General features: G+C 35.9%; 2 protein-coding genes across 3 annotated transcripts; one reads left to right on the top strand and one right to left on the bottom strand.

Annotated features, from left to right (window-relative positions):
- Positions 1-28,490: 28,490 nt before the first annotated feature.
- On the top strand, positions 28,491-33,713 carry LOC127127623 (scarecrow-like protein 9). Of its 2 annotated transcripts, XR_007805388.1 has the most exons (3): positions 28,522-28,613; positions 28,966-31,339; positions 33,097-33,713. XR_007805388.1 is itself a non-coding variant. In XM_051056872.1 (2 exons), exon 2 carries the CDS (start codon positions 29,046-29,048, stop codon positions 31,266-31,268), a length of 2,223 nt encoding a protein of 740 aa, XP_050912829.1. In that variant the 5' UTR covers positions 28,491-28,613; positions 28,966-29,045; the 3' UTR covers positions 31,269-31,564. The 2 variants fall into 2 exon arrangements, 1 of the variants encoding a protein (XP_050912829.1); XM_051056872.1 differs by lacking the exon at positions 33,097-33,713 and having other exon boundaries at positions 28,491-28,613; positions 28,966-31,564.
- Positions 33,714-54,574: 20,861 nt separating this feature from the next.
- On the bottom strand, positions 54,575-56,727 carry LOC127127622 (uncharacterized protein At5g02240). The gene is made up of 7 exons (XM_051056870.1): positions 56,284-56,727; positions 55,840-56,111; positions 55,639-55,675; positions 55,440-55,537; positions 55,287-55,348; positions 55,075-55,198; positions 54,575-54,904 (listed from the first exon to the last, which is right to left on the bottom strand). Exons 1-7 carry the CDS (start codon positions 56,558-56,560, stop codon positions 54,785-54,787), a joined length of 990 nt encoding a protein of 329 aa, XP_050912827.1. The 5' UTR covers positions 56,561-56,727; the 3' UTR covers positions 54,575-54,784.
- Positions 56,728-72,089: the final 15,362 nt, after the last annotated feature.

Below are 72,089 nucleotides of genomic sequence, written 5' to 3'. Positions count from 1 at the left end.
AGAGTAACAATATTCAGAATTTTTTTACAATTCTCACCGAAATTTACAGCACAAAATATGTTAATACCATCTACACCCAAAACGAATCGAAAAAATACACAAACACACACATTATCCAAATATATCAAATACTGTCATGAAATCGGAAAAAAAAAATCAAAATTCTAAAACAAGCTTTAATCGATCTGTTACCGTAAAAGTGAATAGTCGTCAAGAGTTTATTTCAGAAGTATATCATCATAAGGTTCTTCAAATCCATTTATCCATGGTACATCATCAAAATAGGCTCGAACGACACTCGTCTCATCAAAGCGATTTGAAACCAAAACCTTTAATTTCGAGCAGAAGTGAAGAACGAAGTTCAGCTGTTGTTCGATGTTGTTGTTGCCGGTTTATGAGGGATACCGTGAATCGGTACGGAGGAGACGAAGTAGTGGGTTGATGTGTGGCCAGTTGTTTATGGTTTCCAATGAAGGGCGAAGGTTCGTCACCGGATTACACAAGGAAGACGGAGGATGATGGTGAGGTATGAAGAGGTTGTCATGGTCGGAGGAGATGTTGACGCGGGGTTAAGGATTTGTTGACGGCGGAAGGGTATATTTATTGGAGATGATGGTGGGTATGGAAGGAAGGTTGTTGTCGGCGGAGGACGGTGATGAGTTGTGAGGTTTGGTGGTCGTTTGTGAGGTGTGGACGGAGACAATGGTGGTGTTTGGTGTGTGGTTTATGGATGAAGAGGAGCTCTTTGCCTCCTTTTTATTTTTCTGTTTCTGTTTTTTTTCTCCTGTGAGTGAGAGGGTGAGAGAGAGGTTATGAGTGTGTGAGAGAGTAGAGTTAGGGAGAGACGTGTCAGGTTATTAAATGAGGGGATAGAGAGAGAGAGAGAGAGAGAGAGAGAGAGAGAGAGAGAGAGAGAGAGAGAGATAAAGTGAGTGAGGTGAGGTGGATAGTGAGGGAAACGTGAGTGGAGTGAGCTGTCCGCGTGAGGATTGTGAGTGAGGATTAAAATGAGAGTGACGCGTGTGTGAGAGAGTGATCTCAGAAATCTTTTTTTGTTTTTTTTTCTTTATAATCGTTAAGGGTAAGAGATGTGGGTAGTGGGCTAGAGAGAAAAGAGAATCTTTTTATATTTTTCTTGGCCAACTGTCCTTGGTTGAGATACGGATTTAAAGGAGAATCCAATGCAAATGCCTCTTTCACCTCTTGTTATTTTAAATAGTAATTAAATTAGAAATAAAAATGTAACTACTTAGAACAAAATCAAGTTAAACGCCTACTTAATCCTAACTAGTTCAAATGGTTATTTTGGATAAAAGATAAAAATAAATGGGTCAATGGTGGATAAAAAATAAAATAAAACAAAAAAGGTCGGGCGGAAATTTGCTCAAAAATTTAAATCGGATGCGCTAAAATGATCAGCACAAAATATACTTATTAAAAAAATACAGCGTTTCTTTAAATTCTGAAATAAATTTGCACCGGTTAAAAGGGTCAGGCGGGTCAAAACGCAATCGAAACAACCGCTAAAAAATATGACGGGCACACCGGGTTAAACTACGTGAACCGTAGATTAATAATACTGGCGTTTGCAATTTTAATTTTGAAACTTTTTACCCGTTGATTTTTGTGTTCTTGAGAAACGATTCAACCGATTTGTCTGTATTTTCAGTAAATTTATTCTGACTAATATTTTAGGTATTATTCATGATGAAATGCATGTCATGTTGTGCATATGATGCAAATTAAAAAATATAATCAAATTCGCACAAATTAAAAAATGCCCGGACAAAATTGGGATATGACAATAACATCTTGAGCATCTTCAAGTACTTGAACTATCCTTAAGAGATAAGGACTTCACTAGATATCATTTGATATCAGGTATTGTCATCATCAAAATCAAACAACTAATTAGTTAATTGCAATTTTTCTATGAATAAACTTCATCACCTTGGATCATCTTGACAGTACATGCAAGCACATAGATCCATAATTCTCCTAATATTAATCAAGAGAGAATGAACATACATATTCAAGAAAATTAGACATCAAATGAAATGAAAATCATCTTCAAGGATGGTTATCAAACATGAAATCCTTGGGAGATATTTCAAAAACTTTATGTCTAACAAATATCTTAGATTCAATAATTGGTGTGAGAAACCTGACCCGATACTTGGTTCTAAAGGTAGAAAGGTTTGTGATAAATTTTAGTAAAAATCCACGAATGAGGAAATCAACCTGAAACTTGAAGATTTGACCCAGTTACTAGAAGATGAAAAAGAACTCAAGAATAATCGAAGAATTTTCATCATCTTCATCAAAATTCCTACATGAAGAAACTATTTAAAGATCAAAACTAGAAGTATCATATGAATGAAATGTCACTATATATGAAAGATATTAGGAGGAATTATAATCAAAAAGAGTTTTTGAGGGATAATCATCCGAAAGAACTTCTAGATCATCATCATCTAGAAGAACTTTTGAATAGTCATCCTCTGAAAGAATCTTTATTGAATCAAGTGGAGAAACCTAAATTCACGTAGAGATGCCTGTAAATATTTAACCAAAGCTTCATAATACTCTCATTAAGTATCTTTGAGGATATTATCAAAGAAGTCAGATGAAGAGGAACATGTTGGCTTCAGAGCTACCTATGTGGAATATGACAATGAGGTAACTATGTTTCCTACATGTAAATGTTTAAATTAAGTGTTAAGCTTAGTAAGAAAATTTAGAAATTAGAAAGATACATTGTATACTTTAAATATCATATTGAATTTATTGAAAGAAGTATTAAAATGTTTGGAATTGAATTAGGTAAATTTAGAAGAAAATATTTAAATTCTAGAAAATGTGAAAAATGAAATTCTTTGAAAAATGAAATCAATAGTTTGCATGATACCTTAGGTAAATTCACTAAAAATGGCTTTCTATGATAAAAGTGGATTAGGTTATCAACCTAATAAATCATTCATAATTATTTTCCATGATAAGAAGAAAATCAATAGCTCCATGTCTAAATGTAATTATTGTCGTAAGTTTTATCATTTAGAACCTTTATGTTATGCCGAAATTAAGTATTTAAGATAGTCTAAAGGGAATGACTTAAGAAATGCTAAAACTACTTATACACAAGGACCCAAAAATATTTAGACACTAAAGGTTAAAACTTAATTTATTTTTTAGGGATGTTTTGCAGTTTAAAAGGAGCAAATTACAAATTAAAGAAAATTTGTGCAAAGCATGAGTGCAAAGATTCCACCAAAGAAAGATGGTCTTGATAATCTTGATGGTTAAGAAATCATGTGGAAGTGTTTAGGTGAAATGCCCTTAAGAGATATATCTACCAAAAATATATGATGTTATAGACCACATCTTGTGTCAAGTGATTCATAGAAATTGAATTTATTCAAAAAAAAATTGTTCTCTTCAAAAGAAGAGAATCTCAAAAGTTTTGTTGCGCTTTTTTAGGTAAAACACTTGATAGAGAATAAACTTAGAAAACTCTGTTTAATCCTCTAACAAGTGATTATTAAAATTCTTAGGTTATTCGATTTATTTTTATTGATCTTTTTCTTTGAGAAATAAAAATGTTTTAACAAAGGAAAGGGGGTGTAGAAAGGAAAGTAAGCAATTTTTTTTATCTCTAAGGCTCAAACAGACCAAAGAAGTTGAAAAGGACCATTTAATCGATTTAGCATAAATGGTTAATTGATTAATCCTTTGAAATTGAAATATCGCGCCAAGCAAATCGATTAACCCTAATAGACTAATCATTTAAAATACCTTAGAGTTGCCATCACCTCAATCAATCAATCAGAATCTATTGATATAAATGTTTTAATCTATTAAAAGCCTAACTAATCCACTAAAACCAGCCTATAAATAACTAACCTGATTTCTCTTTTCATCCCATCTCAAATATCATCTTCTTCTCCTCGCTTATTGTTTCTTCGTGCTTGTTGTCGCGTCTCGAAAAATACGATTCCTCGCGATGATCGCGGAAAATATTTAGTGTTCGAACAGAGTCGCCACCGAACTTTATTTATCCCAATGAAGGAATAGGAAAATATCGATAAAACCTTTAGGAAATGGAATAATGGTTGTCGCAACAATATTCGGGTCCGGGAGTGGATTACGTAAGGGGAAGGTATTAGCACCCCTTACGTCCGTTGTACTCAACGGGAACCTTTTAGTTCTAATGTGCGTTTCGAGTGTTAATTTATGTTTGTTTGTTATCTTTGGGTTATAAAATAATTAAAAATAGAAATGGATGAGAATCTCAGAAAGGGAAAGGGGAGGTTTTTTATTAGTGTGCTCGTGAAGATACAACAATCTTCTGCCTACGTATCCTTAAATAAGGAAATCAGAGCATTCGTAGTTCGGGAAACTACGGTTGGTTGGTGTTTTCTAATGAACAACTATTTAGATCATATTCTAAAGGCTAAACATTGGCTTGTCTACTCTCGGCGGAGGCTTAAGCATTAGTTTGCTGTGCGCATCAGAAAGGAGTAAATAGTGTTCTTTTTTAAAAGAGTTTTGATCACACAAGGGTGACGAGTTGAATTAATATGTTGGGTGTTTTGTTTGATTGGTTATGATCGCACGAGGGCGAGAAAAGATAGGTTTGATGCGTTGAGATATTTTTGGTTGGACGATGAAGACTCTAAACCGCCCTCTGTTTCATCTGAGTATTTATGAAAATAAGGTTGTATATGTTTGATGTATTTTAGAATGAACGACAAGTACTTGAACGACTGAGTACAACTACTCACATCCGAGCACTTGAGAAGACGAGTTGAAAGCTCAAAACCATCTCCTTTTTCGTATAATTTATTATGAAAGTGGTTTGATTGAATTGTATGTTTGTGGAAAAATAACAATTGTTCGACTGACCGAGTAAGAGAACTCGTATTCGTCCAATTGAGGAGTGAAGTTGAAAACTCAAAGTCAACTCCTTTTTCATTTCTTATTGTAAAAGAATTTGATTTGTTTGTGCTTAGATGGATTAGAAATGACGGTTGTTTGATTAATCGAGTACAAGAGTTCGTGTTTAAATAATCGAGGAGAGGAGTTGAAAACTCAAAACCATTACCTCTTTTATTCTTAAGTGAAATAGTACTTGATTGTGATTAGGTGATTTTTATTCTTAATAAAGAATACTCGATGTTGGATCGAGGTTTTGAATTTGTATTTTTTGTGAATGAATTGAATTTATTTAGTGAATAGTTCATCTAATCGATTAATGAAAACCGAATAGGTCTCATTGTAAGAAAGCCCAAGAGTAAGCCATGTGAGGTTGATGGCGATACTTTTACAAGTAATCGACTTACAAAGGTGTTTTGAATTGATTTGGAAAAGGCGCACTCGATGTTGACCGAGGTTTGTATTTATATGTGCATATGAATCGAATTATGAAAATGGTCTCGAAATGAGATTGCTTATGAATTTTAGCTTATGCAACGTGAATGCAAAGTAACCAACAAGAAATTAAAGAGTCCCATTGTAAGGTAGCCCAAGAGAAAGCCTTTTGTGTGCTAAAGTGACCCAAGCTAAACAAAGGATAATGGTTTTACAAACATGTCCCCCTAAGGTGATTCCATGATGCCATTCTTACAACATGCATGTAAGTTGCGGATGAAAATCCAAGTGTTTACAAAGTATCACAAAGAGTAAAGGAAGGTTTCCAAGCAAGGGTCCTAAGATGAAATCCTCTAAGTCCAAGTTGCTTAAGAGTGGAGTGAATATTTTTGGTCTTACCATTTTATCATGTTTTTGTTATTTTTAATGTATGATGACAATAAAATAAATAACAAGTAAATAAACATGCATGATGAGTTTGTACAATGATGATGATAATGAGTACTTGAATGTAAATTACAAGGTAATGACATAAAAGTAAAATCACAAGATAAAGAATGATAATATCACAGTAATAATGGTTAGTGACAATAAAATAAATTGCAAGGAATTAAAGTGCAATAATATAAATGTTAGTAGTTAGTAATTAGTAGTTAGTGGTTAGTAGAATAACAATAAGCAAATGGATTAGCAAGTTAATATAGAGAATATGGTTTCATATATGCATCAAATGACTCAAATATGGGTGAAATAGAGGCAATCTATCAATGCCTCAAAGTATCATAAATGATCTATTGATCAACCATTAATAGGTTTGAAACATTGAAGATTTAATCAACTCTAAACAACCATGTCATGATCTAATAGAACTCATCAACCAAATAAATGTAACAACAAGTCATCAATAAATATTAAATGATAACAAGAAACAAAGTTTGATTGAAAATGATGGATAAAAAGTAGTAAGAGCAAAAATCCCCAAAAGGGTGTAAACTCAACAAAAACCACTTCTCTCAAAGTTGACTCAAATCTCTCTCAAAACACAACCCAAGAGTAAAAGGCCATTTTCAAACATAAAACAAAACCAAAAATGTCAAGGAGTTTGAGTCCAAAATACTACTAAGATTGTGGTGTCAAAACTAGGTTATTAATGTGTTTGGGTTTGAGAATGAAGCAAAAAAAACTTGGAAGAGGGTGGCTATGATTGTTATGGTAGAAAAATGGAAGGGAAGGAAGTTGTATGTTTATGTGGTGGTGGTGAATGATTATGTAAGTGAAGGTCACAAGTTTGCTACTGTTTTTGTTGTGTGGAGATTGTGGATTTTTACATGGTAGTTAGGTTGTTCGAAGAAGAAAAGAGGGTTTGGGTGAGTTAGGGTTTAGGTTGAAAAGAGAGAGCTTGAAATGTGATTTGGGCAGAGGTTTTGTGGCTTTCAATCTTGAAAAATGAGTGGGGATATGGCTCTATTTATAGAGGAAGCAAAGGGGTTGAAGTGGGTGAACCAAAAGGTACACTGTGTAAAAAACAGAGCTACTACAACTGCCTGCGCAGGTGTAATCGATTACCATGATTGGGGTAATCGATTACACCATCCAAAATGGCCTGGAAGTCAATTTTTAGTTTGTGTAATCGATTACCATGATTAGGGTAATCGATTACACAGTCCAAAATGGCCTGGAAATCAATTTTTGTCTGTGTATCGATTACCATGATTAGGGTAATCGATTACACAGTCAAAAATGGCCTGGAAATCAATTTTTGTCTATGTAATCGATTACCATGATTAGGGTATTCGATTACCCAGTCCAAAAATTGATTTTTCCCTTATTTTATTGGTTTTTGCCTCCAGAACTTTAATCGGATAACCCCAGTTTTTCCGGGTGTAAACACCATGCCTTGGGTCCATGTAATACGTATTTGGTTATGAAAGTTCAACGAAATTATGATGATGAATTTATGAAAGCATGCATGTGCAGTGTGGCCATGGATCATATAAAAATTGTATCGGGGTAGGGACAAAATTGGGGTATGACAGTTACCCCTATTTAATTACCTTGAATCAGAAAGTACGAATGACAGCAGTCTTCATACATTCACGGTGGAAGATAATTAAATACTTGAAAGACCCGAATTTTGTCCTTTGAAATGTAAGGAAGAAATGCGGAAACAAAATGCAGTGAGAAATATAGTAAGAAAAGGTTATCGGAAGGTAAAATAAAATAATCAAGACTCTCTGAGAATTATCAGAGCAACATCTTGGATGCCCTGATCGAGATATTCTGATAATAGAATGATACCTCAAATGGTATCTAAGATTTTTTGAAAATTAGCAGAACATTGTTTTGAACACAATATTCTTTGGGGATCAACGGAGCAATTTCTTACATGATATAATCGAGATATTCCAATAAGGGAATGATACCTTAATCGTATCTAAGATTCTCCGAGGATATTAGAGAAGTATCTTGAAAACAAAAATGAGATTCTTCAAATGGATGAAGCAGTATCTCAAGCAGACAAATTAGATTCTTCGGATAAATGAAGTAGTATCTCAAACAGTAAAAATGAGATTCTCTGTATCGAGTGTAAGCAACATCTTATATGACAGAATTAAGATATTCCGGCAAGGGAAAAATACCTTAACTGAATCTAAGACTCTCCGAGGATATTAGAGCAGTATCTCTAAAAGAATTTGAAATGAGACTCTTCATATTGATGAAGCAGCATCTCAAACAGCAAAAGTGAGATTCTCTGTATCGAGTCGAAGCAGCATCTTATATGATAGAATTAAGATATTCCAACAAGGGAAAGATACCTTAATTGAATTTAAGACTCTCCGAGGATATTAAAGTAGTATCTCTAAAAGAATCTGAAATGAGACTCTTCATATTGATGAAGCAACATCTCAAACAGTAAAAATGAGATTCTCTATATAGAGTCGAAGCAGCATCTTATATGATAGAATTAAGATATTCCAACAAGGGAAAGATACCTTAATTGAATCCAAGACTCTCTGAGGATATCAGAGCAGTATCTCTAAAAGAATCGGAAGTGAGACTCTTCATATTGATGAAGCAGCATCTCAAACAGTAAAAATGAGATTCTTCAGATAAACGAAGCAGTATCTCAAACATATAAATGAGATTCTTCAGATGAATGAAGCAGTATCTCAAACAGTAAAAATGAGATTCTCTATATAGAGTCGAAGCAGCATCTTATATGATAGAATTAAGATATTCCAACAAGGGAAAGATACCTTAATTGAATCCAAGACTCTCTGAGGATATCAGAGTAGTATCTCTAAAAGAATCTGAAGTGAGACTCTTCATATTGATGAAGCAGCATCTCAAACAGTAAAAATGAGATTCTTCAGATAAACGAAGCAGTATCTCAAACATATAAATGAGATTCTTCAGATGAATGAAGCAGTATCTCAAACAGTAAAAATGAGATTCTCTGTATCGAGTCGAAGCAGCATCTTATATGATAGAATTAAGATATTCCAGCAAGGGAAAGATACCTAAATTGAATCTAAGACTCTCCGAGGATATTATAGCAGTATCTCTAAAAAAAATCTGAAATGAGACTCTTCATATTGATGAAGCAGCATCTCAAATAGTAAAAATGAGATTCTCTGTATCGAGTCGAAACAGCATCTTATCTGATAGAATTAAGATATTCCAGCAAGGGAAATATACCTTAATTGAATCTAAGACTCTCCGAGGATATTAGAGCAGTATCTTAAAACTGAGAAATGAGATTCTTCAGATAAATGAAGCAGTATCTCGAATATTCATCTGTTGGGGGAATTTTAAGAAAAGACTCCTTTTGAGGGAGATTTACCAGAAATGCTCTGCAGGGGAAATGCTCATAAGAGACTTTTTAGGGTAACCTCTGCTTGGGGAGTGATGTTTGTAAAGAAAAAAAGCTCATAAAGTTGAAAAATGATTTACTAAGATATAATCCCACGAGCATATGCAGGGTAATAACTTTATTTGGAATGAGGAATGTCCAAGATATACATGAATGACCTTGGAGCCTGATATTTTGTTATGTTTGATTTTTGTACGATGTTCCACTTTGGGTGGAAATACCATGCACGGGGTGATGCATGAGATGCACGCAATATGCAATTGCTGGGGATATTTGGCTGTGCATGTAGGAATGCGAATGATTTTTATTTTGTTGAAATTCCCATTTTGGGAGTGTTATGCATGGGTATGCTGATGATTGATATGACTGTGTTTTTCTTGAATTTTTTGTTTGGTAGGAAAACCATGTATGGATGATTCGTGTGATGCATGTGGGAATGCAACTGGGTAATTGGATGTTTTTGTAGGGTTTAATTCTTGATTGCCAATGAGGTTGGACTTTAAATGGGACTGCCAGATGAGAACTGGTGAAGGAGATTGAACTGCCAGATGAGGACAACACTTGAAGGATATGTTACTAGACGCGAACTGGAGAAAATAATTGAAATGTCAGACGGGACTGAATTTGTTTTTGTTTGTCAAACAGGAATTGATTTTTAAAGTAGGCTACCAGACGAGAACTGGTGAAAATAATTGACTACCAGACGAGAACTGATATCGAAATAGGTGACCTACCAGATGAGAACTGGTATTAAGAGATAATTTACCAGACGAGAACTGGTATTTGGCAAATGATTTGTCGTACAAGAACTGATTTTTGATATAGTTTGTCAGACGGAAACTGGATTTTGGAATAAGTTGCCAAACGAGAACCGGACTTTGAAATAAATTTCCAGACGGGAACTGGGCTTTGAAATAAATTGCCAGACGAGAACTGGTTTTTTGAAAAAGGTTTGCCAGAAGGGAATTGGGCTTTTGAAATAAGTTGCCAGACGGGAACTGGGCTTTTGAAATAAGTTGTCAGACGAGAACTGGACTTTGAAATAAATTGCCAAACGAGAACTGGACTTTGAAATAGCCAAGCGATGTTGGGCTTTGGTGTCAGATTTTGTGTTTCAAGGCTTTTTGATGCCAGGTTCATGTTATGGGGTTAGGCCCGATGAATTTTATGATATGCATGGTTTTATCTTAGAGCAAAGTGACATGACTAATGCATGATGATGATTTATGTAATGATTTGCAGGTTTCCAAAATGCCCCTGCGTGGGTATTGGAGGAGAAGGTTCTTTGTAGAAAGGCTTATGTCTACTAGATGGTTGTTTTATGGGATGATATCATGATTCCCCGACACTTGTCTCGAACTCTATGGTTGCTGACGTGCGACCAAACTTTTTGATTGACCAGCTTGAAAACATGGAGAGGACTTGCTCCTATGTAGCTCATCTTGCCCCAGTTTGTTGGGTCTTTGCGGATGTTTACCTCGATAGGATTTCGAAATAAATTGTACCATAATTTGGAGATGACTTGCCCCAAAATTTAAAGTCATGAAAATATTTTTCCTTGAGTAACCGACTCTCAGAGTGGTTTACTTTTCTATACTTTTGAGGTAGCTTGCCCCAGTATGAGCGTTGAAGCGACTTAACTCACCCTGATTGAATATTGAAGGGGTTTGCCCCTGGCCAACATAACCTCTAGGTGATCTTCCCCAGTTAATAGAATTCTGAGATGATTTACTCTGGATCAAATGATTCTTGAAATGACTTGCCTCTGATTAACAGATGTTTGGAGATTGTTTAAGACTGGCCAATTCTTGGAGTAATCTTCCTATGATCAACTGATGTTTAGGTGGCATGCCCCATATTAATAGGTTCGGAGGTAGTCTTGATTCTGGTGAATGATCAAGTTCCACTGGTTGCTCTTTGTTGAAATTTCAATGATGTCGAGTACTGAATTGCAATTAAAATTGTTCGCTTATAAATGGTAATTTTAATGCGATATTCATGCAAGTTTTGAAAAAGAATCATTTATTGGAATGATGTGATAGTATGTGACGAGTGGACCATGAGTCCAAATGTAATGCTGATTTAGCAATTTAAAGTGTTAAAGACACAGCGAGAATAATGACATTGATGTTGAATATTAGCAAATCTTTAGGAGTCAGTTTACGCAACTTTACTGTAATATGCTTTCGGAAATAACCCTACCTCAATTAGGTCTTTTGAGGGTTGTAACGTGGCTTGGTTCATGGTTATTGAAACAAAAGGATATAAGGCTCAAAGATTATTTTAACCCACCCCTTCTTCATGATGATCTCCAATCCTACGTTCAATTAATTCGACACGCACTTACTCTTACGAGATTTCAGCAATGTAAGATCTTTTTGAAATGACAATCACTTTATTTTGCTCTTCATGGATATTGGTGACCCTTTGATTCTTGATATGGTGGTCACTAAATCTTGTTTTTATTTTGTTGAGGGTTTTCGTGACCTCCTTTGATTTTTTTTTATCCCTAACTTTTGCATGGACCGCTTTTTGAAGCTTTAGTCCATCGGGATTGCCCCGGTTTTTGCCTAAGTCTCCTTTTGGGGTATCGACTTAGCGGGCTTTTTTATTGATTCCCTTTTTTAGAATCTGACTGCCAAGTCATTGGTCATTGAAGAACAACCATCATAACTTTTTGATTTTTCAAGGTTCCTTCGACACTTTAGGATGTGTGCGAAGAATGACATGTAGTTGATCCACATACTGGATATTTCATCTTGTAATTTGAATGCATAGTCAGATTAACTGAACACTACCCCGCCCCGGGTTTAAACATAAGGGTTTGTATATCCGAAACAAACACCTACTTCTAGGCTCGAAGTGTTTGACTAGGGATTAACTCCTTATCTCTCCAGTGTTTGGGAATTTGAAACAATGCGTGTACATCATCAGCAGGATTTCATCTGAAAGCATACAGTCAGCAGTTATGGGTATCTTGTTTTCGTCATCCTCCCTCAAATCTTTGCTAAAACAAAAGTTATGATAAAGAAAAGTGAGTGGGAGAAACACTGATGTATTTATTTGTTTTTGATATAAGAGAAGAAAAATGAGCGAATGCGAGATAATTAATTCAAAACATGCATCATTACTTCATCGATATTACCATTAAAAACAACAATGTTTAAACACAAGCAGCTTTTAACAACAAAGAAACTACAAATGCAAAAATAGAAACAAATCAGTCCAACGATTGCTAGTGTTGAGGATGTCTTCCTGTCTGAACTACTGGCATTAGGAGATACTCTATGAAATCTTTGAATTTATTCTGACGAGAGGTTAACGTGCACCAACAGGCTTCCTTCTGAAAAGGATATGTACCTTTTGTCGATCAATTCTTGCACTTTAGCCTTGAAAGCATTGCAGTCTTCAGTTGAATTCCCTATTGTTCCGGCATGATATCCACATTGCACATCAGGATCATATCCAGGTGGGTATGGTTCTGACAATGGCCAGAGAGACTTGGGCTCCACTAGCGACCTTTGAATCAGACATGGCAAAAGTTAACTGTATGACATAGGGATTGGATCGAGAGGAGCATTCCTTCTTTCCAGATTGTTTCGAGGCCTATGTTGGTTCAGATGCTGATTCTGATATCCTTGACCACGAGATCTTTGATTTTTATGAGGAACAGTCCATGGTTTCTTGAATGGTGCTCTAGGCCTTGCCGATTGCCTATAAGGATAACATGGTGTTGGAAATGGTGATTTCTGAGAAGGTGAAGAACCATAAGGTTTGGCTGGTGCATCGTGAGAATATCCAACATCTGCCATGACTGCATTATTTCATTATCTTCTTCCTTTTGGGAATCGCTGAGGGATTTTGTCTCGCTAGCTTGGTTGCTCGAGGCACCTTGGATTCTTCCACTTTTTAGGGCACTCTCGACGCGTTCTCCAATTGTCACTAAGTGAGCGAAGTTTGATGTTGCGTTGCTAATCATCCTTTCGAAGTATGGACTTTGCAGGGCGTCCCTGAATAATTCCATCAATTATTTGTCTAAGAGTGGTGGCTCAACGCAAGCCGCTTACTCTCTCCATCTTTGGGCATACCCTCTGAAGGATTCGTTACTTTCCTTAGATAAGGCTCTCAGCTGCATGCGGTTGGGAGCTATGTCCATATTAAATTTGTATTGCTTCAAGAATGTGTTAGCTAGGTCCAACCATTATTGAACATGATTCCTTTCTAACTTCATGTACTAACTTAATGATGCCCCAGTCAAACTGTCCTGGAAACAGTGAATCATCAACTTATCATCGTGGGCATGAGAGGTCATTTTTCGACAAAACATCACCAAATGATGCTTTGGACAGCCGTCCCCTTTGTACTTCTCAAATTCTGGTGCTTTGAATTTTATGGGTATAACCAGGCTAGGTACCAAACACATGTCTAAAGCATTCAATTCAAGAGTATCTTGTCCTTCTATGGCCTTGAGTCTTTTCTCTAGCACGCGACATCTTTTAGCAATCTCATTATCTTGTGGTCGTTCAGTATTAACCCCCTGGCTTGTTCCATGTGAATCTGGAACAGAGAATGCAAAATTGTGATACTCAACATCGTCATGATGTGAGGAATCTTGAACAATACGACGTTCTTGTACAATAGAGTTATCAACCGGGGTTCGTGCAAGCTGAGGTTGGGTAGGACCATTTACTGGAGCTGGAATAACATTCTCTACGACTGCATTCTGCTGAATGTTGTCCTCCATCTTTTCTAAAGCTATCATAGCCTCCACAAGTTGGTTTATCTGGTTTTTCATCGAATCCACAGCTCCTCTCAGTGCAATATGGCTTTGCTCCACCGGATCCATAATCTTTCAAGAGTTACTTCAAGTCTGACATGAGTGTCGGGAAATCAACTGCAGGTTATGGACGAAGGGTGGGTGAGTTTTTTTGTGTCTATTTTGTGCTGGAAAATGATATACGATGCATGATGAATGCAGATGCAATGATATGTGTATGAATGTAGTGACATGTTTAGGATCATAGGTTCAAGGTGTTCTTAGACGGATCAGCATAACGGGTAAACGACAGGTACCTCTGATTAATGGAACCCCATGGGTAGGCTCTACAGTTGGTAGGTTCCTAGAGTCACGGATATTTCTTGAGAACGTCACTGTCGTGACGAAGACTCGTCGGACAATAATATCCTTAAGAAGATCTCGTCTAGTAGAGGTATTTGTATTGTCCCAACAAGGAAAACTCCATGGGGATTCTACTACGCAACTCTCGAGTCCAAGGTTCTAACAAGGTTCTCAGAGTCATAGATCGAGGTTGGTAATATTACTGTAAGATAGTAATACATCCAAGGGATCTCATCTGATTGGGGCTTTCGCATTAACCCAACAAATCTGAAACCTCGTAGGTTAATACTACATAACCGCCGGATATAGTGGGTTAAAAGGTCCCAAGAGTCATTGATCCAACTTGAGAATACTATCGTCGTGACGAAAACTCTTCGGGCTATAATATCTTAAGAGAATCTCCTCTAGGCGGGGTCTTCGTATCGTCCCAACAAGGAAGACTCCTTGTGGGCGTCCACTACGCAACCACCATCTTAAAATTATGGTTTTTCTTAGACTCGGGTAGAGAGCATATCTCACAAAGCACCACTAACAGAGAGCCCCAAATAAGACATAGTCAATAAATCACAACACAATAATTATGACAGAATAATAATAACAGAATAAGAATGAAAATCAAACAAACAAGATTAACACACAATACAGAAACTGAACTAAATTAGGCTTCACTCTCTTTTGCTTGGATCTAGTCCCCAGCAAAGTCGCCATCTGTCGCATCTCAAAAAATACGATTCCTCGCGAAGGTCGCGGAAAATATTTAGTGTTCGAACAGAGTCGCCACTGAACTTTATTTATCCCAATGAAGGAATAGGAAAATATCGATAAACCTTTAGGAAATGGAATAATGGTTGTCGCAACCATATTCGGGTCCGGGAGTGGATTACGTAAGGGGAAGGTCCCCTTACGTCCGTTGTACTCAACGGGAACCTTTTAGTTCTAATGTGCGTTTCGAGTGTTAATTTATGTTTGTTTGTTATCTTTGGGTTATAAAATTATTAAAAATAGAAATGGATGAGAATCTCATAAAGGGAAAGGGGAGGTTTTTTATAAGTGTGCTCGCGAAGATACAACAATCTCCTGCCTACGTATCCTTAAATAAGGAAATCAGAGCATTCGTAGTTCGGGAAACTACGGTTGGTTGGTGTTTTCTAATGAACAACTGTTTAGATCGCATTCTAAAGGCTAAATGTTGGCTTGTCTACTCTCGATGGAGGCTTAAGCATTAGTTTGTTGTGCGCATCAGAAAGGAGTAAATAGTGTTCTTTTTGAAAAGAGTTTTGATCACACGAGGGTGACGAGTTGAATTAATATGTTGGGTGTTTTGTTTGATTGGTTATGATCGCACGAGGGCGAGAAAAGATAGGTTTGATGCGTTGAGATATTTTTGGTTGGACGATGATTACTGGGATAGCCGGGTAAGACAACTCGTATCCTAATAACCGAGAAAGGGAATAGAAGACTCTAAACTGCCCTCTGTTTCATCTGAGTATTTATGAAAATAAGGTTGTATATGTTTGATGTATTTTAGAATGCACGACAAGTACTTGAACGACTGAGTACAACTACTCACATCCGAGCACTTGAGAAGACGAGTTGAAAGCTCAAAACCATCTCCTTTTTCGTATAATTTATCATGAAAGTGGTTTGATTGAATTTTATGTTTGTGGAAAAATAACAATTGTTCGACTGACCGAGTAAGAGAACTCGTATTCGTCCAATTGAGGAGTGAAGTTGAAAACTCAAAGTCAACTCCTTTTTCATTTCTTATTGTAAAAGAATTTGATTTGTTTGTGCTTAGGTGGATTAGAAATGGCGGTTGTTTGATTAATCGAGTACAAGAGTTCGTGTTTAAATAATCGAGGAAAGGAGTTGAAAACTCAAAACCATTACCTCTTTTATTCTTAAGTGAAATAGTATTTGATTGTGATTAGGGGTTTTTTATTCTTAATAAAGAATACTCGATGTTGGATCGAGGTTTTGAATTTGTATTTTTTGTGAATGAATTGAATTTATTTAGTGAATAGTTCATCTAATCGATTAATGAAAACCGAATAGGTCTCATTGTAAGAAAGCGCAAGAGTAAGCCATGTGAGGTTGATGGCGATACTTTTACGAGTAATCGACTTACAAAGGTGTTTTGAGTTGATTTGGAAAAGGTGCACTCTATGTTGACCGAGGTTTGTATTTATATGTGCATATGAATCGAATTATGAAAATGGTCTCGAAATGAGATTGCTTATGAATTTTAGCTTATGCAACGTGAATGCAAAGTAACCAACAAGAAATTAAAGAGTCCCATTGTAAGGTAGCCCAAGAGAAAGCCTTTTGTGTGCTAAAGTGACCTAAGCTAAACAAAGGATAATGGTCTTACAAACATGTCCCCCTAAGGTGGTGCCATGATGCCATTCTTACAACATGCAAGTAAGTTGCGGATGAAAATCCAAGTGTTTACAAAGTATCATAAAGAGTAAATGAAGGTTTCTAAGCAAGGGTCCTTAGATGAAATCCTCTAAGTCCAAGTTGCTTAAGAGTGGAGTGAATATTTTTGGTCTTACCATTTTATCATGTTTTTGTTATTTTTAATGTATGATGACAATAAAATAAATAACAAGTAAATAAACATGCATGATGAGTTTGTACAATGATGATGATAATGAGTACTTGAATGTAAATTACAAGGTAATGACATAAAAGTAAAATCACAAGATAAAGAATGATAATATCACAGTAATAATGGTTAGTGACAATAAAATAAATTGCAAGGAATTAAAGTGCAATAATATAAATGTTAGTAGTTAGTAATTAGTAGTTAGTGGTTAGTAGAATAACAATAAGCAAATGGATTAGCAAGTTAATATAGAGAATATGGTTTCATATATGCATCAAATGACTCAAATATGGGTGAAATAGAGGCAATCTATCAATGCCTCAAAGTATCATAAATGATCTATTGATCAACCATTAATAGGTTTGAAACATTGAAGATTTAATCAACTCTAAACAACCATGTCATGATCTAATAGAACTCATCAACCAAATAAATGTAACAACAAGTCATCAATAAATATTAAATGATAACAAGAAACAAAGTTTGATTGAAAATGATGGATAAAAAGTAGTAAGAGCAAAAATCCCCAAAAGGGTGTAAACTCAACAAAAACCACTTGTCTCAAAGTTGACTTAAATCTCTCTCAAAACACAAACCAAGAGTAAAAGGCCATTTTCAAACATAAAACAAAATCAAAAATGTCAAGGAGTTTGAGTCCAAAATACTACTAAGATTGTGGTGTCAAAACTAGGTTATTAATGTGTTTGGGTTTGAGAATGAAGCAAAAAAAACTTGGAAGAGGGTGGCTATGGTTGTTATGGTAGAAAAATGGAAGGGAAGGAAGTTGTATGTTTATATGGTGGTGGTGAATTATTATGTAAGTGAACGTCACAAGTTTGCTACTGTTTTTGTTGTGTGGAGATTGTGGATTTTTACATGGTGGTTGGGTTGTTCAAAGAAGAAAAGAGGGTTTGGGTGAGTTAGGGTTTAGGTTGAAAAGAGGGAGCTTGAAATGTGATTTGGGCAGAGGTTTTGTAGCTTTCAATCTTGAAAAATGAGTGGGGATATGGCTCTATTTATAGAGGAAGCAAAGGGGTTGAAGTGGGTGAACCAAAAGGTACACTGTGTAAAAAACAGAGCTACTACAGCTGCCTGCGCAGGTGTAATCGATTACCATGATTGGGGTAATCGATTACACCATCCAAAATGGCCTGGAAGTTAATTTTTAGTCTGTGTAATCGATTACCATGATTAGGGTAATCGATTACACAGTCCAAAATGGCCTGGAAATAATTTTTTGTCTGTGTATCGATTACCATGATTAGGGTAATCGATTACACAATCAAAAATGGCCTGGAAATCAATTTTTGTCTATGTAATCGATTACCATGATTAGGGTAATCGATTACCCAGTTCAAAAATTGATTTTTCCCTTATTTTATTGGTTTTTGCCTCCAGAACTTTAATCGGATAACCCCAGTTTTTCCGGGTGTAAACACCATGCCTTGGGTCCATGTAATACGTATTTGGTTATGAAAGTTCAACGAAATTATGATGATGAATTTATGAAAGCATGCATGTGCAGTGTGGCCATGGATCAGATAAAAATTGTATCGGGGTAGGGACAAAATTGGGGTATGACACTTGTGTATTCCTTTATATTTTTAGTGTTCTACTATAGTATTTTTCATCATCATCATCACTATTGTTACCAAAAAGAATACAAAACTCAGGAAATACCTTTGCTCTAGTGTTATTCTCCAATGACTTCTCTTCATATGAACAAGAAAATAGGTATTACAAAGATGTTGTTATCAATAATCTCACTACAACTCACTATATGGATGAAAGTGTGTTTGGAAGTTATCAAATCCTTGATGTATTTGTCCAAGAAAATTTGAAAGATTTCATCTATAGCACTTCTGAAGAGATGTTTTCCACCTTGGCAAAAATGTTTTACTTTAATCTCAACTACAAATATGGAGTCATCACTTTTGAGGTTTGTAAGCAAGAAAACTCCTTATACCTTGAATTAATACCATTGGATCCAGAAATTGAAAGAACCACATGTGCTCTCAGAAAAGTAGTTAAAGAAACAACTATGGATGGAGGAATAATAGAAGAAGAGCAACTATCAAGTTCTTCTGACTCTGAAAAAGAAGTCATAATGAAATTCGCACAACCCCTAACTATGGGGGATTACTGTAAATGAACCGATGAAGGACGAGTTTCAAGAGGGTTTGTACTGGCACACCATGTTATCTTTGACATTAAAAATTATGTAATTTTCGGTTTAAGAGAAAATAAGTTCGATGGGAACGCGGTTAGAGACCTATGGGCGCATCTTGCACACTTCTATGAAACAACTTCAATGTACAAACCAACTGATGTCACTCAAGACTAGGTTAAATTGAGGTTGTTTGGGTTCTCACTGATTGGAAGGGGGAAAGTTTGGTTACTTTGCCTTCCAAATGGAATGATACAAACTTGGAAGGAATTGGAGGATAAATTCCTAGAAATATTTTTCACTACTACTCAGTTTACCGAGCGCCGAGCAGAAATTGTGAATTTTGAGCAGCAGGAAACTGAGTCACTTTATGGCTCTTGGGAAAGATTCAAACCTTTTTTACGCAGATGCATGAATCATAACATGAATAATATGGTGCATATGCAAAACCTTATCAAAGGTCTCAAGAGTCAAACTCGCATGTCATTGGATGCTTCCACGAGAGGTATTATCCTCCAAATGAACGAACCACAAGTGAAAGACCTTATTGAGAAGATGTGTATGAATGAGTAGTGTTCCAAAAGTGAAAGGTCAGATAAGATGGAGACTGTGGGCACGCCTAAATGTATATTAGCTATTGATACCCATACTTCTCTTTTAGGTCAAATTGAATTGTTAAACAAAAGGCTAGCTGAAAGCAGCTTAGTTAAAGCTAACTTTAGCCAAGTACAAGCACATAGGTGCAATTTCTATGGAGGAGAGCATGCGAATGGAAAGTGTTCATTGGAAGGGACAAGTGAGGAGGTCCAATTTTCTAATTTTCAAAAGAACAACCCGTATTTAAACACATACAATCCGGGTTGGAAAGATCACCTAAATTTCCATTAGAATAATAATTAAAATTCAAATGCTAACCAAGGGATGCAACAAAGCCAATAATATCAGTTTCAAAGGAAGCGATCACAGCTGGAAGAAACCTTGTAGAATTTCATTAAAGTCACTCAAAGTAGCTTTGATCAGGTAAATAAGAACCATGAAGAAATGAGTAAAAACCAGGATGCGTCTATCAAAAATTTGGAGATGAAAATTTGGTCAGTTATCCAGACAAATAGCTTCTTTTCCAAGCTCAAGTGGAGGATTCATAGGTAACATTGTAGATATTCTTAAGAATGAATCATGCAAGGTTGTGGGTACATGTTTAGGGGTGATTATTGAAAAGGGTAAAAATGAGATAGTTAAAGAAGGTTTGGTTGAGACAGAGGAAAGTACATATCAAGGTGACCAAGAGAAAAGAGGATTCACCCTTGATCAACTCATTGATAAAAACTCTCCTTGGAGAAGAATAAAGAAGCAGATCCTAACTAAACCAAATCCTCATTTACCGAGTTATGTAAAACCACTGTACCTGATAATTAAAAAGAAACTGGTTCAAGATGATGAAACATGAATGTTTGCAAAGTTCAAGGAAATGCTAGCTACTCTCCATGTAAGTATTTTGTTCCATGAATAGAACTAATGCCTAAGTTTGATAAATTTATGAAGGAATTACTAAAGGGGACGAAAGAGAAAGTGATTAAGGAACATGTAAACATGACCGAAAAGGATGATGTGGTAAAACCTCAATCCTTACCATCAAAATTAAAAGACCCGTGTAAGTTTACTTTTCTTATAATATCAGTGGAGTGAATATTCCACGTGCTATATGTGATATGTGATCTATCATAAATGTCATGCCATTGAAAACTGTCAAAGAATTGAAAGTGGGTGGGATCACACCGACTAACATGATTCTCACTCTAGTTGACTCGTCTGTTACTCAAACGGTTGGTATTTTATGTGACATATTGGTAGGTGTTGACAGCTTAGTATTTCCTGCAGATTTGATAGGGCTTGATACAAAAGGAGATTCAGGAGGATCTGTTTTCTCAAGCGACCATTCTTGGTAACCGGGAAAGCAACGATTGATGTAGAAATGAATGAACTTATCTTGAAGTTAAATAAAAGGAAGGTGGTTTTCAAGGTGTATAACTGGACACCTTATGTGGATAATTTGAATACTTGTTACCATCTGGAGGTAAAAGGTAGGAAAGTATATAAAGGAACAATGAGAAGGGAAATGACCAGTGTGAGGTATCCCTTGCGCATGTCGTGCCTTAGACATTGATCGTCAAGCTAGTGACGTAAAAAAGGCGCTTGTTGGGAGGCAACCCATCATTTTTAATCAGTTTTTGTTTTGCAAAATTTAGTTGGTTTCTATTCAAGATCATTCTTAAGAGGAATTTTCTACTCAAGTGTAACCCTGACATGAAGATCTATGTTGTCTTTAATAAACAAGTTCGTAGCTATTTTAATTTTTTCAGATTTACAAGTTTAGCACTTTAGCATTGAACAAATGATCCAAAAGAAACTTGATCATCACAATAACAACTATCAACTTGAAGGAGAAGGATGAGAAAAGAATCAACAAACTAGTACTCAACCTACAAATACCTCAGCTAGTAAGGTTTGAGCAAAATATTTTCATTGTTCACTTTTCTTTTTTTATGAGTGTATCCATGAATCATTCTTTTATTTGGTTTGATCTATTTCAGATTAAGTTATCTGGTTTGACCGACACACACTGAGTAAATTTTTTGTTTATAACTTTGAGCCTTTGTAAACCACCCTATAGTATTAGGTATATCCATTGCTAACCACTTTGAGCCTTAGCCTTTCTTTTGGTGACGTAGCCTAAAATTCTTAGCCATATGACTTGAAATATCTTTTCTTTCCACCCTCTCTTTGGAGTTAGGTAGAAGTATAGTTTTTAAAGTATATGAAAAAGATTAAGTTTGGGTTTTATCTTGGAAGTGAGCAAAGTTTTAAGTTTGGTGTTGGGGTACTAGAGAATATGGTTCCAAATTTCAAAAACATTTGTGAAAAAAAGAAATGGAATAAAACACTTCTTCAAAAAAATGAGAAAAGAAAAGAATGAAATTATAAGAAGGAGTTATAATGAGCTGAAACACAGGTTGAGTACTCGTCAATGTTGAGGACGTTTTTTGAATTCTCCGGATAGAAGTTGGGAGCTAGAACAATGGTCAGGTAAAAGAAATATGTAATTTGGGGACATTCGATTGTTATTCTATGACTTGTTGTCTATTGAAATATGCAGTTGCAGGCAAGTTACTTGAGGACAAGCAACGATTCAAGTTTGGGGTTGTGATGACAATCTGTCATTGCATATATTTAGTCGAAGAATCAGAGTAAAACAAGTGAAAGTTGAGCTAAAATGAAGAAGAATGACCAAAGAATGAGGAAAAAATAGCTAAGTATAAAAATTGTGGACTTAGTTAAAATTTGAGTGAAAAAGGGGCAAAAAAAGGATGCGGCTTCGGAAATAATCACATGCACCATTATGCAGTATCACACGCACGATAGGGTCATTAAAGTTACATCGCGCGCGATAGGAACTTTTTATGGGATTTTCTGACGCGTTCTAGTCCATTCTGACGTCTTTAAAAGGGGATATTTGCACTTTCACAAGGGTTACAAAATTGGGAGATCAAGGCACGATTTTGAGAGCACAAGTGGTAATTTTTAGAGCATTTGAAGCCACTAGAGGTCATTACTTCAAAGGATTTCATACGTTATCTTTATCTATCAATTGTGTGGTATTTTTAATTGCATTATGAGTAGCTAAGCTCCTCTAGGTTAGGTTGTGTTATGATGAACTTATTTCTATATTGTTGGATGCTATGTTGATTTGACTATTGTATGAATCTTTTGATCTATAATTCCAGTCAATTGCTTATTGTTCTTAATACTTTTTATGTGAGATACTCTTTTAATGTGATCTTGGGCACATATGGAATACTGACCATTAGTCTATGTGTTTGACCTAGGGCAATTATTGTACTTACGATGGTTGAATAGGAATAAGATACCCTGAGTAGTCGCATAGATAATTAACGTTCTATACATTGCCTAACCTTACTTACACTGACGAACTAGGGATAGAAATCTCCGAGTAGTGGTTAGTGAGTTATTTCATTAGGGATCGTCTATAACAGTTTTGTTAATTCACCATGGTGTTATAGTGATAAGATCATTCATACAAAGCATCAAACATCAATAATAGAGGAATACGGGATTCTATAACACAACCTATCCGCTTTCGTGATATTGTTTACTCATTTACTTACTTTTCGCACTAAAACTCGAAAATCCCCCTTTTTTACTAGTTTTCTATACATTACACGCATTTTGTCTTGCTTGAAGGAAATCTTTGTGGATTTGATCTTTTTATTACTTCAATAGTATTGGTACATTTGCCGAGAACTCATCACTTGCATTATTTTCCTTCATCGACTAAAGTAAACAAAATACCATAGTCGAGTGTTCCTTTGAGATACCTTAGTATCCTCTTGGTGGCTGCAAGATGTGATACCTTTGACTTTTGCATGAATTTGCTAACCATGCCTAAACAATAAGCTAAATATGGCCTTGTGTGATAGAGGTATCAAAGTGATCCAATGAGTCTTCTGTAATGCGTTGGGTCGACATCATCTTCAGCATAATCTTTTATCAGTTACAATCTGGGCTCAGCTGGAGTCGATGTTTGGTTGCAATCTTGCATCTCAAATCTCTTGAGTATTTCACCTGCATACCTTCTTTGGTGCATCATAAATCCTCTAATACTCTTGTAGAATTCGATACCAATGAAGTATGATAGATTTCCCAAGTCTGACATTTCAAACTCCTTACTTAAGTCATGTTTGTAATCTTCGATCTCCTTCTTGAAATTGCATGTTATCAATAGGTCGTCGACATAAACTCATAGTATAATCAGGTTACTTTTTCTTCTCCTGACATACACATCATGTTTTGTAGTTCACTTCTCAAACTCTTTCTTTCTTAGAAATCCGTCTACTTTCTTGTTCCAAGCTCTTGGAGCTTGTTTCAGTCCATACAGGGCTTTATGCAGTCTGTATACTTCCTTTCTTGGTCTTGTTTCACAAACCCAACTGGTTGTGTTAAATACACCTCTTCGTCTATAGGGACATTCAGGAACACACATTTCACATCTATCTGATACATCGACCAGCTATGCATATTGGATATACCAACAACCAACCTAATTGTTTCGATTCTAGCTATTGGTGCACAAACTTCATCATAGTCGATTCCTTCTTTTTGAAGAAACACCTTTGCTACAAGTCTTGCCTTGTGTCGAATTACTTCACCTTTTGGATTTAGATTAACTTTGTATAACCACTTCATATCAAATGCCTTCTTCCCTTTTGGAAATTCAACTAGTGACCACATATCTTTGTCTTCTATGGATTTTATCTCATCCACCATAACTTTCGTCCACCTTGAGTCTTTCAATGCTTCAGCTACATAGACTGGCTCAGTATCTGCATAGAAGACATAATATACTAACTCACCTTCATCATCGACCACATCATTTGATGTGATTACACATTCTTGTAGTCTTACATGTAAGTTTATTGTTCTATAAGGCCGAATTGTGCTAGCTTGACCTTCAACAACTTCTTGTCAAACTTCTCTAACAGCTTGTCGAACATCTATAACAGCTTCACTAGTTGGTTCATCACACAGGATTCTCACTGAATAATTCTTGATGTTCTTAGTCTAATCTCACTCCTTAAGCTCATCTATAATCACATCCCTACTGATCATGACTTGCTTGTTCATTGGGTCGATTAGTTTGTATCCACCAGTCGAATGATATCCCATCAGGATCATCTGACTCGACTTATCATCCAAATTTCTTCTCAGCTGATATGGCATATGTCTATGTGTTATGGATCAAAACACCTTCAAGTGGCTTAAACTAGGTTTGACACCAGACCAAAATTCTTCTGGTGTGATACCTTAAAGTCTCTCTGTCGAACATTTGTTTAATATGTATGTTGCAATCGACACATCCTTAACCCATAGATCATTTGGGAGGTGTTTTCCTTTTAACATACTTCTCATCATATTCATAATGGTTATGTTATTTATTTTAGCAGTACCATTCTGTTGAGGAGTGTATGGTGGCACCACCTTATGCATAATTCCTTCTTTTGTACATGGTGTGTCGAAATCTTTTGACACATACTCTCCACCTCTATCTGTCCTTGGTACCTTAATCTTGTGACCACCATGTCTTTCCACCATTGCTTTGAACTTGGTGAAAACATCGACCATATCACTTTTCCTCTTAATTAAGTAGGTCCACAACTTTCAACTTTAATCATCAATAACTGTAACAAAGTACTTGCTACCTCCAAGTGAATATACATGGAGAGGACCATACACGTATGGGTAGATTATCTCGAGAGTGGGTTTCGACTTGCTTCTTGCATCCTTGCTGAAGTTATTCTTGTGTTGCTTTGCTTGAACACATTCTCCACATACTTCTTTTGGAATATGGATTTCTAGTAGGCTTGAAACCATGTTCTTCTTTTTCAAATTACTAATGTCATTAAAATTCAAGTGACCAAGTTTGTAATTCCATAACCATTCATCTCTACTAGTTGCAGTCGTCAGGAACTTATGTTCCAACACATCAAGTTCAATTATGAAAGTTCTTTTCTAATACTTATGAGCCTTCAAGGTTAACCTGTTTCTCGAGTCAATCATTCTCATCATTCTATCTTTGATCAATACTTTGTAATTCCTCTCGATCCGCTGACATATACTTAGTATACTACTCTTTATGTCAAGTATGTACAACACATTAGAAATTACGGTTTGCTTACCATCATTTCTCCTGATTAGAACATCACTAATACCTTAAGTATATAGGGTATTATCGTTTGCAAATTTTACATTGTTATTCAACGAGGGACTAGTATTAATAAACTAATATTTTCTTCCATTCGTGTGCGACGAACAACCTGAGTCGAGATAACATTGTTCTTTGAATCTTTCTTCTTATTTTGTTATGACCATTAATATCACTTCATCTTTTACAAGCTTTATATCACTTTCTTGATCTTTCTTGCCTCCTCGACATTGACTTGCATAATGGTCATACTTTTGAAAATTGTAGCACTGAATATGACTTTTATCAGGTTTTCTTCCATCCCCTCTTCCTCTACCTGCACCATCACCTCTGTGATTTCATTGGTTAAAATATTTTCTATGATTTGACGAACTACCTTCTTGATTGTTTCCTATACCAATCGAATTTTTGTAACTTCCTTTGCCCTTGTTACCATTCCATCTTCCTTTGTCTTTCTTAGTCAACTGAGCTTCCAAAGCCACATCAGTCTTCGACTTACTAGCAATTTTTTCATCCATTCTTTGTTTGTGATATTCAAGAGTCCCTTGAAGCTCTTTTTTTTCACACTTGGCATATCATTCAATTCTTCTAGGAATACTACCACATGATCGAACTATGGAGCCAATGACCTTAAAGTCTTTGACATTACTGATTTTGATGTCAATATTTCTCCACATGTTTTGATTTGATTCACCAGTTTCGTTACTCTAGTGAAGAAATTAGTCATGTTTTCATTGTCTTCCATCTGAAGCAATTCATACATTCCTTTGTGAGTTTGTAACCTCACCTCCTTCACTTTCTCAGCGTCTCCAAATGATTTCTCCAGGATGTCCCATGCTTCATTTTCTTAATCTACATCACCAACTTTCTCAAAGTTTTATGGATCAACGTATTAATGGATTAAAAAGAGAGTCTCGTAATCTTTCTTCTTCAAGTCTTTGTATACAACCTTTTGTTCAGCCGTACCATTCTCTCCAATTAATGTTACTCCATTCTTCACAAGATCCTAATGATCTTGATAACAGAAAACAACCTTCATCTGCATATACCAATTTTCATAATTCTTACCATTTAAGATTGGAAGATTCGCTGGAAAATACTCATTCAGATGATTCATCGTGATTCAATGTGTCCCAAAGATGACACAACCAATGCTTTAGATACCAGATGTTGGGAAAACTCCAATGTTGAAGTTAACTGAATCAATCTTGATGAACAATGATCAATCTTTCTGATTGATCACGCCTCTTGTTCTTCACCCTATACTCGGGTGAAATAATCACTCATTGGTTGCAAGATGATTCTACACTACATAGAGAATTGAAAGAAGAAAACAAGATAATTGAAATTAATCACAAAATAACTAACTCAACTATAACTAAGCTAAGTCAGACTTATTTCGACTATGTCGACTCATTCGATAACTACATGTTTCAACAAGCGGTATTTGACTTTATGTCAAATACAATTAATACATACTTTATTCGACGTATGTTATTTCGACAGACACTAAAACACCTTTCGACATTCGTCGAATACAAACATACTATTTCGAATTTGACACAAAAAATTACATATTTAACAAGGATAAAAGTCAGAATAAGTCAAATCGAACTTTGCTTAAATAAATCGTAATTATTTTAAAAAGTTAAAAGTTTGACACATTAGATTTGAAAAATTGTATTTTAAATTTAAATTTGACCAATTATAAATAATTTATTTAAAAATCCATTAAGCGTTAAGAAATTTAAAAATAACATTCGACCTACATTAAGCGTCAATTTTTTTAATTATTACTTATCATTTTACAATTTTATATTTGTGGATGACCTAATAAATTTACCAACTTTGTCTTGTCTAAATAAATAAGCTTGTTAGAGAGTTTGACTTTTTTATTTCATGAGTTTGACCGAACAAAACCATAAATATACTAAACACTATGTTTTTTTGGACAGTCACATCATTAAAAACACATACAAGTACCAAATATTATTTAGAATTTACGATTAAAAGAAAACCTTAAAATTTAAAGAATAAGAACTTAAATATGTAAATCGTCAATATGAGTTTTTGATTTTTATTTTTATATATATTATCAAAATAATTTTTAAATATTAAAATTATTTTGCAAAAGCTAAAGTCCAAAAAAAAATCTATAAAAAAATTCCTTTTTTTTACCTATAAATTTTAACTTTAAAATCTAATATAAAAAAATATTTAACATTAAAAAACTATTTAAAAAAAATACAGAAATCAAAATTAAAATATCATTAGTTTACATGAATGATATACCTATTTAAATAAGAATAAAATACAAAATTTTATTATTTAGAAAAGAATTTAATTGATATACATTTACACTGTCAGTTAATCATAACCTTATTTAAAGGATTTGACTTTTATTTTAAATATTTAAAAAGTAATACAAACGAATAATTTTGATGTATTTACAGTATAAAATTCAATGCATAACAATTAATCTCTTTTTAGAAAGAAAAAAAAGCAAAATAATAAAGTTTCTATTTTGATTCTTTTGTAGATAGTGGAACCATATAAATATAATGATTACCTTTGACATGAAAGTGAGACTAAACAGATCTTAAGTCTTTCAGCGCCCTTTTTCCTCTCTCTCTCTAACATTTGCTTTCTCTGGGAACTAGTGCTGTCTGTGTAGTGGTGGGTCTCTTCTCTGAAGAAAAGGTGAGAAAACAAACAAACTTGTCTCACTTCTATCTCTAGTACTATGCATCCATGTTTTTCTGTTTTTATTCATGTAATAGTACCTATTTATTTTCCATAACCATCACAATTTGTTATCTAGTTCTTTCATTTTTTATGCTTCTTTGATTTTCTTCCACTTATTGATCTTCATGTTTCAAACTTTATCTCTTGGTGAAATATTCTCATCTATTCAAGTGTAAAAATTTAGTTTTTTTTCTTAATATTATCTTTGAAAGTTTCAATTTTTTTTATGTTTTTATTGCACCCCAATTCATGATTTATGTTATTAGGGTTTAGGGTGAGTTTTGATGATCCTGTTTTGATTTTGAAGGAAAAGGGTCGTTTATTTGAAGACTGATTAGGACTAAAGATTGAATTTTTATGTGTAAAAAAATTGGCAAAAAATAGATTATGATGGATCCACATCTCAATGGGTTTTGTGGTTCCACAAATGAGATCCGGTTTGGGAATCAATCTTTGCCTGTTCTTCAGAATCAGAGATTTGAAAATGGTTTCTTTGATCAAATTGGTTCCGATTTGGTGCCAGCTGATTATACACCATCTTCGACAATAACGTCAGTTTCGACTCACGAGGAACCGTCTCCGGATGACTGTGAATTTTCTGATGCGGTTTTGAATTACATTAATAACATCCTTATGGAAGAAGATATGGAAGATAAGACATGTATGCTTCAAGATTCTTTAGATCTTCAAATTGCTGAGAAATCGTTCTATGAAGTAATAGGCGAAAAGTACCCGGTTTCGGTTTCGCCATTAGGACAACTTACAAGTCTTTGTAATCAAAATGAGTATGTTGGAGATAGTAACTTCTTTGATGATTATGGTACTCGTGTTGATGATGGTGATCTTAGTTGCATATTTACAAATAATTCTTTGCGCGGAAACTCGAGAGATGTTAAATTTCCTCATCCCGATTTTCAAGGAAATAGTGTTTCACAATCGTCTTATAGTTCTACAAATAGCGTAAAAAGTACCGTGGAAGGGCTTTTGGATTCTCCGGACAGTATTTTACATGTTTCTGATCAGAATAGCGGGAGTCAACCGATTTTGCAATTTCAAAAGGGCGTTGAGGAGGCTAATAAGTTTCTTCCTAGTGGAAATGGCCTCTTTCAAAATTTCGATGTTGCTAAGTTTTCGATACTAGAGCCTGAAGTGGCGAAACATGAATTATCAGTTAAGGTGGTGAAGAGTGAGAGAGAGTCCTTTCTTTCTAAGGGAAGGAAGCATCATTACGACGATGAGGGAGATGTCGAAGAAAATAGAAGCAGCAAGCAAGCGGCGATTTACTCAGAACCTATGTTGAGGTCAAATCTGATGGATGCGATCCTGCTTCATAGTTTAGGAGATGGTAAGAAGCATTTTACGGCTCGTCGCGAGGCATTGCAAACTAAGAACAATATGGTGCCAAGTAATAAATCGAAAGCTCGTACTAGTGGAAAAGGACGAGGTAAAGGTAAAAAACAAAACGGAAAAAAGGAAGTGATTGATTTGAGAACACTGCTTGTTCTTTGTGCACAAGCTGTTGCAGCAGACGACCATAAAAGTGCGCACGAATTGCTAAAGCGGATCAGGCAGCACTCGAACCCTTTCGGAGATGGAAATCAGCGGTTGGCTCATATATTTGCCGATGGCCTTGAGGCACGTTTGGCTGGTACTGGAAGCCAAATTTATAAAGGACTAATCAGTAAAAGAACATCTGCTGCCAATTATCTGAAAGCTTATCATCTGTACCTTGCCGCTTGCCCTTTTCGAAAGATGACTAGTTTCGTCTCAAATGTTACTATAATGGACTCTGCGGCAAGTTCAACGAGGGTCCATATTGTAGATTTCGGCATCCTCTATGGCTTCCAATGGCCTACCTTTATACAAAGACTTTCGTTACGTTTGGGAGGACCACCAAAGCTTCGGATTACAGGAATAGACTTTCCACAACCCGGTTTCAGGCCTGCAGAGAGAATTATAGAGACCGGTTCGCGCTTGGCAGCATATGCTGAAACTTTTAAAGTTCCATTTGAGTATAATGCCATAGCGAAAAAGTGGGAGACCATTCAGCTCGAGGAACTCAAGATCGACAAAGACGAATACCTTGTTGTAACCTGTTTTTATCGCGGTAAAAACTTGCTGGATGAATCCGTCGTAGTTGACAGTCCAAGGAACAAATTCCTCAATTTGGTAAGGAGGATCAAGCCTGATATCTTCATTCATGGCATTATGAACGGAGCCTTTAACGCGCCTTTCTTTGTCACTCGGTTCAGAGAGTCGTTGTTTCACTTCTCTTCACTTTTCGATATGCTAGAAAGTATTGTGCCTCGCGAGGATTGGGAAAGGATGCTAATTGAGAAAGAGATATTCGGGAAGGAAGCATTGAATGTTATAGCTTGTGAAGGTTGTGAGAGAGTAGAGAGACCAGAGACATATAGGCAGTGGCAAGTTCGTATTCTCCGAGCCGGGTTTTCACAACAGACTTTCGGCAAAAACACCGTAGAAAGGGCGGTGGAGAAAGTAAGGTCTAGCTACCACAAAGACTTTGTCATCGACGAAGATAGCAAGTGGTTATTGCAAGGTTGGAAAGGGAGAATCGTGTACGCGCTTTCTTGTTGGAAACCTGCTTGACTAAGACGGTTCAATTCAAGTACACCTTACTAGCGCTTTGTGAATTAGTTTTTGACATATGAGGAAATCAGGTACTGCATGACCCCATTTCTTCTCAGTTATAGTCAACAATGCTGGTTTTTGTCATTGTTGTGCAATGTATTTTGAATTAACTTTAATCTGAAATAGTTTAATAGTGTATGCTCAATTTGTAGTTTGATAGCCAAATTGATGATTGTCAAATGAACATGATTCAATGTAATGTTACTGACAACTTTGACATGTAATAAAAAGTATGAAAAGGGGAATCTGAATATCTATTGTTTATGTGACAATATGAAAAGGGGAATATGAAAAAAACTGAATATTTACTTTGGTTTCATGTGGACAAAAAAAAACCTCTTTGATGCATTTATAGTAGTGGAAAACAAGAATAAGACTATTGAAAGTGACAGTTTTTCAAAATAGAGTCAACAAACAAGTACTTGGAATTTGATGGGAAAAAAACAATACCCTTTAGTGGGGACTGTCAGATTTGTCTGTGTCTAGTATGAATGAAAAGTACAAATATGGTGACTTTTCTTGGAAAACAAGATGCCAAGCAATTAGTGCAACAAGTAATAGTTTTGCAAACAGTAAATGAATGTTATGCAGATGTTTCTATTATTTTTGTGGAGCTTATGGGGTCCAAGGTCATTGTTGACAATACAATGCATCAAAAATTTTTTAGGACTTTACTTATTTGCTAAGATTCTCATATGCATGATGTTAACTTGTGTATCCTACTGACACAAGTTTCATCATAACGAATGATATCACAAAAAAGTATTAGAAAGATGAAATCTGATTATAATGATTCAATTAGTCATATGAGCCACTGAGCTTTACATCATCTGTTTTCCAAGGCACTATACTCAACCTCTGATGATGATTTGGAGACCACCCTATTTTTTGCTTTTCCAGTTGATGATGGATGTCTCAAGTGTATTGACATGATCCCCGGTTAGAATCTGTGAAGCATGTGAGAATGAGACTGAAGTTGGCTTTGAACAAGAGGCCAATCGTTAGAGAATTCTTTAGATATCTTACAATTCAAAGGGCTGCTTGAAAGTGTCTTGTGGTTGGTTTAGATAAGAATTGGCTTAACCTCCATATAGAAAAACTGATGTTAGAATGTGAATGTGTGAGATAAATTACTACTACAAAATAGATATTTCGTCACCCTAAATTATAACGGTTTAACAGTTAACTGTGATAATACCTCATTTTTGAATGCGTTTTATTTATTTATATTTACGGAAAAACATTGCACTACGATCAAATTAATAAACCGTGATTTTTTATATATCTATGGGGTGATAGGGTTTGAATCTCAGCCCCAACAATTTTTTACTTTTTCGTTACAATCAATGTTTTCCTTATAATTATAATATCGTAATTAAAATTAAAATACATATCACCACGGTTGTTATTGTGAACTGTTTTGAAAGTTATTATATTTAATCATGTTTTTGAATACGACTGTGATGGAATTATTTACTCATATAATATAAGTGAATTAACTCTTGTTTCTTAACATTAGCGTCATATCTATCACAACAAAACCCTATCACACATTTTCTCTCTTCTTCTTCATCATTAACTCTCACTTCATACATAAATGTATTCTTCTTCTTCCTTGTTCTTTCTTTTTCGTGTATGTTATTGTTACGCTTCACATGATTTTCAAATGATTTTCACGTGATTTTCTTCTTGTTTGAGAGATTATGTTTTTTTTGTTATTTTATATTGTTGTATGTTGTTGTATGTTATTTTGAAAAAAAAGTTTCTCTTTTTGTTCTGGTTTCAGATCCTTCTCTCAGATTTCAGATCCTTCTCTCAACATGAATAGTGGAAGCAACAAACTTATCCACGAGATTCAGGTTACAAAGGGGGTTATTGATATGGTGGAGTTATGGTTGAACAAAGTCAAGGAAGCTGAAGTTGTTATGGATCACATTAGTGTTGTTGAACCGTCTGGTGGAACAGACTATAAGAAGATTCTTTTCAAGAATCTTAACCTTGAAAAGATGAAGAAGGTAGATGCTATTATGAATGACCTAATGAATCTGGATATATTTGATTCTGAATTAGATGAAGGCCTTTAGAACTATGAAGACCTTGAGGACTGGAAGAATTCAACTAGACATGAAGATTGAAGACCTTGTTATGTTTCACATGATTTGTTGATGGTTGGTGTTATTGACAAGTTTGTGTATGTTGTGGTTGTTGTTGCTTGTTATGATACAATGCACTGCTTGTTATGTTTCACATGATTTGTTGTTGGTTGTTGTTGACAAGTTTTTGTATGTTGTAGTTGTTGTTGCTTCATCCGTCTTGTATTTTTTCTTCATGGCAACACAAAGTAGATCAACTTCAGATTATTCCACGAATCTTTTCAATAAAAGGTATATTGTTGTTGATCAATGTTATTATTGTTGTGTATGTTGTTGTTGAGTTTATTATAATGTATGTAGATTGTTTGTTTCACTCACCCTTCATTGAACATGCATTCATTTAAAGTGATTTAGAAAATAATAATCTAAAATTAAGTTAGATTTGAAATGCAACTTAGATCAAACATACTTTTCGAATTGCATTCATCTCGTAATTCATCTATATCGCTCTTTAACACGTAGAACTTGGTTTATTTCCCCAGGTTCTTCAAAGCAACAGTTCGTTCTCTATTAATTTGTATTGCAAAACATCAAATTTGTTGAGAAATTGAATCATCTTCATCGTTGTCATCATAATAATCTAAATCATTGATTAAAATAATGATGATGATAGTGATGATGATGATTCTGAATTAGTCAACATATTGATGCTTTGCAAACTAAACTAGGAATGAATTGTTGCTTTAAAGAATTTGAGACATTGAATCAAATACTACGTGTTAAGAAGTAATAGATGAATTACGGTATGAATGCAATTTGAAAAACAGTGGTTCATTTAAGTTGTTTTTCAAGAATAATTTGATTTTTAAAATTATTATCTTCTACATCAATTTTAATGGTTGTATATGTTTAGTGAGGTGTAAGAAAAAACAAGAAATTTACATATTTTATAATAACCTCGTATACTTTTCACAACGGATATCTTTTGTAATCGTGGTGAAATGTTAATTATATTCCAAATAAATTATTGTTGTTGTTGGGTTTCGAACCCATGACCTACATATATATTACAACGGTTGTTTAATATAACTGTTGTGATACCTAGCGCGCTACCTAGCTTATAACCACGGTCAAATACCCGTTGTGGAAACCACCATACATACAATCATACGCTACCTAACAACGGACGTGCAGCTGTAATTATATGTGTTTTGCAATCGTCATTATATGTGTTTTCTGTAGTAATGAATCAACAATTAGACATCTGGAATGTTCGCTTTGTAATAAAATTTTAAAGATCACGCTAAAGGTCGTGTATTGTATTATTAGAGTTGATGTTGGTTTGGATGCCAATAAACTTGTGTCCTACAAAAGATGAAAACAATATATTTTTTAGGCATAGAGATATGTCTTCGGAGAACCTTGTTAATTTGAAACCAAAGAAATTTAAGGTCTCCCGAATATGCAATGCTAAATATTTTGTCCAAAACAAATTTAATGTGATTGATATTAGATAAATTGGTGTCTGCAAGAATTAAATCGTCTACACATACTAAAATGGCAGTGAAAGATACATCATACTTAATAAATAAAAAATAATTAGATTTAGATTGGATGAAACCTAGGTCAGTGATGATGGAAGTAAGCTTATTATTCCATTGCCTACTGATCTGCTTTAGGTCATTGATGGATTTCTTAAATTTACAAACTAAGTTCTTGAGAGTAGTATTGATACCAGGGAGACTTTTCATGTAAAACTCCACATCCAAATGCCCATGGAGGAAGGCGGTATTGATGTGTAACTGATGTAAAAGCCAGACATGGGAGGAAGCAATGGATAATAGTAATATAATGGTGGCCATTTTAACAACATGACTAAAGGTTTTATGGTAATCTAAACCCTCGGTTTGAGTGAAGCCTTTGGCTACAAGCGTGCCTTGTACAATTATGTGGTATCATTGACTAAGTAATTTAAATTTAAAATACACTTATAGCCTATAGTTATTAGAGAGATGAAAGTTAATTCTCTAAGTGTTACCATCAGTGAGGGCTTTTTAATAACGTTTTTTCAATTGGGATCAATTATAACAGTAGAGTAAGAACTTGGTTCAGCAATAAAGGATAAAGAAAAGTTAATTTTTTTGTGTAAGTAGAGGATATATTATTGTAAGATATGTAATTAGATAAGAGATAAGGATTATTACTTGCGAAAGTGGAAGGATATTTAATAGTGTTAGTGTTATCTCTAGTTCCACATAAACTGAGAAATTGAGAGAGAGTAGAAAGTATGGAAGTGTAATATTTAATTGGGTAGTAAAAACATTACAACCAATGTGCTTTTATACTAAAATGAGATTTCTTGATGTACTAGTCAAAAATTAAATGTGTGTGTGGTATTGATCGGTCTCCAATTCTACTTGTTTTCTGACACTCATTCGGCACAATTTCACGAAGTCGGTAACACATTATTCTACCTGTTATGTTATTTTGTTTAGTAAATTAGATGTTTGCATTTCTATTTCAGTTTGATGATTACCCTTGGTTTGCGTCATTATACTCCATTTTATGTCTCCTTGTGGTAGTTTTATTGGTTTCAGGTGTAAGCAAGAATACCCAAGGACTCGCCAAGGTAATCGGACATTCCGGGCTCGTTGGAAGAAGAAATTTGATGGTACAATAGCGCTGACACGGCCACCCATGTTTCCCAACACGGCCCGTGTCAGGAGAAGGGAAGCCAGGTGCAAAAATAGGGAGCTGGCACGGGTGCCCGTGTCAGCAACCCTAGAAGGGGTGTGTTGGAGCCAATGCATCAGTCAACCAACACGGCCGGTTGTATTGCCTAACACGGCCAGTGTTGGCTTGGACACCTCATTTTCTATTTTTTCCTGTGTTTTGGCATTACTGATCCCGAAGGGCATTGTGGATATTTGCTACATCAAATATTTGGTCAGTAACTATTCAGGGGACTTTTGGAGACTGAGAAGAGGGACTTTTTACACGATAAAGAATTGGGACGATTAAGATTGAAGCGATCAAGAGTTGCGGAGAACGGAGGTCCTTCAAGAGCGGATGCGATTGAAGATCAATGGGATTTCCTTATTCTTATAATGTCTAAATTTTATATTGTATCTTATTTGAATAATATGAGTGGCTAAATCCCCCAATGCCAGGGGGGTGTTCCTGAATTGATCATGTAATGACTCTGAATTGATAATTTCTTTAATATTATGTTTGTTTGTCAATTTCATTGTGCAATGTTTTTAATGCTTTCATTATCAGAAAAATAAGGATTGATATATGGTTAACAATTTGCGGGATTGCAATTGTTAAGGTTTTTGTACATCGAAACTGTAGTAGATATCATCTAGGGCTAAGGATACCCTATGGTTACCGGTTATATCTTATTTTTTTCAAAAGGCTTGGTTTCATTGTAATCTCCTAAGGACTTAGAGATTAGAATGAATGACCAAAGGTTTCCCTCTGAGGTTTTAGGAGGAAACAATTTTAAGATCCGATAATTGCAATTTTGAACTGTTTAAGGAGATATACATTCAAGGTCATTATAGGAGATATTCATACACCATCCTTGGCATAATATTATAAACTGTGAAAAAGATTTATTATGCTTTCATTTCTCATTATAAAGTGACTTATTACAAAATCCCAATTATTTGTTTTGTTCAATTGAATCACAATTTAAACTAATATTGTTGTGCAGTCCTCGAGATCGATATTTGGGAAACGTACCTATTATTACTACATTGACAAAATAGTACACTTTCTATTTTTCCCGATCAGGTATCCTTACAAGGGTGAGAGATACTCAAAGGCCTTGGTATGTTTGTAATAGTTAGGACCTGCTTGTGGCGGTGAGAGGCCATGTATGGTAGTTTTACGATGTTTATGGTGTTTATGAGAGACCAATTCACGTGATTTAAGAGGCTTTGTGATATGCGTAATTTGGTTAAGTTATGATTTGTCCTTCTCCCGTTAGGGGGAGAATATTTATAAAGGCTCTTGCCTAGGTTTTCCTTGGGAATGATAATCGTCCACCCAATCAAAGTAGTGTACTTTTGAATCCCTACTTCCTAGGAAGAAATGGATCAACTATTGACTATGACTCCACTCTGCCAAAGAAACGTGTTACTCCGTATTTCCCATAATTGCGCGAGCGGGAGATACTTGAGGTCAAGGCAACTCCATTTAGGGGTTACATATGACCCTTGACCCCTCCAAGGGCTACAACCATCCCACCTTTGTCAGACCTTTTATAAATATAACATTACACAGTTCCTCAAGCCTAAGGGCTTTGATTAAGGGCGGAGTGATTTTAGACTATAAAGCATTGGAATATCCTGAAGCCCTTAGTTTTTAGGGAGGATATGACGTGATAAACCAGAATGGCTAGGTTTTTAGTTACTTGAGCAAGACATTGGACCTCTTGAGCGGGACTTCTACCAAGCCCCACAAACATGACTTTGAACTAAGTCTCTAAGGCTAGAGTTGAGTCGCACCTCTTGGGAGAGAATCATGTCTTGGAACTCGCCCGAGGAAAATCAAAGTCCCTCAGGAGAGGAGTTTTAAATGGCATGTTCAATGGTAACTCTTAGTCCCACAAGAGAATTCATATTGACCCTAAATAACGAGACTATAATTCCCTCAGGTGAGGCATTGAGCCTCTTGGGAGGGACTTCTATAAAGGCCTCGGACAAGATTTTAAATTAAGTCTCTAAGCCTAGACATTTGTCCTGCCTCTTGGGAGATATTCATATGTTGGGTTCTTCTCGAGGAAACTCTAAGCCCCTCAGAGAGGAATTTTAAATGGAATGTTTGATAGGAACCCTTAGTCCCACAGGCAAAGTCCGACTGAGAGTGGTTGTCGCGGCTATAAGTCCCTTAGGCGAGGCGTTGGGCCTCTTGGGTGGAACTTCTATCAAGCCCCAATACAAGACTTTGAAATAATTCTCTAAGGCTAAACTTTGGTCGCACCTCTTGGACGAGATTCATGTGTTGGATCCCGCCCGAGGAAACTCTAAGTCCCTTAGGTGAGGAGTTTTAAATGGCATATTTGATGGAAACTCTTAGTCCCACAGGAATATTCATATTGAGCCTGACTGTTGAGACTATAAGGCACTCAGGCAAGGCGTTGGGCCTTTGGGAGGGACTTCTATTAAGCCCTCAAACAGGACTTTGAACTAAGTCTCTAAGGCTAGACGTCAGTCATGCCTTTTGGACAATATTCATATGTTTGATTCCCTTTGGCGAGGAGTTTTATATGACCTGTTTGATGGGAACTTTTAGCCCACACAAGCAAAGTAATATTAAGCTTGGCTAACGAGACTATTAGTCCCTTAGGCGGGATGTTTGGTCTCTTGGGCGAGACTTCTATCAAGCCCTCATATAAAAATTTGAACCAAGTTTCTAAGGTTTGACTTCAGTCGCTCCTCTTGGGAGATATTAATATGTTGGATCCCTTCCGGGAAAACTCTAAGTCCCTCATGCGAGGAGTTTTAAATGGTTTATTCACACTGCCGTGAAAAACTGCATGGATCTTAGCCATGAGGTATGACATATAAAATATTGCCTTAAGAAGCAGCAATGATCTTCTCCATGAAGTCCAACATAAAATATATTTTCTTAAGAGGTGGGAAAGATCTTTGCCATGAAGTACAACATAAAATTATGAAGGTGAGAAAAATACAAGAAGGGGTTGAATTGTGTTAACTTTTTTTTTCTTTTTAAACTCTTAAGTAAGATTCTAAACACAAGGTTGTAGAATTTGATTTAGTCTAAGGTAGGCAGCGGATATAATATACAAGAAAAAAGAATAACACATAGAGTTATCATGGTTCCTCTCACACCTTGAGAGTAGTCCAACCCCTTGTACTTACTAGATATTTTCACTATAATCACACAAGATTAAAATTTACTCAAACACACAAGCAAGAGACTTCCTTTACATACACACACAAGTAAGAGACTTCCTTTTCTCAAGCACACGAGCAAGAGACTTTCTTTGCTCAAACACTAAAGTAAGAGACTTCTTTGCTCAAGCACATAAGCAAGAGACTTGCAATGCTCAAACACTTAGTAAGAGACTTCTTACAATCTACCTAGAAGATAAATGATTGTTGGGAAAATACACTTGATATACAATCAGAGGTGTATAAAGAATACACAACAAATAAACTATTTACGACTTAGGGATTTCTAAGATATTCAAGGATAAGAAATTCTAAGTTTCAACTTGTGTTTTTTATGTTGACAGGGTGACTTCTATTTTGATGTGAATTGGTATGTTTTCTTCAAATCTTTTAGCTCCTTAAATAGAGAATAAAAGGAGTCATTAAATATGTAGCATAATAGAGTCCTTTGAGAAGCTTCAAAAGAGACGTTGGGATGTTTCACTATATTGTCAAGTTAGGTGAAGGCTAATTTGAAAACCCTTTACTACAAAAAGAATTAGCAGTTGTATCCCAACAGACTATATGAAGAGAATATAACTTAGGTTTTCACTTGACAAAGTATGTTCGGAGATGAACGGTGACCTATCAGTGTCACATTGGTCCTTGCGCTTTGACTGACTCATGTTATGATCATCAGAAGCAGACTTCTCCAAAGTCTAGTTTTCAAAGGCTAACTCCTTCAGACTCTGATCTTTGAATGTTGACCTCTTCAGAAGTTGACTTCTTCAGAGTTAGGTCTTCAACTTCTGATCCATCATATTTAGTCTTTAAGCTTCTCTTTGAATGTTCATAGTCAGAACCAATATTTGGATTTCTATATGAAATTTTAGTCTATGGTCCTATACACTTGAACAAACATTAGTATACCCAATTGTTCTTTAAATACTTTATTATCATCAAAACCCAAGGGATATGGAGCAAACTAATTTTGTTTCAACAATCTCCCCCTTTTTGATGATGACAAACATAATTATTTAAGAATAATGGTTGATAATTTAATTAACTAGTTAACTTCAGGGTTTGAGGTTTGTAAGCTCCTCATGAGTCTAATAGCCCATAAGGTGAGGTTTGTAAGCTCCTCCTAAGTCATATTCAGGTTAACTAAATTTAAACATATATAACGTTCTTCAGAATTTAAGTAAGATAATAATTGTCATGTTTCAGGTACTTAAATACTTATATATCTACTCCCCATTTTGTCATTAACAAAAATAATGAAAGGAAATAGAAAAGATACTGAAGAAAAATAATTTCATATAACCAAAAAAGAGTTAGACAGAAAACAACAATTTTTTTAAAAGATAAAATAAAAGGGTGTTATAAATCCTAAAGCTTAAGGTTTTTGCCTCAGAAGCTCCAGGATAGCCTTTGGGTCAGAACCATTTCATCTTGTCTTGCAACAAAATTCTTCAATTGGACATCCATTTTTTTCTTGTTTGGTAGCAACAGAAGTCAACTTCTTCTCCAAGTGGTCAAGCTTCTAACTAGAAGAAGATACAAACTCATAAGAGAAGGACTTCAAATTCTACAGAACTGTGTCTGCAAAGGTTCTAAGAGAGTCCCATTTAGTTTCATATGCTATGAGATCGGATGATACGAGCCTCTCAGCAACCAAATTTTGAACTCTATCAAAAATAACAGTTTAAAACTCTTCCATTTTGTAGTTTATGTGAGGTGGGAGGTTTGGTTTAGGTTGATAGAAGGATGAGGTGTATAAGGACCTGGTAGAGGTACTGTATTATATTATTACATGACATCATCTGGCCTAGAAGGTGAGTTGTGATGTTCAGATGGTTCAGAATTTTGGACATGAAGTGGTTCTGGTATAGTGTGGTCAGTTGTGGGATCTTATGGAGATTGGTTTAGAGTTACATGTTCAACCTCACTTTGAGTAGCAACTTCATGTTTAGATTGAACAGGATTTTGTTAGTGTTCAAGACTGGTATGAATGGGAATTTTTTGTTTAGGTATTGGTTGGGCTTGGTTTCATTATTCAGATTCAGATTGTATAGGAATTTTAGTCTGAACAAGGTTTGGTTGGAGGATTAACAGAAGGTGCAATTTCCATAGGGATGGCTTGGAGAAGCATGATGTTGAGAAGTCTAAAGTCTGATGCACCATAATCAAAACTTGAGCTAGTGCTAGAGGATATAGCACTAGAAACCTCAATGGGCGGTTCAAGCATGACATTGATGGGTGATGGTTGCTCTGAAACAAATACACAAGCTAGCTAGTTATGATCAAAAGATAATTCACCAGCTAGGTGATTTGTTAATTCCTCTAGAAAAGGGACAGTTTCTTGTTGAGAAAAAATCCTTAGCACTTGAGTTATGTTAGGAGTATATGATTCAAGGGTTGGTTTAGGGGATGAAGTGATATGACCCATAGATAAGTTTTTGTCGTGTTGTGGTGAAGGGGTGTGTTTTGATACGAGTTTCGGTAATTTGTGTGGTGTTGGTGTGGGTGATTTAGTCATGAGAGGTGAATTGGAAGAATTTAAAATATTATCTGAGATAGAATTTGGAAAAAGATGTTCATCATCTATCTTAGTTTAATTATGATGAAGACAAAAACTTATCAGAAAAGAAAAAGTTTGAAATCAAGAATGCATAAGCTTATGTATATTTTGGAAGTAAAGGAAATTGATATTGATGTTAAGGTACTCAATTGTAATTCATTATGTATAAAACTTAGACGTTCAAAAAATAATACTCATATTCATATCTAAAGTTCTCAAATTATCATGCATAAAAAATTGAGTTTAAAAAAGATGTCTGCATATTTTAAGTCAGGTATGGTTAACTGATTTAACAAAACTTGTTTCTATTTGAAATTTGAAAAATTATTTTAAATTCAAAAGTCGTTCTTCACTTGTTAATATATATGTTTAACCGACTTAAAAAGTCCTGAACATAATTAAAAATTGTATCTTTTCATGAACCATTGTCATTCTAAACTATTGCAAGCCTTCATGAAAATGTCTCAAACTTTTGCATCAATTCATAGAGGTTTCTTATGATGTATTTAAGGGAAAATACATTATAAATTCAAATTACCTTTTTCATACAAATTTTAATACAATTCAAATTAACTTTTTAAGTGTTCATTCATTTTAAAAATGTTGAAACTTTGTGCATAACCTTCAAATCATTCATAAAAGTTTCATAATATTTTTTGAGCATTTAAGGTCTATATAATTGAGTTGTAATATATAGAAAGAGAAGATCATTTTTCATTTTGGAATTACTTCAAGAATTATTCTTATTCAAATTGTTCAGAGTATATTGGGACTTAATCACCAAAGTGTGTGGTGATAAGTTTGTGTAAATAGAAAATGATGTACTTTCAATTTTTGTGAGAATCATCACAGTGTTTGATGATTATGAAAAAGGTTTTTTTGAATTGAACTAATTCAAAGTCCACAATAGTTGTTGGTGTGGTTGGAAATCAAGGAAGTGGTTTGCTTCTTTGTTGTTGTTAGAATATTTTAGGAGAAGTTTTTGTATGAGGCTTGTACAAATATCTAACAATAGTGAAATCTCTCACGAGGTGTAAAGGGACTAGATGTACCCTTGGTTGATAAGGAGAAGTAGTATACATCATTGTGTTCATTTATTTTTCCATTTTTTATTTTTTTAATTTCTTATTCATTCATATATTCATAATTAGTTTTATTTAAGTATTGGTGTGCTTGGATATTTTTGTAGGATTTATGGAGAGTGGTGATAATTATTTAGAACCTTGGTTAATTTTAAATGATTAAAATAATAAGAAAATAGAGAATTCATGAGATTTGGGAGGAAATTAGGATTATTGAAAAATAAGAATACGTTAGGGGAATGGTAAAATTATTAGAAATCGAAAAATTAGGTTAATATTAATAAGGAGGATTATTGGAGCTTTAGAATCATAAGTACATGGAATTGGAGGAAATTATGAGAAAGAGAAAATTGGGAGAAGAGGCAAAACACGGGTTTGAGAGAGAGGAAGAAGTCATAGCAAAAGCTTGCTCTTGTTGAAAATTAAGGTAAGGGGGAGATTGCTCTAACATTGGTGTCAAATGCATGAAGGGTGGAGAGGGATCCTCACCCCCTTTAGGTTTTCCCCGTCTTTTTCACCATTGCTAATGTTTATGTGTTATTGTGAGAAATATGTGAAAATTTTGTTATAATTATTGTGGGATATGTAAAATTTGTATTTTATTTTATGCTGAAAGTTATACATGATATAGTTATGTGAACCAGAATGTTATTGTTGGTGGTTGATGTATTTTGGTATTACATAACCTTAAATTTATAAAAAAAAGTGATGGATTAGGTGTTTATCATTGAATATAAGATGTATTAATCATGGTATAATATGCATATGTTGTTTTTTGTTCGATTTGGGTGGCTGGGGGTCAAAATCGGAGCTTTGATAAGACTCCAATGGTGAATTTGGACTCTGGGCACAGTGGTAATCGGTTACCTGTGAGAAAAATGGACTTTTGGGCTATTTTTCGTGCCTGTAACCGGTTACACACTGAGCATAACCGGTTACCATTGTATGGGTGGGAAATTGCATAATTAAAAATGACGTAACTTAATTTTCGTGATTCCGTTTGAAGCGTTGGAAAGCTAATGCATAGTAATACCTCATGGTAAGGTCTTAATAGGTTAATAGTATACTTGAGGACGTGATTATATGGTGTTACTTGTTGTTTAATGTTAATTGATGGTTAATGACAATGAAATTTTTTTGTGTTGATTGTTGTGATTGATTGAATTAATGATTACCCATGAGGAGGAATGTTAATGTTGATGTTGATGTTGAGATGATATTATTGTGATAAAATATTATGAGAAATTGAATAACATTTGGAATGTGAATATAATTGTATGATTATGTATTGTTGAATATATGTGTATATCATACTTGTTGTGTTAAGGTGATGGACTTATTGACAGTTTACAATTGACAGTTTACACGGTCAGAAGTGGGGCCAATTGTGAATGATCATATTTGCATGTTGTTGTTGAGTCCACGCATCATGATGTATGAACTTCTATTCGGTGGTGAACTCTGGTTAAGAAGTGGGGACTATGAGTGAGTAGATGATTTTAGTAACGCGATCAGTGAAGTGTTACTGATTTAGTAATGGGAATCAGTGACAGTTATGGTGAGCTTTGGTTCAGAAGTAGGGATCGGAAGCGAGTAGCTGATTTCATTAATGAGATTAGTGAAACGTTATTGATTTAGTAATGGAGATCAATGACGATTATGGTGGGCTCTGGTTCAGAAGAGGGGATCGGGAGTGAGTAAGGAAAAAAATTAGTAACATATCTCTGATGTCCAAATTGGTACCACATGCATTGAGTCGAGATTGTTAGCCATATTGCACATATAAAAGTATCGTGAAGTGTTTCGTTGTTGTGAATATGTTATGTGCTTATTGATTTTTATGAATATGCTACCATTGCTATGTTTTGCACCATTAATATATTTGAGCATATTCTCACCCCTGTGTGTTTGTTGTGGTATTTGTGTTTCTTTGGAGTACAGACAATCAGGTAGAGGAGTAGTTGCTTGAGCTAGAGGATGATGTTGAGGCCTCTTTAGTTATTTATCGTTCGGGTCTTTAGTGGAGTCGCTCGGATATGTAACATTGGGGAAGTGTTGTCTGTATTTCGTTGTTACATGTCTTATTCACTTTGAAGTTGTTGAATCACTTTGTTATTCATTTGTTGTTGAGAAGTTATATGTCAAACTTTATTGTTTCCGCTGCTAAATTCACATGATTATATTTTGTTAGTTTTTATGTTTGGTGAAAGATGCATGAAACTCTAAGTGTTGAGTTACAATTGAATTATTTACTAAATGTTAAGTCGGGGAATTAGGGTGTTACGTTTCCACCATTCTTGAGGCCAAAGGGCATGACATTGTAGTAGTAGTTGTCATGATTCAACGTGAATGCCATCTTGGGAGCGTCAAAGGAATCCATGTGAATTTGATTGTACCCCGAGTAGCCGTCTATGAAACTCAATGTGTGATAACTTTAGGACCCGTCAATTTAGGCATTCAATGTCTGGAAATGGATATGGGTCCTTAGGTCAGGCGATATTTAAGTTGGTGAAGTTTACACACAGGCGTCACTTGTTTGTTGCGTTCCTCACCAACACTACATTCGCTAGCTAGGTGAGATACTTTGTTTTTGTGATGAACCTGACGCTGGACAGCTTGCCTACTTCCTCGTCAAGGGTGGTCGTCTTCTCCTCTCCAACTTTCCGTTTCCTATGTGCCACTGTCTTGGAAGAAGGGTTAACCATGAGGCGATGACACACCACTCTAGTGTCGATTCCTGGCATGTTAGAGGGAGCCCGGGCAAACAAGTCAACATTTCAGGCGAGTTGGTCGACTATCTCACTTTCTTCTTCCTGGTGAGTGGAATGTCTATCTTTGTCATCTGATGGGGTGAGGGGCCTATCTTGACTTGCTTCAAGTCCTATGTGCCTCTCGTTGTCAACTCCTAGTCTCGGATCTCAATAATCGTTGTCTGGCTTCTGGAAGGGGCACCCATAAGGGAAAACTCTTCCTTTTCCATAACTAAGCTATTATGGTAACACTCTTGAGCACTTTACTAGTCTCCTAGCATTGTCTCTACTCGCCCAATAGGCAGCATGTACTTTAGGACCAAATACCTGGTGGAAATAACCGCCCATAATGCATTGATGGCAGGGCGACCTAAAATGATGTTGTTGGGCGACACGACGTCTACTATGAGGTAGTTGACTTCAATTTCCTTAGCGCTTGTTCCCTCTCCACTAGTTATCTCTAAGGTTATGTGTCATTTCACATGTATATGTTCACCTGACAGTCCTACTAACGAACCCTGAAAGGCTCTGATGTCGTTGGGGTCGAGCTGGAGCCCCTGGAAAGTATCCTAGAACACAACATCAGCAAAATTTTCTGGATTTATCAAGACATGCTTGATGTCTGAGTTGCCATGTTGCATCATGATGACCAAGGCATGAGGGAGGATTCTAGAGGCATCATTGCTATAAAAGGTGATGTTGGTTCTTGATTCTCCTTGTTCCCTTTTATGGAACCCTGAGGTATGATGTTGTTGGTTAACACCTTCCTGGCATATTTCCTTTGGGGGGAGTTGGAGCTTCATCCACAAGTGAAACCTCCAGCTATGGTGTTGACCCTGGAATCTGGAGTTTTGTATGCCATCCTCGGTGGAGATGGAGAAAATGATGATGAAAGAGGTGTGACCCAAGTTAGTTTTACCGGGGGCTCATGGTGGACGCAACTGTACTAGTCAAAAAGTACATGTGTGTGTGGTATCCCTACAAGGGTAGGGGACACTCAAAGGCCTTAGTAGGTTTATAACAGTTATAATTTTCCCACTGCAACGAGAGGCCCTGTATGGTGGTTTTACGGTGTTTATGAGAGGCTAACTCACGTAAGGTGAGAGGCTCTGTGATATGCATAATATGATTAAGTTATGATCTGTCATTCTCTCGTTAGGGGAGGAATACTTATAGAGGCCGTTGGGCCTAAATTTTCCTTGGGAATGATAACCGCTCACTCAGTCAAAGTAGTGGACTGTTGAATCCCTACTTCCCAAGAAGACGTGGATTAGCTATTAACTATGACTCCTCTCTACCCAAGGAATATGTTATCCCATGTTTTCCATAACTGGCGAACGGGAGACACTTGAGGTCGAGGCGATTCCTCTTAAGGGTGACATGTGGCCTTCGCCCTCTCTAAGGGCTACAACCATCCCACCTTTGTTAGGCCTTTTACAAATATAACACTACACTTAAGTAGGAAGTAACTGCGTAACTTTACTACATACCAACCTTCTAAGTAACTCTTACTTCTACATACCATAATGTTGGATTATCTCAGAATATGATCCCTATAATCTAACCTAATAAATACAACAACCATGTAAACTAATTAAAACATGTCAACTATTGGAATTAAATAACTCTTGGTTTTTTGTAATGTCTTATTTCAACTGAGATTCACTTGAGTGAAGATATCTTCCAACTGAGATTCACTTGAGTAATGTCTTATTTCAAGATTTCCTTGATTCAGCTACTCCCTCGAGCAACGAGATCTAAATTCTACGTGCTTGCTCCTACCATGAAGAACCAAATTATTTACCAAATTAATAGTTGGACTTTTATTCAATTGTAGAAAATATGGTTTTCTAATTGGAACTTTTAACTTTTTAAGCAGTGATTCAATCCAAATTGTTTGGCTTGTTGCATAAGATATTGCAATATATTATGCTTCATGTGAAGATAGTGCAACAAGTGTTTTTTTCTAGAACACCATGAGATTGGTGCACCAAAAACCTTGAAGAAGTAGCCATTTGTACTCCTTCTATCAGACTTGTGTCCACACCAATCTAAATCTGAATAACATGTGATCACTACATCATCATTACTTTTGCTACCAGGAAAAAGAATATCATTATTGATTGTTCCGTTTAGGTATCTTAGAATTCTTCTTGTCGTTTTCCTAGGTACCATCCATGTGAGATACTTTAGTTGACTGATACATTAGTGGAAGAGAAATCTTTAAGTTGTTCTTGAGTAGTGTCTTCATAAATGTATCATCGGTAGAAGCTTGGGCTAGGTTCATTTTTTTGAGATATGGAGGGAGCCCATGCTTCTTGAAGTTAACTTCGATTATTTGGACAAACTTGTGACAATAACAATATATCTTGATCCCTCTTCCACAACCTTTAGGAAGGGACTTTGCAAAAGAATTTGGGGAACAAAGGTTGTGATAGGGTTTTGTGAGTTGAGCAATGAGTTTATCTTCATTAGTTAAGGTTGGATGTTGGTGCTCATGTTGAATAAATATCGAGAAAACCTTGTTGATGTCCAGAAGCAAACACATTAGCATTGTTTGGGATCGAACGAGACCGAAGTGTTCATTGAGCCCTTTGAGAAAGCAAATGACATGTCATTGTCGCAATAATTTCTTATTGTTGGTAGAAGAAGTAAATAGCATTGAACAACGTAATTGCATGTTGGGAGGCGACGAAATTTCTCTAGTTTTTGTCACATCTTTTTTAGACTAATGAAAAAATATGTGATGGACCGATCCCCTTGCTTCAAAGAGTATACTTCTTCTTGCAAATCAAAGATACAAAAGATATTTTCCTAATGGTAACGATCTTTTGAATCTTGCCAAATTTTTTGAGTTGACTTCATCCAAAGAACACTTTCAACAATACCAGCATCTATGGAGTTTGTAATCCCTGTTATTAGAACGATCCAACACCATGGTTATTTGATTCGGGGTTGTTAGGCGAATTAGAGTTTCTTCGATGAATCCTAATTTGTTCTTCGATCTAAGTGCCACTTTGGTTGATCTTGACCAAGAGTGATAGTTGATGTTGTTGTTTAAAGATGGAGAAACTATTTCATGTCTAAGATTATTTGAAGGATGTATGAAAAATGGGTCTAGCATATAAGATTGATTGTTGAAATGAATGGTAGGGTTTTAATTGGGAATGAAATTGTTAATGGTGGTTGGTCCGGAGTAGGGGTGTTCAAAAATTTGGTTAACTGATCCAAATACCTAATCTGAACTGAATTGAACCATAAAAAACTTAAATTATTTAAATGGTTAATAAATTGAATTATTTATTTTAACCAATTCAATTAATCTAATTGAATTTAAAAACCAGTTTAAACTCTTATAAACTCTTTCCACAATTTTATCTAAAATATAAATACTATTATTTAACAAATTCAATAAACTTAATAAATCATTATATTAAAATGATAAATATTTTAATTATAATCTTTTAATATTTCTTAGTCAGTTACTATTATCATAACCTTTTCATTTTCACATTACGTGTTCTTTCCCAAATATGAAATATGAACCCTAAATCATCTTCTCTCCAATTCAAACTCAACATCAATTTCAATTTCACCTTCTATTTGTTTTGAATCGATTTCGATTTCAATTGATTTCAAATTTCACTCGATTTCATTTTCGATATGTTCCATTTTCACTCGGTTTCGATTTAACTCGATTTCGATTTCACCAAATTTCACCTTCTCTACTCGGATCTTGCTCGTAGAAACTCTTGTCTCGACTCTTTTTAAGGTAAACCTGTTATTTTCTGCTCTCAATTTCACTTTGAATTGAAATAATATCTGAAAATTGCTTTTAGTCTTGATAGGATTTTATTTGAATTTTAATCTACTGGTTGATTTGTGTTCTCCTGAAATTTTTCCTGTAAAGGATTTCATCACAAGTACATGTTTTCAAGAATCTTCAAAATATGAGCATAATTTAAAGCTGGGTAGTACATATAACTTTTAAGCTAAACTAGTCATTTATCCTGAACTAATGAGATAGTATTGTTCTTGTCAGGTTATGCGAGGGTGGATAATTATTGGACATAATTCTAGATAGGTAAAATCGAAAGACTATTTTGCTTCCTGTCAACGTTTTGTACGTTATGTTGTTTTCTCTTTACGTAAGTTATCTATGCAAATGAGATCAAAATTATATTTGTTGTCAGTTTTCACTCAAACATTTCTTACAGTTCAAAGTCAATTATCATCTCTTTCTTTTATATTCTTTGGTATTGTAATGACAATTGTTTGTCAAAGAAACTTGGGGAGTGTTCATTGGAAAACTTTCTAATATTTGTATTAGTCTATTAGTAATTAGGGTTATTTTCTACTTTGGTCAAAATGATGAAGACATATTAAGAAAATCTTGATTCTTTTCTACACTCACTTTAGAAGTTTCTGTGTTTCAAGCTCAGCTATAAATACACCAATTTACTTGTCAAAAATGATTCTTTTCTACACTTACTTTAGAAGTTCATTGGAAAACTTCTACAGTTGTACAAGCAGCAGCCATTACAAACTCATTTGGAACCACACCTTCTGTTCAATGTGGAAAATATAGCATGCCTGTAAACAATGTTTCTTAATTTTAACTTCTGATTCTGTTGATTTTTTATGCTGGTTTTATACTTGAACTTAAGTTCATCCTTATTTGATTTATCTTTTCAATGCAAGCAAACTATGATCAATCTTTGTAGACGGTTTTGCATTTTATGAAAGCTAATATGTTTCACACTGAAACCAGGTCCAAGACAAACCTACTACCTTAAGACGAAAAAGAATTCATATAAGGAAAAATAAGAACCTATTACAGATTTGCACTGGCTACTACCGTGTTTATCAAACTAATTATCGTCATATTAGTAACATGTTGTGGCATACTTAGTAGACATGTGGTGACCTATTTGTGTTTATCATTTTATTAGCTCTCAATTCATTGTAGTAGTATTTTATTAGAGGTCACAAACACTATACATATAATTCTAGAATTTAATTTCTCTTTTATGAAATGAAGATCAATCTCAAAATGTTTGATTTTATTGTGCTAATTTGGGTTACAGAATTACTTATAGTAGTATTATTGTAAGAATATAAGTGAATAACAATTTATCTTATGGCTTTTGCAGCTAGCTTCTCCTTATAGATCAGATGGATGCTTAAAACTTTTCAGCAAAATTCTAGCAACTTCGATATGGATGGTCATGACAGTGTTATGGACTTTGAGACAGAAGAACATATTGGTTATACACCTCCAGTTTCTAATAATACTGGTTTGTTGCCTCAAAAGCGTAAAAATCGGTCATAATCATGGAATCATTTTACACTAATGTCGTCGAACACAGATATGTCAAAGTCAGCAAAATGCAAGCATTGTGGCTCCTTAATCAAGTATAATGGTGGAATAAGCGCTATGCTAGCTCATTTGAGTAGATGTAGTGATAATCCAGATAATGCGGTGAATGTGACGATGCATGAACCATCTTCAAGCTCAATGGAAAATAGGGAAGCGATTGTTAATTCATCCCCTTCGGTTCCCAAATTTGACCAAGAAGTTAGCCGAATGGACTTGACAAAAATGTTTGTAGCCATGGAACTTCCGTTTCAAAAGGTAGAGCATCCATATTTACATAGGTTCATTTATGGCTTACAACCAAAATTTAAGTTCCTATCACGCAATACACTAGCACGTGATATTTTAAAGAATTGGGATGTGGAGAAAGCGAAGATGAAGACTATTTTGTCACAAAATTATCGCCGAGTTTGTATCACTACAGACACATGGACATCTACCCAAGACTCTAGTTACATGTGTCTCATAGGGCATTACATTGATAACAATTGGAAGCTACAAAAAAATATTTTAAATTTTACTCAAGTCACCGACTACACAGGAGAGATTATGGCCAAAACAGTTAAGAAGTGCTTAAATGGTTGGGAACTAAATCGTGTGCTTAGTGTTACCGTGGACAATGCATCTTCAAATGACGTTGGAATTCAACATCTCAAAAGATGGCTTCACTCTCAGAATGGCATAGTTTTGAATGGAGAATACCTTCATACACGTTGTTGTGCCCACATATTAAACCTTATTGTAAAGGATGGGATGAAAGAAGTTGATGATTCTATTGTAAGAATTCGTGCAGTGGTGAGGTATGTGAGGCGTACTCCTTCGAGGTTTCAGAGATTTAAGAAATGTATTAATCATGAAACAATTGGATATAAAGGTTATGTTGGGAGAGATTGTGAGACTCGGTGGAACTCAACATATCTAATGTTAAAGGGTGCATTAAAACATAATAAGACCTTTGTAGAGTTAGAATTCAGAGAAGCGGAAATATTTTAATGAAATGAGTAAGGACAAAGGAGTGCCTAGACCGGAAGATTGGGAGCATGTTGAGTTAATCCTTCCATTTCTACAGATATTTCATGAAGCTACAAAGTGTATTTCAGGATCTTCTTATGTGACAAGCAACATGTATATGCTTAAGGTTTTTGGTGTTGGAAGAAGCATTCTGAACATGTGTAATTCGGAAGATCAAAAGGTAAGGTCAATGGCTATAAAGATGAAGGCAAAGTACAATAAATATTGGGGAAAACCTGACCACCTTAACATGTTGTTATTGATTGCAATGGTATTAGACCCTAGATGTACATTGAAGCTTGTGGTATGGATGGCAGCTATGATTTATGATACTAGTGATGCAGAATATTTGAAAACCAAATTGGGTTCATATTTGAAGTTTATTTTTGATGAATACTCCGGTAGGGTAGTGTCTCGTCTAGGTAGTTCAGTTAATCTATCAAGTGGTTTTAATGCAGTTAATGATTCGTACCATTGTGCTGAATTCTACCAATCAGATGAGTGCAGCACATCAGAGACATAATTACAGAAGTATATTCAAGAAGAAGTAGAAAATTGTCCTCCAAATTTTGATGTGCTAGAGTGGTGGAAGGTGAATTCAAGCCGATATCCAATACTTGCAAGCATTGCAAGAGAGGTTTTAGCCATACCGATATCCAGTGTAGCCTCTGAATCGGCTTTCAGTACCGGAGGAAGGATCCTTGATGCATATCGTAGTTCTTTAACATCGGCTAGTGCGGAAGCACTTATGTGTACTGAAGATTGGCTCAAAGGAGTAGTTCCATCTTTTCTTAGTAGTGAGGATCTCGATAATATTGATCGAATTGAGGATGGTAAGATGTCAAAAGATATAAAAACTAGTGTCTTATTACTTTATTGTTACATGTTAAATTTTCATTCTTTCTTTTGCAGAACTATATTCTACGCCAGATGCCGGAAGTTGCTCATCCTTTGTGTCAATTGTTGATGATTGAGGGTAAGATATACTGACCATTAGTTTCCTAGTCTCCCCAACCAATTTTATTTCTATTACATATTTTCAATAGCATTTGCAATTGGTTGCTCTTAAATCTAAGATCAATACATGAAGGAGATGATTTGTTACTATAGCTTACTTTTCCCATTGATAATTCTTGACTATGATCAATCAATTCAAATGTTTGTAGTGTGTATTTGCTCATTCTGAATTTTTCCAATACTCATTTTCCCACCTCTCAACTTTGTTGATTAAATTTTGTTTCATTGCGTAGAAAACAATGGACCAAATAAGATGCTATCATAGTTGTTATAATGATTTTGCTTACTGGGATTTTTACCGTCAGTATTTCATATCTGTAGCCGCTCAATTCCCTCATTTTCCGAGATTACCTTTCTGGTGTGGAGATGCAGCAGATGTGGGTGAAAAAGGATCATAAATTTGGTCTGCATGATACGCTGGCTTACTGGATGCAAAGGAGGGATTGTTGTCAAACTTCTGATTTAGAGGCCATGTTCCCTGAGCAGGATGGCTTTGTTGATTTGTTGATTAGGCATAAAGGAAAGGTACGTTATTAATGATTTTGATAACTATATAGATTAAAAGTGACTTAAGCAACATGTATGAGTTCTGACAATTCCAATAAAGAAAAAATGATAAGGAATATTCACAATTGATGATACAAAAATCTCTATTTAAATCAAAATATTTAAACCAACTTTTTTTAAAAAAACTGCTATATAAACCAATTTTTTTAAAAAATCCAGATTTGAATTCAATTTTATTATAAAAACAAAAAACAAACAGTTTTTTTAAATATATAAGAAAACCAGTTTGGAATTTGGTGAAAAAATTAATCCAATTTTTTAAAAAATTGGTTTTGAACTGGTTTAAATAAATTAAACTGGTTTGAAATTATGAATCGGTTATGAATTGGTTTTAAACTGAATTGAATTGATTAAACAGATTAACCATTTTTTGCTAAAGTGTTTTTAAAAACTGCATTGAACCATTAATATGGTTCGGTTCAATTCAATTCATGAACCACGAACATCCCTAGTTCAGAGAGTGATGTTGATCAGTGTGAAGATGTATGTGGTGTGACAGTTATATCGATAGTGGCGATGTTTGAAAGAAAATGAAAGATTAAGTGAGGGATTTTCTGGGTATGGCAGAGAGAAAAGTGAGAGAGGGACGAAGAAAGAGAAACCGAAGGAAAAAATGAGAAAGAAAGAATGCGTTTTGACTTACACAAAGGATTAGTTGATAAGAATGAAATCTAAAGGCCCAGTCACAATGGGATGTGTTGCAAGAATAAAGATAAAGTGATCAGTGATATCACATACACACCTAATACCATGTTAACTTGTGCATCTCTAAGGGTTTTGAAATTTGTGTATAAGTTTTTTGGCTTTTAGTTTTATGTTTCATGAAACTAGTCTTCAATCATATGCAATGATAAACATGTGTGAACATACTAAGAAGGAAATATGAAGATAATGAATTGATGCATTGATAAGTAGACATGAGTTTTTCTCAAAGATTACATAACTGAGGAAGTCTATAATTTGCTTAAGAAACAAACATTTTCTAAATTGCCAAAACACAATGTGAATTTGCTTTAGATATAGTAATAGATTTACCGTTCAATCCAGAATGTAAGTTAGAAGGATTTTAAGATAACATAAACGACACCCGAATTTAAAAACGAGTAGTAATCTGAGAAAACAAAGCCTTGAAGTCCTTTGTTGGTGAACCTTTTCCCTCAGGCTTAGATGCCAAGTCAAATGCCTTAAACTGAGCCTCCTCAAAATTCAGTGCCTGTTTAACCAAAGGAGATCCAAATCACATACTTGAGCATGAATTTTAAGAAATGGTCAGATTTTTCGGCAATATAAGGCTCGCAGCGTAACCACACCAGCGACCCGAATCGCAGTTTGAATTCTTGAGAGATTATTTGTTTCCAATACACAGATGGTGAAAAAATTTACCTGAATGCAGACTTCTGCAACATCAGGTCTAGCTATAGTTCTGGTTTCAGTCTTTAGAAGCTCGTCATCCTTCCCTACGAGGAGTTCCCGGATACCTCCCTCTTTGTCTTGTAAGCCACCAGCCCTGGCTCAGACAAAGACTAAATTAACGATGCATTTTAGGGAGTAAAAATCATATGGTAAGCACAGGTATCAGATAGAGATTGGTGCACCTTATAATCGTATATGGAATACCAGAATCGGCCAGATATTGCTCGGCCTTTCTCTTCCAAACCTGCAACCAATACGAAAACATCGTTCTTTACAAAACTTGCGATTTTTCATAAAAATTAGGCCAGAATGATGTTGAAGGAAGCATTACATACCAATATGTTCCCATTACCCAAGCTGTTCAAAGGATTGTTAAGGTCTGTTCCACCCATAGATCCTACTAACACAATCTGCTTTACTCCTGCAGCTTTAGCTGTTCATGTAGAATAAAAATAATTTCAAATTCTCAATACAAGAAACACGTATAAGTTTATATCATAATCTATGATTAATGGAGAAAAAATGAATTCTCACCAGCATCAATTTGATTTTTCTGCCCAATCCAGTCAACCTAATGTGCAAAAATTACTAAAATATCAATAAAAAGGATGAAGTTGTCAACTTAAGCATAGCATATTGAAAATGTAAACATGTTTGAATTGACTTATTTGAGTTTATATACTAACATAATGAGCAATTAATTAACATGTTTATCCAAACAAAGCCTAATAATACCTGTTCCGGGTATGCACCATCATCAAAATAAAACTCTGGTCTATTTCCTTGTGTTGGATCAAATCCAGGTTTCATCAATGGTACTCCACTTGTAAGAATAATGAGAGCATCTATACCTTGAATTGCAGGAACAAGAGTCTCAGCATCTCTTATATCACCAACAAAAACATCATCTGCAGCACCAATCTTCTGCTTGCTTTCTTCTGTCCTAACTAGCCCTCTAGCCACATATTGGTCTGACCTCTCTTTCAATATCTTATAAACCAGTTGTCCTGAAAAGTAACACCAATTAAACCATCTCAAGAACTTAAAGAAAACCCTACATATTCCACACTATGAAATCTACAAACCCTAGATTTATATTCCACAGTTTTCACACATTCCAACAGCAAAAGAAAAGAATTTGAACAAAACCCATGAAAGCAAAACACAAAAAGATCAAACCTGTGCGACCACCAGCACCGGTAACAAGCACAGTAGTCTTTGAAGATTGAGCCATGGCAACAACAGGACTTGTTCTAATTCCAACTCTCTTAACACCCTTAAGAGTTTTTCTTAATGTTGGAAGTGAAAGAGATGAAGTAGAATAAGAAGAAGATAGGGTTAATGAGGAAGAGGAAACTGGTAGAGGAATTGACTTCGCCACTGGGGAGCATTTATGGCATTGGTTGGGAAAATGTGTGGTAGCGGAAACAAAGAGAACACGTGTAGTAGTAGCCATACCTATCAGTTTAGTTCCATTACTGTTTTTTAAAGAGAGTGAAGAATGAAAGCTTTCTCTTCAACTATACTACTATGGTACTAGATAGCAATATGGCATCTTTTGTTATTGATATCAAAGACATTGTTTTTTCTGATTCTAGTACTTTGTATGGTTTTTTATGTTTACTTTCACGTTTTAGATTTTCTTATCCTTTTACCTTATCTTAGACTATGAGATTTTGTGACAAATGTAAATTACTGTTTTTATTTTTATTTTAATTTAAATAAAATTTAGAATAAATACTCATTTTAGTCTCTCATAAAATGCAGAGTTCAGTTTAATTCTTAAGAAAAAAAATGTGTATATTTAATTATTTACAAAATTTAATAGAGACATATTAGTCCTTCTATTAATATTTTTTTCAAATTGATTTTTTTTCTAATTTTTGAACCGTATCTGGATTGTCACGTGTATTATTTATGTCACATGTATTATTTATAAAAGTAAGAGATCATCCCAAATCACCTTAGTAGCAGAACTAAACCTTCCTAAAAGGGACTCTCTTCAGCGATGAAACATAAACCATTTCGGCGATGATGATAATACTCATATTCTCTTTGGCTTAAATTCTAAAGCTTTTGTTAACGGTATTATTGTTGCTTTCGGACCATTCACTCTTGATTTTAAATTCTCGCATCTTGTTGCTTATAATGGAGTTAGGGTTTTGGAGTTGAGGGCCGATGATTCTTTAATTGACGTTGAAAAAGAGGATGAGGAGGATGATAATGATGATGAGAAAGAGGAAAAGAAGAAGGAGAAAAGCGATTTGGGGAACGGGAAATAAGAAATGGTTATAATTGTTGATTTGCAATTTTTTGTAAAGGGGCTGGAGATAAATCATTGTGATACCACGACCTTCTTTGCTTTGTTGGGTTTATTTCTTGCACTTCATGGTGCACAATCTAAGACACATGAGTACGGCTTATCAAATTATCATTTCCCGCACTTCGTGGTGCACAATCTAATAAATCAGGATGTCCTTGTGTCACTGATAAATTATTCTTCCATGTTAGGGTGGAGTCTAAAGTTCATGTTGATCTACACTCATCAGTTCTCACTTAAACTATCAATGATTAATCATACCCCTACGATTAACTTCTCAAATTCCTTGGTAAATCTAATCATGCCATTATGACTTTGCTTACCAGTTCAACGAGGAAATTCAAAGTTGGGTCATACAATTTTCATATAAATCCTAAGCATCCATCAGTCAACTTAATTGAATTCCTTCCTTCGTACTGCCCAATTCCAGAGTGCTAGAAGTCAAATGCTCTTACTCTGGAGTTTACCTTGTATGTCTATCGAACATACAATACATTTGTCGATGTAGGTTATACAAGTTTATCCTCATAAGTTCATGTCAGCCATACAGCCCCATAGTTGTATGGTCTCAAGATTACTCTCGTCTAGTTGAAGGTTCAACCTATGCATTCTTCTTCTTTGTCTATAAGTTAGGTTGGTACTAATTGTTATCTAAGTTTGCACTCTAGTTACCACTACCTTTCCCAAATCATTCTTGGATAACTTATTCTCATGGTCGACTAGTAATTTCTTCCTTGCTAAATTTAGTGCATCTTGCTTGCTTGATATTGGTGATTACATTTGCATCTTTACTTAAGGATCATCATAATCGGTCTCAAGTCCAATGTTAGGTCACTTCTCCATATAACCTTACTAGTCCCAGACCCCACAACATTGCATCATAATCTGACTTGCGGCACATTTGTACTTCCCTTAAGTACTCCATGATGAGTCTCCCACCCAAAGCATAGGCTCCTTTGAGTCTTACCCAGATACATCAATTATTCAAGGGTTACTTTTTCATAACAACACTCATTCCTCAAAATTTATAGATGTATATATTTCATTCACCCATAACCTTGACTTCCTGGGTAAGTACATTTTTGTCATATTCAAGGGAGACTCTAGAGGTATTCCACATCTCTTATTTTGGTTATCGAAATGGATCTTCATATTACCATGCCATACAAAAGTCATGAAAATCATGTATCCTTGCACGACTAGCAGGTGCTGACTACACCGGGTCCTTTATAGTCGATCATAATATTTGGACCATGAGCATCCTACTACTCCTCTACGAGGTTTTATCTATGCATATGAGTCTGCGAACGAGATCACATGTCTTTACATGTACGTCTTCTATATGCATCTCAGTTCGTTACCAACCATGTTGTAAAGCGATCTCTCCTTGATATTTCCTACTTCAAGAATCCTATCACCATATCCATATCGTGGTTGTATAAAATAAATCACAATATGATTAGCACTTTGAAAATGAATTTCACATTATCATTAATACTTTTGAATCTTTCTCTAGATCGCAACTTTCCGTGAGTCGTATATCCTTTTTTGAATACGAGTAATACCTCCTAGAAGTGCGAAGTGAATATTGTGGTACTTAATTAACATAGTGTCTTGTGAATTCTCATGTAATTCCATTAATCATATGATGACCTCCAAAGGTCTAAAATACCTCAAAGGCAACTTTAACTATAATAGATGAGTTGACATGGTCACTATATCCATTACTACTGAAGGTATGTCCTTATCCCTTAAGCACATTAGGCAGTCCAACTAGGCAATCCAACTGTGAAATCCTTAAAATTATTTCCCATATTCACTTAGTAATTCTCGTGGTTGTTGCATGCCACCTGATTGTGGTGTCCAACCTTAAAGCATGGAATATCAGTTACTGGATTACGATTTAACCTTATCTTATTTTCGAGCTACTTCATTCGCAGTTCCTCCTAACTCATGGGGTACCTTGGTTGATAGGTTAGAACACTTCTTCCCTTTTCCTTCGAGCATCTAATCATTTTTTAGTTACTTAGAGATTATTACTCATCCAACCTCTAGGTTTCTATCTCCAAAGCTCTCGCACTTAAGTGGATCAGCTTAATCCAACTACTCCCTTTCACAGTTATCAACTACATTATCCCTTTTATCCCACATAAACCTTGAGTTGATCAAACTTAACGTTTATGAACTATTAGTAGAAATACCCTAGTTAAATACCTAGAATATTGCTTGCAACTTGACACTAATGACTCATGGCTAGGTCGTGAACTAACATGCTCTGATACAGACTATAATAACCCAAATTTATATATCTAGAATAATAAACAATGGTATTAGTAATTGATATTGGATACATCAATGTGAATATCTGGAAATGGACCAGATTAAAAATTTACTACAGTACAAATAGATTAACTAATACACCGATGATTACGCAAAATCTTCAACACAACAGAAAGATGATTCATCGAGTCCTTAGTGGCATTTCCATAATTTGTGAGCCTAAAACAAATACCTACTTTCCTAAAAAGTAATACAACAATGTGGGATGTGATGCTAATTTTAGTGGGTTCCCAATCTAAACCACTAAATTTTTCACTACCCTTCTATCGGGTCAAGGTATACTTGAAAGAAATCCATCAAGTAGCTCACATTTACCCATTAGTGAAATTCTAGTTATCAGACTTTCGATGTCACAAGGGTTGTTATGACATCCAATTCTGCACAGACAAGAATTATGTAGAACGTAAAAGTAAGTGCAGTAAATAGCACAAGTAATTGTTTATCCAGTTCAGTCCAACATGACCTACGTTTGGGGGCTACCAAGCCAGGGAGGAAATCCACTATTAGTAGTATTAATTCAAAGCTAAACTCACCCGTTTACAACTCTTCACTTAATCCCTACCCAATGCAATTTCAATCTTACACTAAGATCAGAGTTCCTACTCACTCCCCCTCAATCACCTTAGTGATTACTACCTTTAATCAATATTAAAGACAATTATGAAGTCACACTTCAAACAACTCTTGATTGTGCTTAACAGCTTTAATCAAGATACACAGCACTCACGCTTAAAAGCTTAGAGTGACACAACACTTACAACTCAATGAACACCCTATACCAATGCAATCATCTACGTAATAATAGCTTGGATTACAAGATATGTCTAATACAAGACTCACAAAATACAGCAGTGAAGTATGATGGACACACTAAATCTTCACGCCTCAAAATCCCCAGTTCTGAATGAAGGAATGACTTCCTTTTATATTGCAGTACTTGGGCCTTGCACTTGTATTCTCCTGAATTTAAGGTCACGCGAGTTTCCCTAAATTCCATATCTAGGTTACTAACAAATAGGCTATTTGTTAGGTTCATTAAATGTAGTTTGGTTGTTGATTTCCTAGATTTTCTCTCAGCTGTTGAATCCCTGAAGAATAGCCTGAAAAAAAGCTGAAACAGAAAAACTAAACAACCTACAATTTAGCATATGCTGTCAGGAATGAATGTCACAACATTCAGCTTGACATCAAGGTCCATATGCTAAGTCTGTTTTTCCTGAAAACAGACTGTACAAATTTGTTGAACTGTACAGGACCAATCTGTCCATTCTACAGTAACAGCTTACATTAATAAATGTCAAAGCATCCAATTTGACATTTATACATTTAGCCTTAAGTCAGTTCTGTTATCCTCTTGAAGAACAGACTGATAAACATACTGAAGTGTAGCAGAACACCACCCTGTCTATTGTTCAGTATATGCTGTCAATGATGACTGTCATAACATCCAGTTTGACATTCAGACAGTAGGCCTTATGCCAGATCTGGTATTTCCTTGATAACCAGACTGAAAATAAATACTGAGTTCTAACAGAACACCAACTGTTCTATTCCTCAGTATCTGCTGACAGGGATGAATGTCACCACATCCAATTTGACATTCAATAAATCCTGTATTAGCTGATCCTGCAGTAAACTACTCAAGTATGTCATGACATCAGTCAATACATCATAGTACAGTTAGATATTCTAACCTACAATGCAGTCACACAAACACCTTCACAGCATGTCATGACATCAGTCAGGACATTAGAATCCAGCTAGTGTTTTACCATACAATGCAGCCAATTAAACACCTACAAACTCCCCCTTTGGCAAATTTTTGGCTAAAACACTTTGATCCCACAACAGAGTTCATAGCATCGGAAATCACACATCTAGCAGGAAATAGACCTAGCTAATACACTCAGAGTGGCAGCACACTCACACACATGGAAGTTAATTAAAAACTTCACAGCAGCACACATACAGAAGTTAAATAAAAACTTCTAATTGCAGCACAACCTCTGGATAAGAGGATCTTGAATATCTGTCCTGAATATCTATTTAGCAAAACACTCTGTTGTTCTGGGGTATCACCTGTTACTCCCCCTTTTTGGCAAAAATGTTGCCAAAGCAACACTCTAAACTACAGACCAACATAACTTAAACAGAATTACACATAAATGACAGAATTACAGACTTGGTTTTACTTCACAGTTTCAACCAAGTTAACACCCACTTGATCTTGCTTCACAGCTTTGATCAAGTAGTCACACACTTTTGCTTTACAGTAGGTACCGCCATATCGGATGCCATGACTTTGTGTCTGACATCCAGAACCACTCCTGCATGAACAGTGTCCTTGAACTCCTGCAGGTGCATAGGCCGCCTCAAGTTAGGATATCTCCTTAACCTCTTATTGCCACACTTGGTGCAAGTGGCATAGTTATGATCTGTTGACCAATCAGAGCATAGTTCTAATTGTTTAATATGCAGAGATATTAAACAATACATCCCAAACATCATTGGTTGCTATAAGTTCTCAGAGAGACATATTCCCAGTTTGCCCCTTAAGTTTTCAAACTGAGTAGCATCCAGAGCCTTTATAAATATGTCAGCGAGTTGGAGTTCAGTGGCTACATGTTCCAAGGTAATCACCTTGTCTTCCACCAGATCTCTGATGAAGTGATGTCTAATGTCAATATGTTTGGTCTTGCTGTGTTGAATGGGATTCTTGGAAATATTGATGGCACTGAGATTATCACAAAACAATGTCATGACATTTTGAGTGACATTGTACTCAGTGAGCATCTGTTTCATCCAAACCAGTTGGGAACAACTGCTTCCAGCAGCTACGTATTCAGCCTCTGCAGTGGACAGAGATACACAATTCTGCTTCTTGCTGAACCAAGATATGAGATTGTCTCCCAAGAAGAAACATCCTCCTGATGTGCTTTTTCTGTCATCAGCACTCCCAGCCCAGTCAGCATCACAGTACCCAGATAGGACAGGCTCAGAACCATGTGAGTACAGCACCCCATAGTCACAAGTCCCATTGATGTACTTGAGAATCCTTTTGACTTGATTCAAGTGGCTCACTTTGGGCTCTGCTTGGTATCTAGCACACACTCCAACTGCATAGTAAATGTCAGGTCTACTTGCAGTTAGGTATAGCAGACTGCCTATCATGCTTCTATACAAGCATTGATCAACACTAGGCCCTCCATCGTCTTTGGTTAACTTTAGATGAGTAGGAGCAGGAGTTCTCTTGTGCCTAGCATTATCCATACCAAACTTCTTAACTATGTTTTTGGCATACTTGCTTTGGGAGAGAAACATAGAGTCCTCCATTTGGTTGACTTGCATTCCAAGAAAATAAGTCAGTTCCCCAACCAGACTCATTTCAAACTCAGATTGCATTTGGTGAACAAACTGTTTTACCATTTGCTCTGACATTCCACCACAGACTATATCATCCACATAGATTTGAGCAATCATGATTTTGCCGTCTTCATCCTTCACAAACAAAGTTTTATCTATCCCACCTTTTCTGTATCCATTTGAGGTCAGAAATTCAGTCAACCTTTCATACCACGCTCTAGGTGCTTACTTCAACCCATACAAGGCTTTCCTCAACTTGTACACATGCTTAGGTTGGTTAGGATCACAGAACCCTTTAGGTTGTTCCACATAGACTTCTTCATTCAAGTAGCCGTTCAAGAATGCACTCTTCACATCCATTTGGAACAGTTTAAACTTCAGAATGCATGCTACACCTAACAGCAATCTGATGGACTCAAGCCTAGCAACGGGTGCAAACGTCTCATCAAAATCAACCCATTCGACTTGAGTATATCCTTGAGCTACTAGTCTTGCTTTATTCCTAGTAATTACTCCTTTCTCATCAGACTTGTTTTTGTAGATCCACTTGGTACCAATGATGTTGGTCCCTTCAGGTCTTGGAACTAGCTCACATACTTCATTCCTTTTAAACTGCTCAAGTTCCTCTTGCATGGCATTGATCCAATATTCGTCAGTCAAGGCTTCTTTCACATTCTTTGGTTCAACCTTGGATACAAAACAGGAATTTGAGCTAATTCCCCTTGACCTGGTAGTCACGCCATTATTGGGATCCCCTATGATAAGATCCTTAGGGTGGTCTTTCTGAATTCTGATAGATGGCATTTTGGTGGATGCATCTACTTCACATTCAGGAGGAGGTTCCTGTACTTCTTCAGACTTGACTGGAATGTCTGTTGAAGTGTCAAGGAATGTTCCAACATCCTCTATGACATAGATTCCTTCCTCTTTATCATCCATAATAACATTTATGGATTCCATCAGGACATTGGTCCTGTAGTTGAACACTCTGTACGCTCTGCTGTTGGTTGAGTATCCTAGAAATATACCCTCATCACTTTTGGGGTCCAGTTTCCTTCTCTGTTCACGATCTGTGAGAATGTAGCATTTACTTCCAAAGATATGAAAGTGCTTCACAGTGGGTTTTCTGCCCTTCCATATTTCATACAGAGTGGAGGAGGTTCCTTTTCTCAAGGTGACTCTATTGTGAACATAGCACGCGGTATTCATAGCTTCAGCCCAAAAGTGCATAGGGAGCTTCTTTGCATGAATCATCGCTCTGGCAGATTCTTGAATAGTTCTATTTTTCCTTTCAACTATCCCATTCTGCTGAGGAGTTATAGGAGAGGAGAACTCATGACTTATTCCTTCAGACGAGCAAAACTCATCAAACTTGGAATTTTTGAACTCCGTACCATGATCACTCCTAATTCGGACAACACAACTGTCCTTTTCCCTTTGAAGTCTGATGCATAGGTCTTTGAAGACATCAAATGTATCTGACTTCTCTCTGATAAAGCTTATCCACGTGTATCTGGAATGGTCATCAACCACCACGTATGCATATCTCTTTCCACCCAGACTTTCAACCTGCATAGGTCCCATTAAGTCCATGTGCAACAGTTCCAAAACTCTGGAAGTTGTAGGATGTCCCAGCTTCGGATGTGACATCTTGGTTTGCTTGCCCACCTGGCATTCTCCACAAACTCTTCCTTCATCAATAAGCAGCTTTGGAATTCCTCTGACTGCTTCCTTGGATATGATCTTCTTCATTCCCCGTAAGTGGAGATGTCCAAGGCGTCTATGCCACAGCTTCACCTCCTGTTCTTCCTTGGCTGAGGAGCAGATTGTGGAGAAGTTTGAGACTTTAGGTTCCCACAGATAACAGTTATCTTTGGATCTGGATCCTCTCATAACTTCCTGATTGTCACCATTTGTCACAATACATAGCTCCTTAGTAAACTGAACATAGAACCCTTGATCACACAGTTGGCTTATGCTGATGAGGTTTGCAGTTAGTCCTCTTACTAACAGCATATTATTCAGTTCTGGAACTCCATAGCAGTCCAGCCTACCCATACCTTTTATTTTTCCTTTAGCACCATCACCAAAGGTCACATAGCTAGTAGTGTGAGGTTGTATATCCACCAATATATTCTCCATATCAGTCATATGTCTTGAACAGCCACTGTCAAAGTACCAGTCTTCTCTGGTAGATGCCCTTAGAGCTATGTGAGCTAACCTAGCATACCATTGTCGCTTCTTGATTGGGACATAGTGCCTATATGTCTTATGCTTAGGCCTGACATGAGGGGCTTGGTTAGGGTAACCATGAAGCCTGTAGCAGAAGGCTTTTATATGCCCAAGCCTACCACAGTGATGACATCTCCATTTCTGGAATTTCCTCTTCAGATGATTATTCATCCTGGTTCCCCGATGTTGATGTTGGTGTAAGCCCTAGAGGCCAATACTTTTGGTACTTGTATCGAATTATTTATTAATAATAAAAGGCATTTTCTTTATTATGGTTGATTAATAAAGTCCCTGGAATAGATAGTCCGTTTAATGTATTAAGTGTGACTTAATCATGAGAACACATTAAACATAAGGACACTATTCCAAAAGTATCCGTAGTCGAGCTTTAGTGTGAAGTGCGATAACATTAAAGCATTAAGACTATTATGTTTGTAGACTGATGATCACATCTCATGGATCATGGATAAAGAGTTATCAAGTCTTAAACATAGGTATGAATATTAGGAGTAATATTTATTGACCCGCTATGAGAATACTATATAGAAAGTTATGCAAAGTGTCATAAGTTATTCTCATGGTGATAATAGTGTATTCCACTCTTCGACCTGAAACCACTATGGATCCTAGATGTAGAGTCGAGTGCTTTATTGCTGATCCAACGTTGTCCGTAACTGGATAACCATAAAGACAGTTGATGGGTACTCCACGAAGCATGCTGAGGGACATGAGTGACCTAGATGGAATTTGCCCATCCTGCATAACAGGATAAATGTCTATGGGCCCAATATTGAACTGGACAAGGATGACACGGTCTATGCCTTGTGTTCAATATAGACATAAGGGCAAAAGGGTAATTATACACATAAGTGTTATCACAGAAGGTTTTGTCAGATCACATGACATTTTCGTGTCTTGGGTAGCAGTGATGTGTTGCTAGATACTGCTCATTGTTTATTATGTTAAATGCGTGATTTAATATAATTGTCAACGTCACGAAAACCTACAGGGTCACACACAAAGGACGGATTGATGAGAGATAGAGTAACTAAGGAATACCGTAAGGTACGGTGCCCTTAAGTGAATTATAGAACATCGTAAGGTACGGTGTACTTGAGTAGAATACGAAATATGGTAAAGGTACCATGGGCTTAAGTGATTTTGGGTATATTATAAGATATGGGCCAAAATACACTTAAGTGGGCTTTTTAGCTTGAAGCCCACACAAGTGATTCTATAAATAGAACCCTTGCGCAGAAGCATTCATGGCGGTTGCATTATTTTCGTTTTCTCTCTCTCTCTCTCTCACTCAAAGCCTTCATTCGTACCAGCTAGCACTGAGATTGAAGGAATCCGTTCGTGTGGACTGAGTAGAGACGTTGTCATCGTCCAACGTTCGTGATCGCTTCGTGGATATGCATCAAAGGTTTTGATCGTCACAAGAGATCTGCATCAAAGGTTTTGATCGTCACAAGAGATCTGCACCAAAGGTTTCAATCGTCACAAGAGGTAAATATTCTATCACTGATCATGATCATTCGTAAGGATCTCTAAAGGAGAAAATTTTAATTTCCGTTGCGTTTTGGACCGCAATTCTCCTTCAGTTGAGACATTGGATGTGACCTCCGCTTGAATTTCTGAACTTTAGCCTTTGGGCGTTTGAGTTCAGCTGAGGATTTTTTCACAAAGCCTAAACCAGATGTGGTTCCAGACTTCTGTCCCACATTTAGGATCTCTTCCAAGGTGTGAGTTCCTTTATTCAACATTCTGATGGATTTAGTCATTTGATCCAGCTTGGAGGTCAGCAGGGTTATCTCACCATTTAGACCCTTTATGACTGTCAGATGCTTCAGTCTCTCATCTTCCAGCTCCTTGATGAGCTTCTTCTGCTTTTCTCCTTGTACACGCACTTCTGCACTGGTGACACATAGCTTCTTATAAGCTGCAGCAAGTTCATCAAAGGTCAGTTCATCTGCACTTGAGTCATCATCAGTGGCACAAACACTCGTTAGTGCAGTGACATGTTTAGCAGATTCTCCTTCAGATTCACTTTCAGAATCTCCCTCAGACCATGTGATAGCTAGCCCCTTCTTTTGCATCTTGAGGTAAGTAGGGCATTCAGCTCTAATGTGTCCATAACCTTCACAACCATGACACTGGATTCCTTTGCCTTGGTTGAACTTTTCTTCAGAAGTTGATCTTTTCCTGTTGTCAGACGAGATGTTCTTGACATTAGGTCTACCTCTCTGATCAATCTTCTTCACGAACTTGTTGAACTGTCTCCCAAGCATGGCTATGGCTTCTGATATGCTTTCATCACCTCCAGTATATCCTGCTTCTGACTCCTCTTCAGTATTAGATACAAAAGCTACGCTTTTGTTCTTCTTTTCAGCATTCTCACACAAGCCCATTTCAAAGGTTTGGAGAGAACCAATGAGCTCATCCACCTTCATATTGCAGATGTCTTGAGCCTCCTCTATGGTTGTGACCTTCATAGCAAATCTCTTAGGCAAGGACCTGAGAATCTTTCTTACAAGTTTCTCTTCAGCCATTTTCTCACCTAGTCCACCAGAGGTGTTTGCAATCTCAAGGATATTCATGTGGAAGTCATGAATAGTCTCATCCTCTTTCATCCTCAGATTTTCAAACTTGGTGGTCAGCATCTGAAGTTTGGACATCTTCACTTTGGAGGTGCCTTCATGAGTTACCTTGAGGGTATCCCACACATCCTTGGCCAGCTCACAGTGGTGCACTAGTCTGAAGATGTTCTTACTTATTCCATTGAACAATGCATTCAAGGCCTTAGAATTTCCAAGGGCTAATGCCTCTTGCTCCTTGTCCCACTCTTCTTCAGGAATTTGCACACTGACTCCATCTTCACCTGTCTTCGTTGGATGTTCCCATCCTTTGTTGACAACTCTCCAGACTTTGCTATCTAGAGACCTTAAGAAGGCTATCATACGAGGCTTCCAGTCATCATAGTTAGAGCCATCCAACATGGGTGGTCTATTTGAGTGTCCTATATCCTTGTCCATGGTACTAGAAAGTAACTTCCCTAGATCTCACCCAGAAATTAACAGGCAGGGTGCCTGCTCTGATGCTAATTGAAATTCTAGTTATCAGACTTTCGATGTCACAAGGGTTGTTATGACATCCAATTCTGCACAGACAAGAATTATGCAGAACGTAAAAGTAAGTGCAGTAAATAACACAAGTAATTGTTTACCCAGTTCAGTCCAACATGACCTACGTCTGGGGGCTACCAAGCCAGGGAGGAAATCCACTATTAGTAGTATTAATTCAAAGCTAAACTCACCCGTTTACAACTCTTCACTTAATCCCTACCCAATGCAATTTCAATCTTACACTAAGATCATAGTTCCTACTCACTCCCCCTCAATCACCTCAGTATTTACTACCTTTAATCAATATTAAAGACAATTATGAAGTCACACTTCAAACAACTCTTGATTGTGCTTAACAGCTTTAATCAAGATACACAGCACTCACGCTTAAAAGCTTAGAGTGACACAACACTTACAACTCAATGAACACCCTATACCAATGCAATCATCTACGTAATAATAGCTTGGATTACAAGATATGTCTAATACAAGACTCACAAAATACAGCAGTGAAGTATGATGGACACACTAAATCTTCACGCCTCAAAATCCCCAGTTCTGAATGAAGGAATGACTTCCTTTTATATTGCAGTACTTGGGCCTTGCACTTGTATTCTCCTGAATTTAAGGTCACGCGAGTTTCCCTAAATTCCATATCTAGGTTACTAACAAATAGGCTATTTGTTAGGTTCATTAAATGTAGCTTGGTTGTTGATTTCCTGGATTTTCTCTCAGCTGTTGAATCCCTGAAGAATAGCCTGAGAAAAAGCTGAAACAGAAAAACTAAACAACCTACAATTTAGCATATGCTGTCAGGAATGAATGTCACAACATTCAGCTTGACATCAAGGTCCATATGCTAAGTCTGTTTTTCCTGAAAACAGACTGTACAAATTTGCTGAACTGTACAGGACCAATCTGTCCATTCTACAGTAACAGCTTACATTAATAAATGTCAAAGCATCTAATTTTACATTTATACATTTAGCCTTAAGTCAGTTCTGTTATCCTCTTGAAGAACAAATTGATAAACATACTGAAGTGTAGCAGAACACCACTCTGTCTATTGTTCAGTATAAGTTGTCAATGATGACTGTCATAACATCCAGTTTGACATTCAGAGAGTAGGCCTTATGCCAGATCTGGTATTTCCTTGATAACCAGACTGAAAATAAATACTGAGTTCTAACAGAACACCAACTGTTCTATTCCTCAGTATCTGCTGACAGGGATGAATGTCACCACATCCAATTTGACATTCAATAAATCCTGTATTAGCTAATCCTGCAGTAAACTACTCAAGTGTGTCATGACATCAGTCAAGACATCAGAGTACAGTTAGATATTCTAACCTACAATGCAATCACACAAACACCTTCACAGCATGTCATGACATCAGTCAGGACATTAGAATCCAGCTAGTGTTTTACCATACAATGCAGCCAATTAAACACCTACAATTAGGTCTGACTAGCAATGGAAGACCTCAAAATATCTCAAAGAGTATTTACTTATTTAATATTACATATAGAATTCACTATAGGAAAATAGAATATTCAACCACTATAGTTTCCCAAAATGGAGAATTATGATTAATGCATATTCAATATATATAAAGGTGTCGCAGCCCTACATATGTCTGGAATCACTCACACGGGAAACAATTGTAAGGCGTGAAATGAAACTGCAAAAGATACTCAATATCTCCCTATAATAATAATCAGGATAAATCTCAGATCCCATACACTATAAAGATATGTCAGGTCATCCCATAAACTTATATAAGTCCATAAATCATAACCACAATGGTCCCACACATTTAAGTATAGTTTATGGGATCATCAACATTATATTATGACTCAATAAGACTTCAACTCCGTTGGTTGGTTATACAACCCATATATGTAGTGAGACATGACACTCCATATGTCTCCATATATGTATTTTTGTTAGTTACTACATTCATGAGTTGTCCCTTTGGTCAGTTGGAAGGCACTTAAATTGATTTCGTCGAGCGAGGATGAGTCCGCCGGGCGAGACAGCAAATTCCCAATTTTGTATAAATAGGTCCAAATTATATTTTTAGGTATGGTTTTGGGAAATTTTAACCTCAATTCCATCACCACCATCTTTTGTAGTTAGGAGAGATAAATACTTAGAAAACAGCAAGTTATGGTGCTTCTTGAAGATCCAGAGTTGGATTTGCCTCTATCGTTGGGAAATCGCGGTGTATGTTTGTTCATCTTCATTCTTCTCCTTGTAATCTATTTCTTGTTAGGATTGTATGTAAGTTCACTTTTATAGTATGTATTTTTATTAATCACGACGTTATGTATAATCTATTCATGAATCTATATTGATGTTATCCTTGTTTACTTGTTTATCTATTGATTTGAACTGTTATTGAAAAATACTCTTCGAATCTAGATCTAGGATAATCATATGTTAGACGTTAAACTCTCTACATAGATTTAGATTTAACATTCATATGAGTATCAAATCTTAATGCTCTATATTGTTTGATAGGCTGAGAGATCGTCGATTAGACAATACGGTAGAACTCTCGTCAGCGCTTCAGACATGAACACTTATGTGAGCGATACGTGATGATATTGATGAATGTTTAGATTTTGCATAACTGGTTGGTAAATTACATGTTCGTATGGTGGATGAAATTCAATCCTGTAAAGCTCTCAGATCTCTCCGAAGCTTTATTTATTCATTCGTTTCACATAGCTTAGCTTTAAATTCAAAGCTTACAAACCCAAGCTTAAAATCATAGAGTCCGTTGAACGACATTAATATTGCATTAATCCCCGTGGAGACGATAAAAATCAAAATACTTACTTTTGTTTGCTTCTTTACCGCTTCGAACAATAGTCCACAACCTAATCCACTTGGTGTTGTTAATCATGATTATAGTACATCTGAAAAGAACAACTATGTTTCTAGACCTCCAACATTCAATGGAGACTCTACTGAATTTGAATGGTGGAAAAACAAGATGTACACACATATCATAGGTCTTGATGATGAGTTGTGGTACATTCTTGAAGATACCACTGATATTCCTGTGAGTGGAGTAGGAATGGTAGCTGATAGAAAAGTTCTCACACTAACTAAGAAGTAGACTGACAGAAAACATCACCTAGTGAGAGGCATTCTGGTAGATGTTTTGCCTCACTCTAAGTATATAAAGATCATTGACAAGTCCATTGCCAAAAATATTTTTGAATCTTTCTGAGCTACTTATGAAGGAAACCAACAAGTTAAAGAAGCCAAAGCTAATCTTCTGGTTCAGCAATATGAGTTGTTCAGGATGAAAGAGGATGAAAATACTGAACCCATGTTCTCAAGGTTTCAAGTTCTTGTTTTTGGACTTTAAGTCTTGAACAAAAGCTATACCACCTATGATCATGTCAAGAAGATTCTTAGGAGTCTTCTTATCAGATACATACCAAACGTGACAGTTATTCAAGAAGCTAAAGACCTGAACAATATCAGTCTTGAAAGTCTTATTTGTAATCTCCAAATCCATGAGTTAGAACTCAATGGAGATGAAGAACCAATAAATAAATCAAAGTCTCTGGCTTTGAAATTTGTTA

This window comes from Lathyrus oleraceus, chromosome 3 (assembly GCF_024323335.1).
Source record: "Lathyrus oleraceus cultivar Zhongwan6 chromosome 3, CAAS_Psat_ZW6_1.0, whole genome shotgun sequence".
NCBI lineage: Eukaryota > Viridiplantae > Streptophyta > Magnoliopsida > Fabales > Fabaceae > Lathyrus > Lathyrus oleraceus.
The sequence above is the reverse complement of the archived record's forward strand: the minus strand, read 5'-3'. Positions and strand labels throughout refer to the sequence as shown.

Excerpts from the sequence above, each read along its gene's own strand:
- LOC127127623 (XM_051056872.1), top strand. The coding sequence starts at position 29,046 with ATGATGGATCCACATCTCAATGGGTTTTGTGGTTCCACAAATGAGATC.
- LOC127127622 (XM_051056870.1), bottom strand. The coding sequence starts at position 56,560 with ATGGCTACTACTACACGTGTTCTCTTTGTTTCCGCTACCACACATTTT. Across the intron at positions 56,112-56,283 it reads CGGTGCTGGTGGTCGCACAG|GACAACTGGTTTATAAGATA; the intron begins GTTTGATCTTTT and ends GTTACTTTTCAG. Across the intron at positions 55,538-55,638 it reads GAAAAATCAAATTGATGCTG|CTAAAGCTGCAGGAGTAAAG; the intron begins GTGAGAATTCAT and ends CTACATGAACAG.